This window comes from Peromyscus leucopus, chromosome 1, assembly GCF_004664715.2.
Source record: "Peromyscus leucopus breed LL Stock chromosome 1, UCI_PerLeu_2.1, whole genome shotgun sequence".
NCBI classification, from domain to species: domain Eukaryota; kingdom Metazoa; phylum Chordata; class Mammalia; order Rodentia; family Cricetidae; genus Peromyscus; species Peromyscus leucopus.
In genome coordinates this window covers 184029650-184101738 of record NC_051063.1, presented here as the reverse complement: position 1 = coordinate 184101738, position 72089 = coordinate 184029650, and the positions used below count along the sequence as shown (strand labels likewise).

At 45.2% G+C, this 72089-nt stretch overlaps 1 protein-coding gene across 1 annotated transcript; it reads left to right on the top strand.

Moving 5' to 3' along the window:
* The first annotated feature begins 20588 nt into the window (after positions 1–20588).
* On the top strand, positions 20589–45222 carry Nlrp4 (NLR family pyrin domain containing 4). The gene is given in 10 exon segments (XM_028863206.2): positions 20589–20913; positions 24507–26079; positions 29125–29283; positions 29649–29748; positions 29750–29817; positions 32826–32993; positions 35527–35697; positions 38700–38870; positions 40359–40529; positions 44560–45222. Coding segments are annotated over 10 exon segments (2952 nt in total). The 5' UTR covers positions 20589–20636; the 3' UTR covers positions 44654–45222.
* The last annotated feature ends 26867 nt before the right edge of the window (positions 45223–72089 follow it).

The window sequence follows — 72089 nt, the reverse complement described above, 5'->3', positions numbered from 1 at the left end:
AGCTATGAGTGGTTGAGAGCTACCGTGTGGGTGCTGGAAATTGAACCCAGGTCCTCTAAAGGAGTAGTCAGCACTCTTAATGAATAACCATCCATCCAGCCCCCATGAATATATTCTCGAATAAAATTGCAAGATTTTTTGGAAAGAGTCTCCCTGTGTATCCCTGGCTTGCCTGAAACTCACTATGTAGACCAGACTTGAACTCGCATAGATCCACCTGCCTCTGCCTCTTGAGTGTTGGGATTAAGGGCTTGCACCCCCATGCCCAGTAATTTGCAAGGATGTCACTGAGAATTTTTCCATCAGTGTCCATATGGAAAGTGTTTTTATCCTTATCTAGTTTGGGTATCAAAGTAATACTGGCTTTGTGAGTTTGGCAGTGTTCCTTCACCTTCTGTTTTTGGAGTGGCTCAAGGAATATTGGAGTTAGCCCTCCCTTAGACATTCAGCATAGTTTGACAATGACCCTGTCCAGTCCCGGGCCTGTCTTTATGGAGAGACTCTTCAATACCTCTCTAGTATTGCTCTTTATAGGGAACTGCGTGAGTGCTTCTATCTTCTTGATTTAGGTTTGGCAGTTGACATGTGTCTCAGTTTCCCCACTTCTTTCAGATGTTCCTTGTTTGGGGAATATAATTATTCAAAGTATTCTTTGGTGATACTCTGGATTTCATCAGAACCTGTTACAGCCTCCTCTTTTCTGTTTCTAATTTTATGAACTTGGATCATCTTTCTTTTCATTTGGTTAAATTGGCCAAAGGTTGTAGCTGAAGTTTTCCTATGTCCTGCCTGGCCCACAGTCAGGACAAATCTCTCTCACCTGCCGATCCCGTAGCCACTCAGACCCAAATAAACATATAGAGGCTTATATTATTTTTAAACTATGCCATGGCCGGATTCTTGCTGGCTGGCTCTTACATCTTAAATTAACCCGTTTCTATAAATCTATACTTTGCCACATGGCTTGTGGTTTTCTGGTACTTTACATCTTGCTTCTCCTGGCAGCGGCTAGCAGCATTTCCTCTGTTCTGCCTTTCTCCTTCCTCTCTCTCTACTTAGAATGTCCCACCTAACATTATTCTGCCTCACCATTGGCCAAACAGCTTTATTTATCAACCAATCAGAGCAACACGTATTCACAGCACACAGAACGACATCACCCATCAAAAAGTATGTCAATCTTGTTCATTTTTTTTAAAGAACCAGCTCTTGGTTCTACTTTGTATTTTAGATTGCTGTATTTTAAGACATTTGGGTGTTTTTAATATTGAAGTTTAAATTTAATGGTAATAAGATATGACTATTTTAGCCAGGTGGTAGTGGTGCATGCCTTTAATCCCAGCATTTGGGAGGCAGATAGATCTCTCTGGGTTTGAGGCCAGCCTGGTCTACAGAGAGGGTTCCAAGATAGCCCAGGCTATGCAGAGAAACCTTGTTTCAAAAAAAATAATAACAATAACAACAACAATAAAATAATAAATGGAAGAGGACTCATAAGTAAGTTGGAGAACCAAAATCTGCCTCCTTGGGCCATGCCTAAAGGACCCATGTGAGGTTTTATGCCACTCATTTTTTTATGAAACTGTGTTCTCCAATATGCAGTGTATAGGCATCACATCTTCTTGAGGAATTATTTCCTTCATTAATCTATAATGGCCTTCTTTATCTGTTCTTACTAACCTTGGCTTGAAATCTACTTAATCAGACACCAGAGCAAATACACCAGCCTCTTTTTCAAATTCTTTTCCCTTGACAAACTGACTTCCAATTTTCCACTCTCAGTCCCTGAGTGTCTTTGCCAGAAACAAGTGTTTCTCAGAGACAATAGGCAGTTGGATCTGGGTTTTCAATCCAGTCAGTTCATCTGCATTTCTATACTGGAGACCTGATAAGCCAAATTAGCCAGACTCAGGAAAAAAATACCATACCATGTGTTTTTTGATATATGGAACCTAGGTTTTATGTGTGTATGTGTGTACATGTGTGTGTGTGTGTGTGTGTGTGTGTGTGTGTTTGGTGTCTTGTGTGTGCATGTGTCTATGTATAAGTGTGCACATGCATATGTTTGTGTTCAGGTGTGGTGTGTCTATGTCTGTAGGTGTGTGAGTGTGTGTGCACACACATGTATGTGTGTGTATGATCCTGTGGTGTGTGTGTGCTTGTGTTTCTGTGTGTCTGTGTTTAAGTGTGCACATGTGTATGTGTGGGTGTGTGTATGGTTGTAGGTGAGTGTGTGTGCATGTATGTGTATATATCATTATGTGGTGTGTGTGTGCTTGTGTGTGTGTTTGTGTGCTTGTGTTTGAGTGTGTACATATGTCGGTATGGGTGTGTGCATGTGTGAATGCCTGTGCATGACTGTAGGTGTGTTGAGTGTCTGTGTGTGTAGGTGTGTATATCCATTATGTGGTGTATGTGTGCTTCTGTATGTGTGTGTGTAGGTTTAGTGTGTGTGTGTGTGTGTGTGTGTGTGTGTGTGTGTGTGTGTGTGATCAAAGCAGAAAGGACACAATGGCACAGGAAGAGGACAAAGAGACAATGGGAGAAAGAGAGGCAAAGAAAGGTAGAAGGCAGAAGGGATACCCTGGGCACCCACAGGCCATTCCAGCCAGGGAGGTGGGGAGGCTGAGTGCAGATCTTCACCTCCCCATCTGCTTCTCCAAATCCAATCCCCCAGTCTCATCCCCAGATCTGGAGCAGAACACCTGTTGCAGCCTCACTTCCATGGCCCACTGCCCCCATCTCCAGTGGATTACACAGATCTTCCCCTCCTAATCCCCTCACTCAATACTGTATCCCAGAACCCAACACCAGCTGGCATTCCCTGGGAACCCACAGGCCATACTAGCCAGGGAAGCAAGTGGGCTACCTACAGATCTTTATCCAGATCTCTCCCCAGCACCGTGGCAGACTTTCTGCTGTGGCCTCTCCTCACTCTGCCCCCATTCCCAGGGAACTCTGCATATTCTGGTGGAACACCTTGCTTTCCTCCCTCCTGTGGACTCCCTCACCTCCTCAAGCCCATCCCCATTCCTCGGTGTCAGCTCCCAACACTCAGAAACACATTTTACCTGGAACCTTCAGTGCCCACACCTATTAGGACTCCAGAAGAATTTCCTACAGGCAGCACACAGCCATCACACTCTCCTAAGAACCAGAGAAGAAACAGAAACCAAGGAACAAAATACCCACCCAACAAAGATAAGACCAGATATCAGCACCTTTGAATTACAGTCTTCCCAGTGTCAGATGCCTAAACACCATTGTAAAAACACAGTAACAGCCAGGACAATGTGTCCCCATTAGAGCCCAGCAACCCCACCACAGCAGATACTGAGGATTCCAACACAGCTGAAGCACAAGGAAAAGACCTTAAAACAGCCTGGATGGATTTGATAGAGGTCCTGCCGCAAGCCACAAGAATATATTATAGAGATTCAGAAGGATATAATAAAGCTATACCTAGAAAGGTCAAGGAATCTTTCTCTAGGGAAACCATTTATCAGGGAATATTTGCTTTTTATTCAGCTTTTAATATATCAGCTGTCTTCTGCTATGAATTTCTTGTGTGCTCATATACTAGTAGGCCACATGGCAAACAGTATAACCTTCTCAGACCTACTGCTGATTGCTGGGGATGTCTTTCTGTATGCTGTGGATGTGTTGCTCTGATTGATTGATTGATAAATAAAATGCTGATTGGCCAGCAGCCAGGCAGGAAGTATAGTATAGGCAGGATAAGCAGAGAGAGAATGCTGGGTCAGGAGACACTGCCAGCCGCCGCCGCCATGAGAAGTAAGATGTAATACACCAGTAAGCCACAAGACATATGGCAACTTATAGATTAATACAAATGGGCTAATTTAAGATATAAAAACTAGATAGCAAGAAGCCTGCCATGGCCATACAGTTTATAAGTAATAAAACTCTATGTGTTTGCTTGGGTTTGTGTGGCTGCGGTTCCTGCAGGACTGGAGAAATCTCCAGCTACAGCTGATCTACTAGGTAATATCCCTGCAGAGTCTAGGAGACAGGAGGACTGTAGATGCATAGCTTTGTTTCTTGTGCACATGAAGTTCAGACCATCCCTTCAGGCCTAGTGACATGCCAGAGCTATTGACTCAAGACAAAAGAGTTTTTTGCATAACCAGGTGTAGTAAAGACTGGAACAGAATTCATGGGGCCGGCAGAGTTGCATGGCTGGAGAGGAGAGAACAAGGTGGAGTTTCTGTAGATGGCAAGGTAGACTGGGTCAGGCCAAGGAGTAAGGAGCAAGGGAAAGTTTTGCAGACTGTAGGCTGACTTGAATCAGGTCAGGAGAGGAGAAGAGGAAGGAAAGATGGAGGATGAAGGAACAGAAGACAAAGATGAGATCAAGAGCATAAGAGCTTAGTGTGGTGGTATTGTGTTCCCCAAAATATTGTGTACTCTAATAGATTTATCTGGGGTCAGAGAACAGACAGCCACTAGATACAAAGGCTAGAAAATGGTGGCACTCACACCTTTAATCCTAACACTCCAGAGGTAGAAATCCCTCTGGATCTCTGTGAGTTCAAGGCCACATTGGAAATAGCCAAGCATGGTGACACACGCCTTTAATCCCAGAAAGCCAGCCTTTAATCCCAGGGAGTGGTGATAGAAAGCAAAAAGATATATAAGGCGTGAGGACCAGAAACTAGAAGCATTTGGCTGGTTAAGCATTCAGGCTTTTGAGCAGTAATTCAGCTGAGACCCATTCCGGATGAGGACTCAGAGGCCTCCAGTCTGAGGAGACAAGACCAGCTGAGGAATTGGCAAGGTGAGATAGCTGTGGCTTGTTCTGTCTCTCTGATCTACCAGCATGGACCCCAATAACTGACCTCGGGTTTGATTTTATTAATAAGAACTTTTAAGATTCCTGCTACAGCTTAGTTATTACTAGGGCTATGAGAGGACGGAAAAACAAGGGACAGAGAGGAACTGAGTGTCAGAACAGAACTGAAGCTGTGTAGATAGAAATAGATAGTAATGGACGTAAGAAAAGTAGTGTATATAGATTCCTTTCCCTCAGATAACCCCATCTCAGGCTGTAGTGTCTTCCCCAGGACCCTGGGAGAAATCTTCTCAGGCTGGGCCCTGGCAAAAATTTCAGTAAAGTCTTTAAAGAGAAAATGGACAAATCCCTTAAAGAAATCCAGGAAAACAAAAAGAAACAGTGGAAGGAAATGAATAAAACAGTTCAAGGCCAGAAAGTAGGAATAGAATCAATAAGGGAAAACCAAATTGAGGGAAATCTAAAAATGAAAAATTTAGGAACTCAAACAGGAACCTCAGAGGCAAGCCTCCCCAACAGAATATAAGAGGTGGAAGAGAGAATCTCAGGCACTGAAGACACAATAGAAGAAATGATACCTCAGTCAAAGAAAATAGTAAATCTAAAAAAATTATTGGTCCAAAACATCTAGGAAATCTGGGACACTACTATGAAAAGACCAAATTGAAAAATAATAGAAATAGGGGAAAGAAAGAAACCCAAATCAAAGGAAAAGAAAGTATTTTTTTTTTAATCCTAGCCAGGCGGCAGTGACACACGCCTTTAATCCCAGCACTAGGGAGGCAGAGCCAGGCAGATCTCTGTGAGTTCAAGGCCAGCCTGGTCTACAGAGTGAGATCTAGGACAGGCACCAAAACTACACGAAGAAACCCTGTCTCAAAAAACTAAAAAAAAAAAAATCCTAGAAGAAAATTTCCCTGACCTAAAGAAAGACATGCCTAAGTACAAGAAGCTTACAGAACCAAATAGACTGGATGTAAAAATAAGTCCCTTCAGCACCTGATGATCAAAACACTGAGCATACAAAGCAAAGAAAGAATGTTAAAACCTGTAAGGGGAAAGGGTCAAGTAGCATACACCAGCAGACCTGTTAGTATTACACCTGACTTCTCAATGGAGACTCTAAAAGACAGAAGGGCCTGGACTGATGTGTTGCAGACTCTAAAAGACCATGGATGCCAGCCCAGACTACTATACCCAGAAAAACTTTCAGTCACCAGAGTTGGAGAAAATAAGACATTCCATGATAAAGCCAAATTTAAACAATATCTATCTACACATCCAGCCCTAGAGAAGGTGCTAGAAGGAAAACTCCAATTTAAAGAGACTAAACACATGCAAAAAAATCCACAGAAGTTTTAAAAAATCCCAAACCAACAAATAAAAACAGGGGAAACACACATATACAAATAATAAGAGGAAGAATCAACAAATGCTGCTCATTGATTTCTCAATGTCAATGGTCTAAATTCCCCAATAAAAAGACACAGGCTGACAGAATGGAAGGAAAGACAGGATCCATCCTTCAGCTGCATACAAGAAATATGCTTTAACATCAAGCATAGACATCACCTCAGGGTAAAGGATGGAAAAGGATTTTCCAAACAAATGGGTCTAAGAAGCAAGCTGGGGTAGCCATTTTAATAGCTGACAAAATATACTTCAAAACAAAATTAATCAGAAGAGACAGGGAAGGGCAGTATATATTCATCAAATGAAAAATCCACCAAGATGACACTTCAGTTCTTAACATCTGTGCCCCAAACAAAACAGTACCCAAATCTGTAAACAAACCACCATTACAGCTTAAATCACTTACTGATCCCACACACTGAAAGTAGGAGACTTGAATACTTCATTCTCACCAATGGATAGGTCATCCAGACAAAACCCAAACAGAGAAATGCTGGAGCTAATGGATTTATAAACCAAATGGACCTAACAGATATGTACAGAAAATTTCATCCAAACACACACACACACACACACACACACACACACACACACACACACACATACACACACACACACACACACCTTCTCAGCACCTCATGGAACTTTCTCTAAAATTAACCGTGTACTCAATCACAAAGCAAATTTCAAGAGATACAAGAAAATTGAAATAATCCCCTGGGGAGGAAGATGGATGAAACAAAGTACCATGATGTGCATGTATTAAATGCCATAATGAAATCCATTGCTTGAAATGCTAACTAAAACATTTACTTTAAAGGGCCAGAGAGAAGACTCAAAAGTTCAGATCACTTGATGTTCTTGAAGAGTATCATGGTTCAGCTCTCAAAATACATCTTGGGTCACTCACAACTATCTATAAGAGCAGCTCCAGAGGATTTAAAGCTGTCTTCTAGCCTCTGCAGGCACCCCCACATGAGGATTCAAATACCCCACACACATACATATACACAAATAATAAAATAAATTCTTTTAAATTAATCCCTGGGCTAGAGAGATGGCTCAGTAGTTAAGAGTACTTGCTGCTTTCGCAGAGGACCAGGATTCAATTCCCAGCACTCACGTGGCAGCTCACAACCATATGACGCTCCAGTCCCAGGGGATCCAATGCCCTCTTGTGGTCTCTACAGGAACTGTATGCATGCAGACAGGCAAAACACCCATGCACATAAAAATTTTAAAATTCAAACATATTTGAAAGACACTAAAAAAAATTAGGGGAGAGGCAATAAAGGAGAGGGTAAGGCAGTATGGGAAGAATATGTTTAAGGTACCATATGCTTGCATGAAAGTGTCCTTTGTAACACAGCCATGTACAATGAAAATTACTTTAATAATCAAAGAACATAAGCGAGTAAATAAATAAATAAGAGGCAAGAAAGATTAATAGTACAGAACTTGTTGGAGTGGCCGGCCAATGACTGTTCCAACTTGAGACCCATGCCACAAGAGGGAGCCCATGCTTGGTGCTGCCTGGATGGCCAGGAACCAGGGGCTGGACAGCCCGGAGACCTAGGGTAGAACCAAACATGACTGGAGAAAAAAATGATTCTTGATGATATTCTGCTGTGCTTGTAGACCACAGCCTAGCATAATCGTCATCAGAAAGGTTTCATCCAGCAACTGATGGGAGCAAATGCAGAGACTCACAACCAAACATTAGGAAGTGCTCAGTGAATCCTGCAGAAGACAGGGAGGAAAGGTTGTAGGAGCCAGAAGGGGCAAGGACCCCATAAGAAAATGGCCCACAGAATCAGCTGACCAGGACTCAGGGGCTCACAGAAACTGAATGGACAATCAGGGAACCTCTATTGGTCTGACCTAGGTCCTCTGAATATACATTATGGTTGTGTAGCTTGGTCTCCTTGTAGGACTCCTAACAGTGGGAGTGGAGGTATCTCTGACTCTTTTGCCTTCTTTTGGGACCCTTTTCCTCCTACTAGGTTGCCTCATCCAGCCTTGCTATGAGGGGATGCGCCAGGTCTTATTGTAACTTGTTGTGCCATGTTGGGTTGACATCCCTGGGAGGGGATGGAAATGGAGGAGGAGTGGATCTGGGGGAGAGGGGAGAAGGGGGAGAGGGACTAGGAGGAGAGGAGGGAGGGGAAACTGCCATTGGGTATTGGAGAAATTATTTTGGCCACTCCACGTAGTTAAAAGGATATTTATTTAATGGCGTAACTCACAAATTAAGTAATGGGTAAGTCGCAGGGTCTGGGGAAGGTGTAATGCAGTCCAGTGGTGTTCTCCGGAGCTCTGCACAGTCAATCTGCACCGGTCAGCGCCCCGGCACCGAGAGAGCGCCCCGCGAGAGCGCTGACCCATCCCACTCTCGGGTCCCCTGGCGCCTCCCCTCACCCCGCCTCGTAGGTGTGACAGTTGCCAGAGTCTCAATGGGGTTAGGAACTTCCAGAACCAAGCTGGAATGGCTACCCACTACAATTGGGATGTAATAGATAAAGGAAAATAAATAAAAAAAGAAAAAGTAGTGAATAAGTAAAACAAAAGTTGAGGAGTTGGGATGTAGTTCAGGAGAAGGCTTGCCCCGTATACATGAGGTCCTGAGTTCGAAGTCTGAGTGTTGCATAAACCAGGTGTGGTGGCGTACATCTGCAATCCCAGCACTTAGAGAGGAAGGAGAAAAGTCATCCTTAGCTATGCAGAGTTCAAGACCAGCCTGAGCCACATGAGAGCCTGTCTTGAAACAATATTTAAATGAATGAAATAGGAAATGAACAAGTAGAAATCCAAAACATTTTAAAAGGTGGATGTAATCAATGTAGCTAAATTGAAATGGGGGGAAGGTGTGGAGGTGGGTAAAAAGTAAAGAAATGAAGACAGAGATTACAGGGATTCTGCGAATAAAGGATGGAACATGCACTAGAAACTGTGTGTGTGTGTGTGTGTGTGTGTGTGTGTGTATGTGTGTGTAAAAGAGGGGGGTTGAGTTTCTACTGAAGACCTAGGGTGACCCCTCTACAGCCACGGTCCCTTTTGCCTTTTGTCATTTGGGGATTTCAATTTTTTAACTCATCATTAGTCCACACTCTGCCAACCTTTAGAACAAATGCTTGTTTCTGCATGCCCAAAAACCTTACACAAAATATATGCACACTGACTTGTGGGTAAGACCCGAGTGAACATATTTCAATAACATATAAGTTTTTAATTTTTGTCTCTTTTTTTTTCTTTTTCTTTATTCTTCTCTCATACACTACATCCCCAACTGCAGACTCCTCTCCCTCCCCTACTTCCAACTCCCCCCCCCAGATCCACTACTCCATTTTTTGCTCTTCAGAAAAGAGCAGGCCCCCCAGGGATATCAACCAAACACAGCAAGATGCAATCAATAAGACTAGGCATAACCTCTCAAAATGGCTACGATCAATAAATAACACATGGCAGTTCATGCTGGTGAGGGTGTGGAGCAAGAGAAACACTCCTCCATTACTGGTGGGAGTGCAAACCTGAACAGCCACTATGGAAATCAATATGGGGCTTCCTCAGAAAATAGGGAATTGATCTACCTCAAGACCCAACGATACCACTTTTGGACATAGACCCAAAAGACAATCCATCCTGCCACAAGGACACATGCTCAGTCATGTTCATTACAGCTTTATTCATAAGAGCCAGAAACTGGAAACAACCTAGTTGTCCTTCAACTAAAGAATAGATAAGGAAAATGTGGTACATTTACACAATGGAGTATTACTCAGCTGTTAGAAAAAATGACATCAGGAATCTGCAGGTAAATGGATGGAACTATAAAAAATCATCGTGAGTGAGGCCACTCAGACCTAGAAAGACTAACATGGTATGTACTTACTTAGAAGTAGATATTAGCTGTTAAGTCAATGGTAATCCTGCTACAGACCACAGACCAGAGAGGCTAAGTAACAAAAAGGGGTCTGGTGAGAGGAAGATGCACGTATCTCCCTGGGAAGAGGAAATAGAAGACATCTGGTGGGTGGACCGGGAACAGGTAGGGAAGGGAACATGGAGCTGGTAGAAGAGGGGAGAGAGTTCTGGGAGAGTGCCAGCCATCTTCTGTAACTGGGCGAGGCTCCCAGTGGTGGGGCTGGGACACCAGCCCAGTCACAAAACCTTCAAACCACAACCTGTCCTGCCTGCAAGATGTGCTGGGGCAATGGTGGCTCAGAGCTTGTCTGTCGGTGTGGCCAACTCATGACTGGTCTAACCTGAGGCCTAAGTCATGAGAGGGAGCCAGGCCTGACACAGCCTGGATGGTCAGGATCTGGAAGCTGGATAGCTCAAAGACCTAGGGTATAACCAAGCCAGACTGACAAAAAAAAAAATTTAAAAAAAGTCAATGAAATGATTCCTAATGATATTCTGCTATACTCATAGAGCCTAGCCCAAGTGTCCTTAGAGAAGCTTCCTCCAGCAGCTGATGGGAGCAGAAGCAGAGATCCACAGCCGAACATTAGGTGGAGCTTGGGGAACCCCGCAGAAGAGGGGTCATGAATACCAGGAGAACCAACTCAGCAGGGCTGATAGGGGCTCACAGAGACTGAAGTGGCAATCAGGTCTGCATTGGATCCTCTGCATACATGCATGCTGTAGTGGTTTAGCTTGGGGTTTGTGCGGGGTCCCCAACAGTGGAAATGGGGGTGTCCCTGACTCTTTTGCCTGCTCTTGGGACTCTTTTCCTCCAATTGGGTTGCCTCATCCAGCCTTGATATGGAGATTTCAAATTTTTATTTTCAACTTTTTTTTACTCACTTCAACTAAACAAAAACCAAAATACATTCCAGCCCTCATCATCATTTTCCCAAATGACTTTTGAGATTTTCCTCTCTACCTTCGGACTTCATTGGTTTGTACATGAGAGTGTTACATTTACTTTTTCCTACTTGGGGTTCCTACTTTGATCATTGGTTGGCTAATATCAGAAAGTTTTCAGACTGTATTTCTTTAATTAATGTTTTCTATTTTTCTCCATATTCCTCTGTGTGTGTGTGTGTGTGTGTGTGTGTGTGTGTGTGTGTGTGTGCATTTTAAGTTCACAGTTTTGTATTGGGTCACATTCACAGCTCTCCCCTAGATGCACACAGCCATCAGGACACAGGCTGGACACACTTCCAAGGTCACAGTAACTTCACAGAGAACAGAACAAAAGAGAACCCTGACACACCTGTGCATTTCTGACTCAGACTGGGAAGCTCCAGACATCTTTGCAGGTTTTCACAGGATCTCCTGATTGAGAGACGGTCCACACCCAGCTGATGATGTCAGAATTCTTGGGGCATTGTGCGAGAGATCTGGAGGGTTCTCCACACCATCTCCATGTCGCATAGCTAAGAATGCCATAAAGTCCACAGAGAAAAGCTATGTCACCACCTGCCAAGGTTCCATGTAAGTCCAAGCGATGCCATCAATGATTGAGGAGGGCCAGCGAGATGGCTCACTCAGCAAAGGTGCTTGCCATCAAGCAGATGACCTGAGTTCAATTCCTGTGGACCTGCAAATTAATACACTAAATAAAGAAATAAGTAGATGGTTTTTAAATAAATAAATAAATACTTGTGGAATGTGTGGGATCATAGCAGGAGAGGGGTGTAGAAATAATCACTAGATCAATAGTTCTCAACCTATGGATCTCCATCCCTTTGCGGGGGTAGGGGGATGTCGAATGACCTTCTCAAAGGGGTCAAAGGTCAGATATTCTGCATATCAGATATTTACATTACAATTCATCACAGTAGCAAAATGCCAATTATAAAGTAGCAATGAAAATAATTTTATGGTTGAGGGGTGCCCACAACATGAGGAACTGTATTTAAGGGCTGCAGCATGAGGAAGGTTGAGAACCACTGTCCTAGATCCTTAACCCAGGAGTAGTCAGGAGGCTGGAAACACCTGGGCATCCATAACCATCTCCGAGAACCTGTTCCCACCTGCAGCACTCTGCTGAAACCAGTCACGAGTTCTGGGTACCACTGGGGACTGTGACTCCTCCCATCACACCCAACAAAGGAAGTGGTGGTCCTCCCAGTAGACGCCAAAGGGGGGAGACACAAAAGATGCAACCTCTGTGTGTACTCGCGGGTCTTTGTAAATCAGGAAACAACCCAATAAAGCAGCCCAAAACAAGAACACCAAAAACCTCATGATGAAAGAAAAGATAATTTAAAATGATACCTTTATAGTGTGTGTGTGTGTGTGTGTGTGTGTGTGTGTGTGTGTGTGTGTGTGTAGGGCAGAGGACAACTCCGGAGAGTCGGTTCTCTCCTCCCACCAAGTGCGCGCCAGGGATCAAACTCAGGTCCTCAGGCTCGGCAGCTGAGTGCCTTTACCTGTTGCGCCCTCACACCAGCCCAAGACGCCATTCTTAAGGGACACAAAACAAATGTGCTCTCGCATTTTACTGATAATCTACATAGGTCTAAATGTGTAGCCAATTCTGTTGGGCAAAAAGAGAGGATCTGGAGCAACATTACCATTATTGGAGATAATTTGAAAGTCTATGTAAATCTTCCCAACCATAGAATAACTATCAAGATTCAAAACAGCTTTTTTGTGGGGGTGGGGTGGGGGATAGCTCTATGGTGAAGCCCTTGCTCAGAGGTAGAATACGTGCCCGGCATGCTTGGAGGACTATGCTTGTGTTCCACGCCCAGCATAATTTTTTTTAAAGATATAAGGCAGATTTGATCAACATAAAGTTAATATAAAAACCTAACCATCTTCCCATAAAAATATGTATATATATTTATATCGGTTTCCTATATCCTTTCAAAGCTGCCCAGTGGATGTGTGAGACTCAGATAGAATGGAACCCTGTATATTTTTTCCACATATAGGCCTATAGAAGCTTAACCTATACATTAGGCATAACAAATGATTAATAATAATAACGTAACAAAATTGAGAACATTAATTATACACCGTACAGTCATTTAATACGATCGAGTTATTGCTGAGATTTACCATTTAATTTTTTTAAATTTACTACAGTTATCTATTCATCTGTCTATTGTGCATCATCTATCTAATGGATCAGGGGACAGCTTGCAGGAGTCAGTTTCCTCCTTCCACCGTGTGGGTCTTCCAGACTTGACGTCAAGGGCCACCTGCTGAGCTGTCTCACTGATGTCCCCTTCCCCACTTCATATTTTCCAACCTCGCTTGACAGAGGACAGCCTAAGCCAGGGAAGGAAGAGCGCTGGTAATCGTAGTCAGAACTTGAAATTTAGCCCCGAGTGGTTGTGCACACCTGCAATCCTAGCACTCAGGAGGCTGAGGCAGGAGGAACCCGAGTTCAATGACAGCCTGGTCTACATAGTGGTGTGGGGCCGGGGGGGGGGAGAGACAGAGGGGCTGCCTACCCCCGTTTATGTGCTAGATAGTGATGGCACGCATATAAAACGGTAACGACACACAAAGATGATGAAGGGATTCATCTCTGCTTCCCTTTTGGGAGATGCTGGAGGGGTTGCGTACAGTCAGAAGCCCCGGAGACCCCATATCCGGAACTCATCCGGGATCCTATACCCAGATCCACTGCTACATCGGCTGCCCTGTAGACTACCAGGAACCGGGGGCTCGGAGCCACACCCAGCACCCAACATCAATCACACCCTTCTTCCTTTCGCCAAAGGCCCCCGGACCAATGAGAGGGAGTGACACATTGGCCAATCACATGGCACCATAGACTTTTTCTGCCCAGTTCCAGCTGCCATATATTAAAGGGCTAACGTGGAAGCCCCGGGGCAGTGAGTCAGCAAGTCTTGTCTGCGGCTTTCCTCATGTATGCATTTATTTTCTTCTGTTTTTTTGAGGCAGGGGTGTGTGTGGGCTTCGTTTTTCACCCCCTTTTCCCCTCCCTCACGCCTTGACCCACCAGAACCAGCTGGCGTCCTAAGCCATGGCTCTCTGGACTTAATTTAAGCAGGAAGCCAAGACACTTGGCGGTACTTACATTTAACTTTTTTTCATTTTTTTAAGGAAAAACGCAACTCGCTGCTAGACCGAACCCTCCAACGCTTGCTCCACCCGGCGGGACCCGTAGACAATCCCGCCGACTTTCATCCGACTCTTTTCCGACTTCGAAGTAAGTAGAGGGACCACAAGAGACGGTTCGCTGAGCTGGGGGACCTCGGGGGAGCGGGTGCTCGAGAGGCCTCCCCCGATACAAAGAGAAAATAATAGCATGGGTAGGCGTCGTGAAGGTTGGAGACCTGAGAATTCAGAGGGTGGAGATAGACTTATGTTGTTTGTATTCGTGGATGTGAGGCCCGGGACCAGGAGAACCCATAGAGAAGCAGACGGGTATGGACAAAAGCAGTCGTTTTATCTAAGCGGTTCACGTGAGTTCTCTCTTGCACGGCAGAGAGGTCTTTGATGTTCCATTGGCCTGGTGCAGACTCACTTTTTTTTTTTTTTTTTTGCTACGGAGGTCAATGCGTGGGGGTAAAGAGCGCCTTTGCATATCAATAGAAGCTGGTCTTGGCTGTTGGCTGAGGTGTTGAGCGGTAGCTGCTGGGCTAAACAAATGCATCTGACCTCTCCCAAAGGAGGCCAAAGGAGATGGTTGTGGGTTTAATTAGTCGTCTGAAGGGTAACCCTGTGGAGAACCATTGCATCTTCTCCAAGGGGAAGAAGATGCAGTATGATAATCAAGGCAGATATTGAAGTTAAGTAGCCGCAAGGAAAGAGAGAACAAAGATTTTCAAGAAACCAGGAGCTCCGCAGAGGCAGGCCAGGGGTTCCCTGTAGGAGGGAGGGTGAACCCGCTGGTCCCTGACTTTGAAATTCTAGCCTCAGCCACAAAGCAATTCAATTCTTACAGTTTTTTTGTTGTTGTTGGAGTTGGTTGGGTTTTTTTTAGACAGGGTTTCAAGTACTGTGGGCTAGCCTCCAAATCACAGTATAGACAAGGATAACCCCCAACTTCTTAACCCTCTGCTTCCACCTCTCACATATTTGGATCACAGGTGTGCACCACCACACCTGATTTTCTGTGTTGCTGGGGATGGAACCCACGGCTAAGCAAGCGTCCTCCCAGTCAACTGGCATCCCTAACTGAATTTCTGTAGTTTTAAGTCACTTAGTTTATGTCATTTTGTTACAGAGACCCATGCAAATTTACCTCTAATGTTTACCACAGATAACTTCAGGGTTTATGTTCCGAAAATAAAAATCCTGTTTTTCAGAACCATGGTATATCAAAGTCAGGAAACTTAACAGTAGCAGGATATCATTGGCCAACATTTAAAAAAAAAGCTTATGATGTTGTGGCTCATGCCCTTGATCCCAGCACCAAAACCAGATAAAATAGGGAATGGGGGGAAAAAGTCACCAGGCAGTGGTGGCACACACCTTTAATCCCAGCACTCAAGAGGCAAAGACAGGCAGATATCTGTGAATATGAGACCAGCCTGGTCTACAGAGAGAGTTCCAGGACAGCCAGGGCTACATAGAGAAACCCTGTCTCAAAAAACAAAACAAACAAACCAACAAAGTCAAAGGCAGTAGATTGAGAGACCCCATAGGGTCTAATTAAGAATAAATATCAGCCAGGCATGGTGGTGCATGCCTTTAATCCCAGCACTCGGGAGGCAGAGGCAGGCGGATCTCTGTGAGTTCTAAGCCAGCCTGGTCTGCAGAATGAGTTCCAGGACAGCCAGGACTGTTATATGGGGAAACTGTCTCAGAAAACCAAAAAGCAAAACGAATAAACAAATATAAACACTTGGAAGAGCAGGCCTTGTGAGTTCCAGGCCTGCTGGGGCTGCATAGTGAGACCCTGACTCCAAAAAAAAAAAAAAGAAAGAAAGAAAGGCTTAATGTTTATAGTTTGTTTTTAAATGGTTGGGTGTGTTTTCATTAGAGATGTTACATTAAATATTAACACCTCCAACATTCAGCCTGTGCCTGAAATGGGTGGTGTTCTGGCACTCAGTTGTGTACTTGCTCACCAGCCCCACCCCGTGTGTGTGTGTTTGTGTGTGTGTGTGTGTGTGTGTGTGTGTGTGTGCATGGGTGTGGGTGTAAAGTAAGTTCTGGGTGGCACCAAGTGAATTTGTTTTGACCCAGTTTTATGATGAAGATGTTGGAATCTGAAGTCTATGGGAGGAATTTGATTCACCTGTTAAGTTATCCTTTCAACCTTTCCATCGGGGTTGAAGGTTTAGCTTGGCGGTGAGCGCGCTTGCCTGGCATGTTCAAGGCGCCCTGGGTTTGATCTCCAAAGCTGGAACCAAAAACCCCTTAAATAGAAAGAAATCAGAAGGTGAAGGCTGTCATTTTCTAAGAACCCAAATATTGGAGCAAAACCATCCTGTTGGATTGGATTGAAAGCCTTGACAGCCTCTGCCTCTGATACCTACGGAGCATGTCTCATGAGGTTTCTGAATGCTGGCTGATGATTCTTGTTCATTTATTATTCCTTTTTCCTTTTTGTCTCATTTCTTTCTTTCTATCTATCTATCTATCTATCTATCTATCTATCTATCTATCTATCTATTATTTGGAGACAGAGTCTTACTTTGTAGCCCTAGCCTACCTCATATTCACAGAGATCTGCCTGCCTCTGCCTTCTGAGTGCTGGGATTAAAGGTATGTACCATAATGGTGACCTTATTTATTTATTCATCAACTTATTTATTTATTTTGGTTTTTTGAGACAGGGTTTCTCTGTGTATCCCTGGCTGTCCTGCAACTCACTCTATAGACCAGGCTGGCCTCAAACTCACAGAGATCCACCTGCCTCTGCCTCATGAGTGCTGGGATTAAAGGTGTGGGCCACCACTGCCTGGCTTATTTTATTTTATTGTTTGTTTAGACCTGTTGAGAGTTCTCAAAGAATCTACTGACACTCTCTGTGTCTGTCTGTCTGTCTGTCTGTCTCTCTCTCTCTGCTTCGATCATTATTATTTTCTTCTGGTTTTGGTTGGCCTCTTATTTCTCACTTACAGTGTATAGTTGGCTCATGAAATGTGAAGCTAAGTCCCGTACAGTTAGTGTTGTCCGTATGTGCACAACCGTGGGGTCACTCACTTGAACACAGACAACCCGCCAGTGGCCACCCACCCCAAGGAAGAACAGTTCTCCTCCTCAGTAGCTATCAATAGCTCTTGAGTTAGGGGTGGGGCGAGTATCCGCCCCTCCTCCCATCCACGCCAGAATGATGGCCGGCTTGGTCTTGTTCTGGCAACCACAGCCCACGTGAGTTGGTGTGTGCAGCAGCAGCAGCTCTCCTGGCGTTGAAATTCTCTCCCACATTCCCCATCGTATTATTGCAGGAAGCAAAGCCTCATCTAAGGAGTATTCATGGTGGAGAGCACCCCTTTTCTGATCACTAAGAAGACTGCCTGCCACTTTGCAACTCTGCAGACTGCCAGCCACCAGTTAGGAGGGGCAGCAGGCTCCCCTGGTTTCAATCTGTGGGGGTTTTATGATCTCTGAGTTGGCAGCGTACTGAAGATGGGGACCCTAGCAATTTCTTACGGTGACCACGGGAGAGAAGGGGCTGCTGTGGGCGTGGCAGCCTGAGCAGGAATCTGGTCTGGATTCTAACAGTTACCTCTTCCTACAGTGTCTGATCCCGTAGAGTTTTGACTAGCGAGAGGAACATAACTCCACACCACACCAGCAGCTGCCTGGGGAATTCTTCTCAGAGACACCACACACACACACACACACACACACACACACACACACGGATTTCAAAATACCTTTAAAATGTTATTTCTAACTAGATTAAATGTTAAAGGCATTTTTCTCAGCACAGATGGTTTTTTGAGGGCCATCTTCTAGGACAGGAGAGAGTGCTAGAGAATCAAAATCATGTGTTATTTTAGCCAGAAGTAAACACAGCCTAATTCCTGTCTGTGTTGTCCTTGATGGAGATGTCTTCAGGAAGGCGTCACCTCACTATAAATGATGGCAGTTCATTTGTTTCTTAGACGAGATGTCCTTTGGAAAACACAAACGGTATCAGTAGGCCTTTAGGTCCTTGTCAGCAGGGTCTGATGTGATGTGTGTCTTTTTCAGCAGTCAAAACAGCAGGCTGGGTCTCCAGAGCATAGCATCTATCCTGCACAAGCTCCTGTCTCTCCACATCACCCCAATTCCGTCTCTTCCCACCCTGCCTCAGGCTGTCCGTCTAACAATACTTTTCAGAGAAATGTCTGCCATCCACTTGCCCAACTTAGCCACCTAGAGTTCTCTCCAGTTTTTTTCTGTGTCTTCATTTCTCGGTTTCACTGTTTTGAACCTAGATGTGGGTTAATTTCTCCCCCTGGGCTTCTCAATATAGTAGACTGATGATTTCATCAGTCGTTTCAAAGGGCTCAATAGTAATCTTTTCAAATATGTAGATTCCTCAGTTTACACTGAAGTTGCATCTCAGTAAACCCGAGTGGACATGGGAAGTATCATAAATTGAAAATATATGTGGACTTTTAATTTTATTACATTTATTTTATCTGTGTGTAGGTATATGTGTAGGGATGCACAGACGCCACGTAGTGTCTGGAGTCAGAGGCCTACTTATACAAGTTGGTTTTCTCTTTCTACTTTGTACACACATCTCAATCCTAAGGCCACCCAGGACTAGGCTCTGCATTCATTCATTCATTCATTCATTCATTCATTCAGTGTGGCTGGGGTTCTAGAATGCAGGCAAATGCTTTACCAACTGAGCTGTATCCACAGTCTCTCGACCATGTCCGTAGGTACATGAGGTGGGCTCATTGTTTGCGTTTCATCAATGATGAGTAATGTTCAGCATCTTCTCATTGTGAGAGTGTGAATGCGTGTGTGTGTGTGTGTGTGTGTGTGTGTGTGTGTGTGTGTGTGTACGGACACGCATGTGCACACAGGTATACGTGGGGACCAGAAGACAGCCTCAAGAATCATCATACTGTGTGTTGTTCTAGTATCACTTGTCAGAAAGACACTCCTTCATGTAAGTTCCCACTATTTACGGATAAATCTGTTTGCTTTAGATTGTAGATATGCTAGGTGGATAGAGGTTAAGATTCTCATATTTTCTGGATGATTCTATTATTTCCACATCTAACATCATCCTTTCTGTATTTTTGTCTTAAAGTTTAAAAAGTCTTGGACATCATAATAATATTAAGCCTTCCTTTGGATGCTTTTGGCAATCTGGTTTTTTTGTTTTGTTTTTTGGTTTGGGGTTTTTTTGGTTTTGGTTGTTTTTGTTTTGGTTTGGTTTGGTTTTGGTTTGGTTTTGTGCAGTACTGAAGACTGAACCTAGTACGATGCACATACTACACAAACACTCTACCACTGATCCATAAACTTACCCTCTTTTTTATTTTTATATACTTTAAAAATCCCATCTTCATTACTTACGTGTGTGAGTGTTTTTTATCTGTGCACCATATGCATGCCTGGTGCCCATGGAGGCCAGAAGAGGGTGCCAGGTGCTTTAAAAGTGGAGTTACATGGTCAGCAGGTACTGTACTCTTAACCCCTGAGCTGCACCCTACCGTCATTGTAAGCCACGACGTGGGGTGTGGGGAATTGAACCCAGGTCCTCTGGAAAAGCAGCCAGTGCTCTAACCACCTAGCCATCTCTCTATCCCTCCGTCTTTTTTGAGACAAGGTTTCACTCAGTTGCCTGCCTTGACTTCACTGTGTTTTGTTCACAGACCCTGAACTTGTAATCCTCCTGCCTCAGCCTCTGAAGTTGTTGGGATTCCAGGCCCATGCCACTAAGCTCAGCTACTGCTTTACATTTAGAGCTGGTTTATGTCATAAATGTATCCTATACCATCATCTTAAATACTGTTCCATATGCTGGCCTTGCACCCGGGATCACTGTGTCAGAGGTGACAGTAGCTCTCTGAAGATTTATTTATGTGTGTGGGTGTACCTGAGTATAAGTATGTGCACCACGTGTGGGCCATGCCTGCAGAGTCCACAGAGGGTGTCGGATCCCCGGGAGCTAAAAGTTACAGGCAGCTGTGAGCGTGTATACACACACTCACACACACACACACACGCACACGTACACGTACACGTACACGTGCCGGTACTGAGAACCTAGTCTCTCTGTCAACCTGGAGCTCACCAAATTTGGTTAGACTAGCTGGCCAGCAGGTCCCAAGAATCCTCCTGCCTCTGCTTTTCCAGTGCTAGGATTACAGGCCTATGTCACCCCTGCACTAGTATCCAAACATATGTCCTTAAACTTGCTCAGCAAACAAGTCACCAGCTCAGCCACCTCCCCAATCCCTTGGCCCCATTTTTTTTAATAACTCACTGCTTGCCTGGTTTTCCCACAGATCCGATCTGTTTCTTACCGCTGGTGCTCGTCTCTGGAGACGCGTCTGTTCTTCCGTAAGACAGAATGGCGTCTTTCTTTTCTGATTATGGCCTTATGTGGTACTTGGAAGAACTAAACAAGAAGGAATTTATGAAGTTTAAGGAGGTCCTCAAGCAGGAGATCATACAGTACGGGCTGAAACAGATTCCTTGGACCGAAGTAAAGAAGGCTTCTCGGGAAAACCTTGCCAACCTCCTGGTGAAATACTATGATGAGAAGAAAGCCTGGGATGTGACCTTCAGAATCTTCCAGAACATCAATAGGAATGATCTCAGTGAGAGGGCAGCAAGAGAGATTGCTGGTGAGTTGGTTAAAGGGCCTTTACAGTGCGGGTCATGTCATAGTTTTGATAACGCTTCCTCATGCCCATCTACCATAGGACCAGCAGGTGTCAGGCCAGGGTGGGGGGCATATTATGCTTCTTGAGGAAGGAGGCAGATTCATGTTGACATGTTAGCTCTGATCTGTGTAGTCAAATGTGTGAGGGCTTCATGCCCTAACCTACCTAGTTCAACTTCTACCTCAGGACCTGAGTGATTTTACCCTTGCATCAAAACTGGAGACTTAGCTCCAGAGTTAGGTGGTGGCCCTGTGGATTTGGGCTAGCAGCAACAGAAAGCACCTGCTTATAGATCACATCATGGGGCCCGGAAGGTGGCTCCATCTGGGTAAATATCTCAGCAGCCGCCTAAACGCCAGGTACTGTAGCAAGCTCAGCCATTCAGCGTGGTGAGTTCTAAGCCAGCTGAGAAGAAACTCGTCTCCAAAAATTAGATGGAGGGGCTGGAGGGGTAGCTCAGTGGTTAAGAACATTTGCTGTTCTTACAGAGGACCTGGGCTCAGTTTCCAGAATCTACATGGTGATTTTACAACACCCAAGTGTCAGGGAATCTAGCGCCCTCTTCTGTCCGTTGAGGGCACTGCACACATGTGGTACACATACATGCATGCAGACAAAAGCACCCATTAGGCATAAAATAAAACAAATCTTTAAAAAAAATAAAAGTATAGGGCAGCTGAAGAAGACACCCAGTGTCAGCCTCTGGTCTCCACATGCATGTGTACTGTGCCCCTCCCCCTACTCACCCCCCACGTACACATCATGTCTGTGTTTGAAACAACTATGTAATCTGGTATGACCCAAGATTCCTCAGTCTTTGTGTCGGTTTCGATCTTTAACAAGCAAAACTCTGTAACAGAAAAGCCATGTTTCATAAACAGTGCACTCTTAAGAGCCACACACTATATGTATCCTGATATAAGATATCATGGTGGGCAGCGGTGGTGCACGCCTTTAATCCCAGCACTCTGGAGGCAGAGACAGGTGGATCTCCAAGTTTAAGGCCAGCCTGGTCTACAGGGCGAGTTCCAGGACAGGCAGAGCTACACAGAGAAACCGTGTCTCGAAAAACTGAAGAAAAAAAATAATATGGATGCTTTAGGATTCGATTCATTTCTTGTCTTTGAAGTTCTGGTGTCTTACTTTAGAAGCCTAGATAGAATTCCGCCCCCCCACCCCGAGCTCATTGTGTTTGTGAGTCAGTGATAATCTTAAATCTGCGGCTACAAAATATTCTTCACTCCCCAGTCTTTGTTTGTTGTTTAAAAATGGTCTCTGTGCTGTTATTTCTATTCCCACTTGTTCTGAAGACTCCAGGTGTACATGGTAAATCATTAATTTAGGATTAACAGAAGAACAGTGAGGAACTATTTCATGTGTGTGTGAGCGTGCCTTGACGAATGTATGGGTACCGTGTGTGCACTACCCGAGGTGGCCAGAAGAGGGCTTTAGATCTTCTGGTATTGAACAGTCATGTGGATGCCTCTCTGAATGCTTGGAACTGAACCCAGGTCTTCCTGGTGCTTTTAACCACTGAGCCATCTCTGGAGCCCCATGTGTTAGGTCTTCATACGATGCCTTATGTATATCTTTTCATCTGTTTGTGCTTGAGGCTGGCTTTTGTTTCTCACTGTCCTTGTTCCCTGTTCAGCTACTTCTAGTCAATAACAAACCCACCTGTTGGCTTCTTTGGACTTTTCTTACATTATTATTTGTGTATGGACACACATACACTTGCATACCATGGTGGAAGTCAGAGGACAACTTGAGGTAGTTAATTCTGCTTCTATCATTTGGGTCTCGGGGACCAAACTCGGGGTCGTCAGACTTGAGGGCAAATGCCTTTACCTCCTAAGACCCCCACCGGTTGGTTCTTAAATTTCATTAAGACATTTTACATATGCAGTTTGTCTTGGTTTTTGTTAGTCTCCATTTATCGCCCAACCTGCCTTTTATTTTTATTGAACACCTTTGAAAAATGGTTATACTTGGCATAAGAGATGAGTTTCAGTATAAGACTTTCATATGTGTGTGTGTGTGTGTGTGTCTGTGTGTGTGTGTATCATTGTGCTTTGCTTACAGTACCCACCCACCCCACCCCCGTGGATCTTCTTCTCTTTTTCCCTCCCACTAGTTCCCTCTAGCCCCCTAAATAGACTCCTTCTCACTTTTACACCTTACATGTGGGAGGTTGTATATATTGGACATTTTAAAAATAACTTTTTAAAAAGCACATGTACGCATGTGGGTCTGTGTGTGGGATTACATGTCCGAGTGCAGTGCCTGCAGAGGCCAGAAGCCTTGGATCCCTCTGGAACTGAGTCATAGGCCATTGTGAGCTCCCTGACGTGTGTGCTGGGAACCATCCCCAGGTCCTCTCGAAGAGTAGCCAGTGCTCTTGACGACCAAGCCATCTCTCCAGCCCCATTAATTCTAAACTTTTAATGTCAGTGTGATAGAACCTGTCTTCATTGTTATGGAGTCAGTCTTCTATTGACCGTGATACAGTTTTTTAGTTTGGTGCTGTCATGGCAACCATGTGCAATTACACTCTCTTGCTATGTGCATCTATGTATGTGGTACAGGTTGACAAGTTTGGGGGGCCATGCAGACTTCCATACCTAGTTGGTCTTTCTACTGTCCCAGGAGAACAGCTGTGCACAGCACAGGGTTCTGTATGGCCCAGAGAGTTATCCATGATAGCCATGCTTTGGGTTTTGAATGAATACAATGATTAAGTACATAGCAATTCAAAGTAAAATCATAAATAGGAGGTAGGTAGTAGAGATAGGTAGTAGATAGTAGTGATAGGTAGGTAGATAGAGAAGTGATAGGTAGGTAGATAGATAGCAAAACATCATCAAAATGGGCACACAAAACATTCCATAGAAATTGACTGGGGAGGCCTCTTTAAGAGAGCCGTCTGCGGTTCCCAGGCAGGAGAGTCCCAAGCAGGCAGAGCGAATCCTCTCAAGTGATGCTCCCAACTGAATATAGTGGGTTCCAGCTTTGACCTCCAAGCACTGCCCCTAGTGTGGCAACAAGTAACTGCCACACCTGCCTATGACCTGCCCTTGGGGCGTGGCTGAGATGGGGACCCCTTAAGAGCCAGGATGTGTAAGTGCTTGCTGAAACAGCACGTGATAGTTTAATAACCTAACGTTCATGAGACACACACACACGGAAGCTGTGCCCAAGGGCCAGTGAAAAGCTCACATTAACCAGCATTGTTCTGGGCCCACAGCTTACAGATTCCTAAAAGCATACATCGTCAGCGGGCTGAAAAAGTGGCTCAGTGGTTAGGAGCATGCCCTGCTCTTGCAGAGGACCTGAGTTCGATTCCCAGCACCCGTGTGGGGTGGCTCATGGCCAAGTGTATCTCCTCCAGTGAGAGGAGGAGGTTCAGTGCCTCTGAGCTCCACAAACACAAGAAACCAGAAACACACACATAGTGGTTTTTTAAGGGTACATCCTGAGAATTAAAATGTCAAGGTCAGATCATATACAGGTGAATGCTTAACTTTGATGTGTTGTGGATTTTTTTTTTCTCTCAGGACACTCAAAGATCTATCAGGCTCATTTGAAGAATAAGTTGACCGAGGATTGGTCCAGAAAGTTCAACATCCCAACTCAGGATTTCCTGAAGCAGAAGTTCACTCAGGATGAATGTAATCGTTTTGAGCTCCTTTTTGTTTCCAAGGTAACCGAGAGGAAAACACACACGGTGCTTCTGAAGGGAGTGGCAGGAATCGGCAAGACACTGATGTTGGCAAAGTTAATGCTGGCCTGGTCGGAAGGCCTGGTGTTTCAGAATAAATTCTCCTACATCTTCTACCTCTGCTGTCAAGACGTGAAGCAATTGAAGACAACGAGCCTGGCCGAACTGATATCCAGGGAGTGGCCCAGCCCCTCAGCTCCCATAGTGGAGATATTATCCCAACCGGAGAAACTCTTGTTCATCGTTGACAGCCTGGAAGGGCTGAATTGTGACCTGACCGAACCAGAGTGGGAGCTGTGTGATAACTGGGTGGAGAAGCGGCCGGTGAATATACTGCTGAGCAGTTTGCTCAGGAGGAAGCTGCTCCCAGAAGCCTCGCTCCTCCTCACAGCTACCCCAGAGACTTTTGATAAACTGGAGGACAGGATCGACTACACAGAAATGAAAATCATGATGGGCTTCGATGAGAGCAGTAGGAAGATGTATATCCGAGGCGTGTTCCAAGACAAGACCAGAGCCCAAGAGGTCCTAAGGCTGGTGAGAGCAAACGAACAGGTGTTCAGTATGTGCCAGGTCCCTTTGCTCTGCTGGGTGGTGGCTACTTGTCTAAAAAATGAGGTAGAGAAGGGAGGAGACCTGGTCTCTGTCTGCCGACGAACCACCTCCGTGTATACCGCTTACATCTTGAATCTGTTTACTCCCCAACGTGCCCAGTATCCAAGCCAGAAGAGCCGGGATCTGCTGCAGAGCCTCTGTTACCTGGCCGCCGAGGGCATGTGGACTGACAAGTTCGCGTTCAGCGAGGAAGACCTCAGGAAAGGGGGGATCCTCAGCGACGACATCTCGACCCTGCTGGACATCAGGCTGCTTCTGAAGAGCAGGGAATCCAAGCTTTTTTACACATTCTTCCACCCGTCTATCCAGGAGTTCTGTGCCGCCATCTTTTATCTGGTGAAGAGCCATGGGGACCACCCAAGCAAGGATGTCCGAAGTGTCAAGGCACTCCTGTTTACGTTCCTAAGGAAAGTGAAAGTACAGTGGATTTTTTTGGGCTGCTTCATCTTTGGCCTTTTGCACAAATCGGAACAAGAAAAGCTAGAGGTGTTTTTTGGCCACCAGCTGTCCCAGGAGGTAAAGCAGATGTTGTATCAGTGCCTGGAAACGATAAGCGTCAACGAAGACCTTCAAGAGGAAGTGGACGGCATGAAGCTGTTCTACTGTCTGTATGAGATGGAGGACGACGTCTTCACCATGCAGGTCATGAGCCTCATGCAGCATATCAAGTTCGTGGCTAAGGATTACTCCGATCTGATTGTCGCCGCTTACTGCTTAAAGTACTGTTCTACGCTGAGGAAACTCTCCTTTTCAACCCAAGATATCCTGCAGCATGAACAGGAATGTAGCTATATGTGAGTCCATTCACCGTCTTGTCTGTCTCGTACTCCTCGGACTCTGCCCCTGTGCATTGATGATGGCTAGAGAATCCTGGTTCAAAACTCACCCTAACTGGTTGTCCAATGCTGAGGGTCCAGCCCAGAAACCACATACACACACACAACAAAAACAGGCTCAGCAGGTTGTGTGTGTGTATGTGTATATATGTATATGTGTGTGTGTGTGTGTACGTTTTATATATGTGGATATATATACATGTGTACATGTGTGTGTTTGTGCATGCATTACATATATATGTAATGTAATATATATTAGCTATATATAATGTAATATATATTAACTATATATAATGTAATATATATTAACTATATATAGTTAAAAAGCTATCAGTTTGAGAGTGGAGGGTGTGATGGTTGGGAGGGGGAAAGCGATATAATTCTGTTTCAATTAATAGAAATATATCTTTAAACAATACATTTTAAAACAAAATAGAGCTTTTAAGGGGAAAACCACAAAAGCCACTTTTTGTCGACAGCTTCCGTTCTTACGTTTTTGGTTGTGAGCCTCGCCTTTAACGGCTGAGCCATCTCCCCAGCCCGACAGCGTCCGTTCTTTGAAGATTTTTTTTTATTTGATGCGTATGTGACTGTACGTGAGTATGCACATGTGTAGAGACACCTCAGTGGCTGGAAGTGGGCATCAGGTCCTCAGGAGCTGTTATTACAGGTGGTTTGTGCACTGCCCCAGTGTGGGTTCCGGGATCCAAATTCTTACTCTCTGAAGAAACATAAACACTCTTAAATTAACAGGGGCACTGTCTCCAGTCCAACAGGCTCCATTTTGAGCCCGGGTAGGCTATTTGATCTTATTGTTTATTTTTTGTTAATTTTTTTCTGAGACAAGTCGCTGAGGCAAACCTGGAACTCAGATATCCATCTGCCTGTCTCCAGAGTACTGGGATTAAAGGCATGCACCACCATGCCTGGCTTTTTTGATTATTATTAGTTGTGCCTATTTATAGAGTAGCAGGTGATGTATCAGTTCATCATATCCAGGGGCCAAGGAAGTGGCGCAGTTGGCATAGTATTACTATAGTAACGCACAGGTCCTGGATTTACTCCCCAGCATCATAGAAAACTGAGTACAGTGGTTCATGCCTGTAAGCCAAGCCACTCAGGTAGTGGAGGCTCATCAGAAACTCAGGGTCATCCTTGGTTATATAGCAAGTGCAGAGCAAGCCTAGAATCCATGAGACAGTGTATCAAAAGAATAAAAAATAGTAATCGAGCTGAGTCACATATGAGGTCTTGTAACCCTTGTAAACCCAGCACATGGGAAAACTGAGGCAAGAGGATCTCTGAGCATTTTAAACTAGTCTGGGCTGCATACATAATGGGTTCCAGGTCAGTCTGGTCTAAAGAGTGAGATCCTGTCTTCCCCCTTGCCCAAAAGAAAAAGTCAAACAACAGAAATACATGTGTATAATTTGTGATCCCTTGGCTCTATTTTTCTTCCTGAGGTTAGAATCGAGGGCCTCGTATGTGCTAGGCTAACACTTTACCGGGAACTGCGGCCCCAGCTCATTTTTTCTTTTTTGAGACACGGTCTATCCTTCTCTCCATTCTGTAATCAAGGCTGGCGGCAAACTTCTGAGCCTTCTGCTGCAGCACAGGCTAGGCTGGCTCTTTAGGAGCCCTGGAATTTGCCCTCAGGACTTTTCCTTTTCTTAGTTCCAGTGACCTCGTCATCAAAACAGCAGTGGTATTAACCCACCCTAGTGTGAGGATGGAGTGTGGTGGTCTCTGCCCCTCCGAGATATGAGTGACACACTCGGTCTCTTCCCCCCGTCCCCTCAGACTTTCCTGATCTCCCAACTGCAAACCGCCTTTTGAAAATGAAATGTTATAGGGAGTATGGGGACTCCAGGATCCACATTGTTTTTAAAAAGCCTGTGCATAGCCACAAAGACCTATAATCCCGGCACTGGGGAGGCAGAGACATGCAAGCACATACCTGCACACACATAGACAGGTGCATGCAGTCACAAACGTGCACACACAAAACCATGTTATAAACTGACTCATATTCAGAAATCACGTAAGGTGAGCTGGCAAGATGGCTCAGCACTTAAAGGTGGCTGGACTCAAGTCTGATGACCTAAGTTCAGTCCTTTAGACCGTATGGTAGGAAAGCTGATTTCTACAAGTTTTCCTTTGAACTATACGGGGGGGGTGGTGAGAGGGAGAGAGCTGTTGTTAGAAGGCAAATTCAATTATCCTGTTAGAGGTGGGGAAAGTGGGCAGAGAAGTCAGGTATATTATCCTAGATTATATGCCCAGCACGGAGTCACAGCTAAGCCTGAGCCCAGGAGAGTCTTGCTCTAATTTCTGACTCGGTGGCTCTGGCATCCTGCCTCATTCTCATTCTAAGACCAGCAAGGTTATCTGTAAGGCAGGATTCTCGGCCTCAGCACCCCCAAGGCATCTGGGTTGTCTATCCTGCCCTGGGAGCGGGGAGTGTAGGTGAAAGTCCCAGCCAAACCTGGTTCCCAACATTTAAGGTTCTCAGAAACACTTCCGGCCTTTACCCAATAGATACGAACTGTACCTCTACCCTCAAGCTATAACAACAGAATCCCCACAGACCTTGCCCCGTGTCTGGCTAAGAACTTCGAGCCTGAACTTAGCTGGCTACCCTAATTTGGGGAGTCGGTTTGCTACACTCATGCTGTGAATGGATTGACTTAACTGTTTTTGTAAATGAGTAGGATTTGAAAGCACTGGCAGGCTTTATCATTTATTTTTGTTTGGCATGTATGAATGTTTTGCCTGCATGCATGCATGTACATCGTGTGCATACAGTTGCTGTGGCGGCCAGAAGGAAGATGTCATTCCCCTGGAGTTGGAGTTATGGATGGTTGTAAGCCACCATGTCAGGGCTGGAAACTGAACTCGGGTCTTCTGCAAGAACAGCAGATGCTCTGATCCAGTGAGCTGTCTCTCTAGCCCCGTGAATTAACTTTCCAACAACGAAATGTCTTCCTTTCTCCTCCGTTCCAGGGAAAAGCTACTCGTCTGTTGGCAAGAGGTGTGCTCCGTGCTCGTAAGGAGTAACCACATCAATGAACTCCAGGTGAAAGACACCAACCTCGACGAGTCAGCCTTTTTGGTTTTGTATAATCATCTGAAGCAGCCGAGCTGTGCCCCTCAAGTTCTTGAGTAAGTTAAAGGTCAACTTTGATTCGGTCATGTCACGGAAGTAACTACCTGCGTAAATGGAGGCTTACAACCTGGCCGGCGTGGCATGGCTAGCGGCCATTGACAACCACTCTTCACTGGGGGCTGTCCCGTGAACTGTAGGATGAGGAGAGCACGTGTGGGCTCCTCTTTCTAGATGATTGCTGGCCGCTTCCTCTCGTGGCAGCCAACCTAGCCTCCAGACATCGCTCAGAGTTCCACGGAGAGGAGAAAAATCACCGCATTTGACAGCCAGTGAGCTGTGATCACTGGGTCATTGTGGGACATAGGAGGTCAGAGACAGAGCTCAGGCTGGACGGGGACTGACGGATCTCTTTGTTCCACAGGGTGAATAACGTGTCCTTCCTGTGTGACAACCACCTCTTCTTCGACCTGCTGACCCACAACCATAACTTGCAGCATCTGAACCTCAGCCTCACGTTCCTTCTCCCACAGCGACGTGAAACTGCTGTGCGACATCTTGAGCCAGACAGAGTGCAACATAGAAAAGCTGCTGTAAGTCTTGGCGTCCGCCTAGCTCGCTGACGTCTCCTGGCTGTGATTTAAAAAAAACAAACAAACAGAAAACACCCCGGCAGAAGCAATGTTAGAGTAAAGGGGGGTTCATCGAGTTCAGAATTCCAGTTCACAGGGGCCACCGCTGGTGGAAGTCAGGGTGGCGGAAACTCCAAGCAGATAGTGGCATCACAGTCCAGAGCAAAGAGCAGTAGATGAATGTCTGCATGCTAGTGCTCGGCTAACTTTCTCCATTGTATACAGTTCAGGCTCCTCCTTCCTGAGGAATGATGCCACTCATGGTGGGCGGGTCTTACCACCTCAGTTGCCTTCATCAAGAAATCGCCCATAGGGTTGAGAGCACTGGCTGCTCTTCCAGAGGTCCTGAGTTCAATTCCCAGCAACCACATGGTGGCTCACAACCATCTGTAATGCCTTCTGGCATGTAGGAATATATGCAGACAGAGTACTGTATGCATAATAAACAAATATTAAAAAAAAATGAAAGAAAGAAAGAAATCACCCTAGACATGCCCACAGGTCATCCCCATCTAGAGAATTCCCTCATTGAGACTCCCTTTCTAGGTGACTGTAGATTGTGTCAAGCTGACAATCAAAACCACAGGAGGACTACAGTTTTGTTTTGTTGTTGCTTGAGACAGGGTTTCTCTGTGTAACAGTCCTAGCTGTCCTGGAACTCACTCTGTAGACCAGGTTGGCCTTGAACTCACAGAGATCCGCCTGGCTCTGCTTCCTGAATGCTGGGATTTAAGGCATGGGCCACCACCACCCGACTAAAATGTGTAGTCCAGGCTGGCCTCAAACTCGTGATCCTCCTGCCTCCTCTCCTTCAGCAAATTCTACCAGCATGCACCACCACAACCGGCCCTGTTTTTCTACCGTTCATGTGCAAACTCCGTCACCTTAAAAACTGACGACACTAGCTGGTGAGATGGATCAGTGGGTTAAGGCACCTGCTGCCAACCTTACAACCTGGGTTCTGTCCCCAGGACCCACGTGGAGAAAGGAAAGAACCGACTTCCACAGGTTGTCCTCTTTGGCTCCACATGCATATAAATTAGTAAATGTCATTTTTAAAAAATTAAAACCCTGGGCTGTTAGGAGCACTTGTTGCTCTCCCAGAAGACCCGACCGAGTTCAATTCTCTGCACCCACATGGTGGCTCCCAGCCATCTGTAGCTCTAGTTCCAGGGAATCTGATGCCTTCTTCTGACCTCTGCAGGCACCAGGTAATGCATGTGGCGCACAGACACATGCAGGCAAAACACACGTGAAATAAATGCATAAGTCTACTTTTAAACCTTTTTTTTAATTAAACTGATTATGGAATGTGAAAGTTGATTTCTAGATAGCTACAGCCACTTAGGAAACTGTTGCCTCTGTCCAGCTTCCGTGGATTCTGACATGCCTTAAAACTCAGAACGCTCATTGCTAAGTGTACGTTGGATGGTTGCCGTGACTCCATTTGCTGGAAGATGCCATGCAGAATCATGCATGGCAGGTGTTCATACTTGAAAAGTTGACATTCTGACCGGCAGGAAGCTAGATGAGAAACTCCATGGCTATTGATCAGATCTAGATGGGTCTCAGGTACTGATGTGGGGTGAATTGGATTCAGAAGCATATCGTGTGGTTCACATATAACATTCAAAGATGGACAAGACTGTGTGGTATTAGAGGTGAGGACAATGGTTCCTTGTTTGGGGCTAGTGACAGAAAAGGGGGTGGGGATGAATATGGAGGAGTACAGTTCCTGATATGTGCAGTCCTTGGCCTATTTTTTTCTGCCCTGGATACAGAACTGGTGTTCTGTATGATTCTATGGTAGTCATGCTTCTGCTTTTGAATAATTGAGTCTATTGAGTATATAGCACGAAAAACTAAAGCAAAAATCAGTAGCAAGCAGCAGAAAGAAGGCACAGAAAACTAGCAAATTATCGTCAGATCAGGCACCAGCATGTCTATCAGAGACAAGGCTAGCCCAGTGAGAGAGAAAACTAAAGATAGCATCCAATGGGGACCAACAAACATCCAGCGGAAACTGACTGGGGAAACCTCACTGAAGCAGTCAGAGGGAATTCCTGTAGGGCCCCCAAGTAAAAGAACAAATGATAGAAGATAGATAATGTACAAAAATAACATGAGCGAGACAGGTGCTTACACTCGTCCAGCAGAAATGAAGCCTTGAAACAGCCCCGTAGGAGTTGCCCATGGAGAGAGAGTTCTAGGCAGAGTAGAGTGTTCTCTCCACCCATGAGTCCCTCCCCCTTCCCACCCTCCTTTCCCACTGCAGGCCACTGGCATTAAACAGTAAACAGTAGTAACCTTGTTGACACTGGCGTACCTTCCCAGGAACACAGTGTTTTCACACCATGAGTGCTCTCCTGTCCCTGTTACAGACCCAGAGGGGCCAGCCCCTCCCTGGACAAGGAGTCTTAGGGGACATTTGCAATAAACATGCTGGAGTCTGGGGCAGGAAAACCCCCTCACTCCCAGAGTCCAGTTTCAACAACTTAAACAGCACATCACAATTTACCAGTCTAGTGTACATTACAGCTGGTAACACACACACACACACACACACACACACACACACACACACACACACTTCAATAAATAAATCTAATTTAAAAAAAAAAGAAACTGGCCTGGAAAGATGGCTCAGCAGTTAAGAGCACTTACTGCTCATGCAGAGGACCCAGGTTTAAGTCCCAGCACCCGCACTGAATGGCTTACAACCACCTATAAATTCTAGTTCTAGTGGTAATGATGCCCCCTTCTGGCCTCCATAGGTACCAGGCACACATGTGATGTGCATACATGCATGCAGGCAAACACTTACACACTTAAAGATACATTTATTTTTTTTTTAAGAACAGTGTCAAGTTCTGCGAGGTCCCAAACCTTCACGGGGATAGCCAGGAAAAATGTTGTGAAGCCAGAGAAGAATATGACATTCTTCTTTCTCCCCCCAACCTCCCCCACAGGGTGGCAGCCTGTGAGCTTTCGCCCGATGACTGCAGGATCTTTGCCTCCATCCTGATCAGCAGCAAGACACTGAGGCATCTTAACATCGCATCCAACAACCTGGACAAAGGGATATACTCGGTGTGCAAGGCTCTGTGCCACCCGGACTGTGTTCTGAAGGACTTAGTGTAAGTGGCCGTGGCGGGAGGGACGTTGTGGAGAACTGTGGCTGGCAGGGGAGCCGGCTCGGTGGGTGAGCGTAGGTGGGTGAGCGTGCTCACCGAGGTGCATGATAGCAGCGGTACACTATCTGTAACCCCGGAGGGAGCCGAGGGGCGAAGATAGGTGGGTCCTAACGCTCAAGGAGGGGCCACATTGGTGAGCTCAGGTCTCAGAACGAGGCAGGGAGCCACTGAGGAAGACACTCATCGGCAGCCTCTGGCCCCCTCCACAGGGGCGCACATACAGCACAATACACACTGCTAGATTTCTGAGGCCGCATCAGCAAGACAGACAGTAGGAAAAGAGACAGACTAGACTGTTTATTCCAAACCGGCAGAGGACAGTCAGTCTCCTGTGGGGAAAGGGGCATCTGTGTGGCTATCTGTGAGTCTTCATAGGGGTGGAGGGAGGTGTGTTGGCATCTATAATGGGCTAAGACTGTACCTTGGGCATAGGATGCAGCCATGGGGTGCTTGGACAGTTCCACATTCTTTCCTTGAACTGTCATCCCTTTCTGTGCTTACCCACGTACCAGAGTGGGGTATTGGTAGGAATCCTGTCCGGTGACTGAGGCATCCTGTCACACACCACACAGAGAGACTAATTAGTTCTGATATTTGCTCATCGAAAGAGCCCAGAGCAGAAATTTCAAAGCCTAAACCTAAGAATCACAGACAAGCTGAGGGGTTTGGAGAGGTGCCTCGGTGGTTAAGAACACACGCACGTGCACACACACACACACACACACACACACACACACACACACACACACACACACACTGCTCTTGCGGGGGACCCATTTGTTTCCTAGCACCCAGGTCAGGCAACCTTCACAGCTGCTTGTAGCTCTAGGCCTGAGGAGTCAACCTCTGCTGGCTTCCGTGGGTACCCTCACTCATACACACACACACACCCACTCATGACACACATGAATACACATAATTAAAAATAAAATCTTTAAAACACACACAGCAGGCTCCGTGGCACATCCCTCTAGTTCCAGCTGCTCAAGAGGCTGAGACAGGAGGGTTGCAAGTTCAAGGTCGACCTTCGAAACAGCCTCCGTAAAGGTGGGAGGAAAGAATCAACTCCGTAAAGCTGTTCTCTATACTGTGGTACGCACCCGCACACATCATAGACACATACACACAACAATACTTAAATTTTTTAATTGGCTTTGAACTGAACAGCTGCCGATTTATTTTTCTAGTTATTCCCTAACCGATGTGGCACAGCAGTGAGTTGGCGTTTAAATTGCATTGCATGTTATAAGAAGTCAGGAGGAGGTTGGAGCTAGTGTACAGGAGAGTGTGGACAGGTTCTGGACACACACTGAACCATTGTACACACAGCTCCTGAGCACCTGTGTTAATTTTGCATCCACAGTGAATCTGCCCCCCTGCTCCCCCCCCCATACACACCCCTGCTACCCATAGATACCAAAGGATTGATTACTAAGCTTCAAAAGATGCTGGATCAGACTACAGTGTCTAAAACAGACACATAGACCTGTGTCAATAACTTGTTTCTGGCGTGCAGTGTGGGCTGTAAGCTGGGACAGTCAGGAGAATGCCTGCGAGCCCCCTGACCTCATTTCGTACTGAATGGTCTTCTCCTGTCATTGTGGATAGAGTAAGTGGTTACGCTAACATGGAAGAAGATTAGGGTCTTTAGAATACAGAGGGGAAAGACAGATGGGTTGGTGCCTTGGAGGAGACCAAGTGATTAAAAATTTTCATATTGTATATTCCTGTATATTTCATACTGGGATAGTGTTAAACGGTCAACTTGGCACAATGTAGACTCACCTGAGTCTCAGTGAAGGATTGTGTAGATCAGGTGGGCCCATGAGCTTGTCTGTGAAGGATTGTCTTGATTATGTTCATTGATGTGGGAAGACACAGCCCACTATGGGTGGCACCATTCCCTGGGATTAGGTCCTGGATTACCTAAGAGTGGGAAACTTGAGCTGAGCAGTCGGCATGCATGTATTAGTTCTCTCTGGCCTTGACTCTGGATGTGGTGTGACCAGCTGTTCCAAGATCCTGCCCCCCTCGACTTCCCATAATAAGGAACTGCAATCTGGAATACTGAGTTAAAATAAAACCCCTGTCCCCAAAGTTGCTTTTTGTAAGGATATTTTTGTCACAGCAACAGACATGAAACTAAAACATATTTGCATATTTTTCATTTTATTATATAAGACAACATGGATGTGGTTGCCTATATTACAATAATCATATAGCCATAAAAAGTATCATTAAAGCCAGGTGATTGAGGCATTGTTAACAAAGGATTTAGATTAACATCAGGGAAGGTCTTCCAAACATAAGCATTTTCAATGAATTTTACTCCACTTCAATACTAGATCTAATGTGTGTCAGAAGAAACGATAAGCCAGACATTCCTTGTCTTGCTTGAATATTTTGTTACTGTGTGTAAAGTTGTGGAAATGTTACATCCCCCGCCCCATCATGTGCCCATCTTCCCCTCCCACAGGTTGGCCAACTGCTCCCTCAGTGAGCAGTGTTGGGATTACCTTTCTGACGTTCTTAGGCGGAACAAAACCCTGAGTCACCTAGACATCGGCACCAACGACCTGAAGGACGAAGGACTGAAGATTCTCTGTGAGGCTCTGAGTCTCCCGGACAGTGTCCTGAAGTCGCTCTGGTAGGTTCCTTCGAGCTTGGCAGTGGAGATCCTGTCTAGGAATCCTGACATCTATGCCTAAGAGTAGGGAGGTTACAATGGCCCATCTCAGCTTCCCGATGAGCCTTTCCCGGGACAGATCTGACCTTGACCTCTGTGTCACTGTTCTGGTGTGTGACGGGCAGCCACTCAGAATATAGACACAAGGGGCTGAGAGAAAGGAATGGTGACTTAGGTACAAGAGATGGTTAAGATGTTGGGGTGGATGTCATCACATGAAAAACCGGACCCTAAGTTCTGGATATAGAAGGGTGTATTTGTGATTTTTCTCATTGTAGGTGATGAATACCTGGCAGAAGGGACCTATGGGAGTCAGGGTTCATTGTAGGTTATGGTATAGAATGCTCTAGTCTCTCCTGGTGGAGAAAAAGCATGGTAGAGTGGCCTCGTGGTGGGAGTGTGCGTAAAAATTCTTCACATCTTTGTGCATCAGGAATCCGAGAGTGGGACCAAAAGTGGGGGTAAGGACAGAACCCTTAAGCCCACACCCAGTGGCCCGCGTCTGCCTGTGGGACCCCAGTATTCCAGAGGGACCGCAACCTCCCAAAACAGTGCTCCCATGTGGGGCAAGTGTTGAAACATAGGATCCTGCAGGGAGACATTTCAAACCCCAAGAAAGAGTAAGACATAGAAGAGGGTCCAAACACGTGTGTGGCCGGGCGGCGGTGGCGCACACCTTTTTTTTTTTTTAAGATTTATTTATTATGTATACAGCATGTATGACTGCAGGCCAGAAGAGGGCACCAGATCTCATTACGGGTGGTTGTGAGCCACCATGTGGGTGCTGGGAATTGAACTCAGGACCTCTGCAAGAACAGTCAGTGCTCTTAACCTCTGAGCCATCTCTCCACACCTTTAATCCCAGCACTGGAGAGGCAGAGCCAGGCGGATCTCTGAGTTTGAGGCAAGATCCAGGACAGGCACCAAAACTACACAAAGAAACCCTGTGTAAAAAAAACCAAACAAACAAAGCCAGGCGGCGGTGGCGCACACCTTTAATCCCAGCACTCGGGAGGCAGAGGCAGGCGGATCTCTGTGAGTTTGAGGCCAGCCTGGGCTACCAAGTGAGTTCCAGGAAAGGCTCCAAAGCTACACAGAGAAACCCTGTCTTGGAAAAAAAAAAACAAAAAAAACAGGTGTGTGGATTAGTTAATGTGCATGAAAATTCTACTTAGAGGAAAATTAACAGTGGGAAGAGAAATGACAAGACTCTTAATTGCAGATTATAAAGTTGGGAGGCGTCTGTTTAGTGTGGTTGTTGTTTTGCCCGTGCCCAGTAGATTAGTATTTCACGATCAAATGACTTTCTGTGAGAAATCCAGATGTCTGGGACTTGGGAGAACAATTTTACGCCATCTGTTGTGAAACCTCAGAGTCACGACATTTTTATCCTCCCTAGAAGGGATTAAGGAACAGAATGAAAACACAATGTGTTTTTTTTCCCCCCTCTAATAATGGCTTTGGCTATTTTTAGAAACTAAAAACCACTGAAAATGTCAGAAATAATATATTTTAAAAACATTAAAAGTATCTTACGATTTTCCCAGCATTATAAAGTAGGAAGAAAAAGTATTTTTAAAAGTATAAACCACTTGAGGTTCTGAAAATACTGAATGTGTAACTAAAAGTTGGTGGGGAGAGGGAAAATCGTTTTTCTCCAGTGGCATGTCATGGAATGTCAGGTGGCTGGCTCACAACCACTAACTACAGCTGTAACCCCAGCACTTGGGAGATGGTCTTAGCAGTCTCTCTGGGAATGAAGGCCAACCTGGGCCAGAATGAGACCCTACCCCACCCCCATCCCAAAAAAAAAAAAGCAGATAAATAAAAAAGGGTAAATAAAAAGCATATGGTACTTTCAAAAAGCCAAAAATACAAACACCTTAAGAATAGGAGGTAGAAAGCGTCACTTGAAATACTTTCACAGGTTAGTTGTACGCGGAGCTGGGGAGACGGCTCAGCACTTCAGAACACTTCTTCTCTTGAAGAATATCTGAGTTTGGTTCCCACCACCTAAGTCAGTGGTTCACGACCATCTGTAACTCCAGCTCCGGGAGATCTGAATGTCTCCTCTGGCCGCCGAGGGCACCTCCTGACATGTGGCAGGCACACACACAAGCAGTGTTAGATTCACACAGGTATTTGGTAAATCAGAAATGGGCTCCTCAGAAACAGCCTCGTCCACTGGTGCTCATAAAAAGCAGGTGGATATATGATAGTTCAGGAAAAGAGCAGACTTCAACAAGTGTTCCCAGCCATCTGCCCTTCCGTGTGGGTGGCGGAGGAGGTAACACCACACTGTCTTTCGTCCCTTGATGCGAAGTGTAGAAACCGTGAAAGTGGCAGAGTAGCCCTCCCAATCTTGCCTTAGCCATGGTTCGGGTCACCCATAGTCAGTGTCCCCACTCCATTTTCATATGGGTCACCCCTAGTCCACCGTTGCTCAAAAGTATTATTTAATAGGATATTGTTCCAACATTTAAAAATACCTACTTACCTCATAGTGTGTGTGTGTGTGTGTGTGTGTGTGTGTATGTGTGTGTGTGCGCGCACGCGCGCGCGCTCCTCAGTGTATGTGCATGCACCGCGTGCCTGCAGGTACCCGAGGAGGCTGGAAGAGAGAATCAGATCCCCTGGAACTGGAGTTGAAGGTGGCTGTGAGCTGCCTGACATGGGTTCTGGCAACCAAACCTGGGTCCTCTGCAAGAGCAGTGTGCTCTCAGCCTCTGAGCCATCTCCCCGTCCCGTTTTAACTTTGTTACACTGTACTGTGTTGGACCTGCTTCACCATCCTTAACATCTCGGTGTGCCTGGTTTAGCTCGTTGTCTTCTGTGGACCACTGAGAAGATGGCGTCATCTGAAAGGCTCGGTCCTGTCCGCAGTCTCCGGCATCACTGAGTCTCGTGGAATGCTTCCTCTTTGGGCCAGGGGTAACCACTGTGTTGTGATCTTTCCCTTGCAGTTTGAGGTGTTGTCTCATCACCTCTAGCGGCTGCCAGCACCTGGCTGACGTCCTCAGCAGCAACCAGAACCTGAGATGTCTGCAGCTTTCCCACAACAAGATCGAAGACACTGGGGTGAAGATTCTGTGCGATGCTATCAAACAGCCCAACTGTCGCTTAGAGAATCTCGGGTGGGTCACCGAGGTCATGGCTGTGTCCCTACGGGTGACAAAGGTGGGAGATTAATGTGCAGAAAGAGATACCAGAACTCCACAGGGACAGTGTAGCAGGTAGCACTGGTTGTGTTAATAAGCCACTCCGAAACCACAAGACCGGAAGTGGTGGGCCTGTAATGCTGGCTCATTGCTAGTCAAGCCAGGTATGATTTATCTCCACTGGGCATACCTGTAAAACTTGATCATCCAGGGGGGCTGTAATATGGGGCAACCTCACTGTTGGGAATAGAGGCAGGAGAGGTGGATGGTGCATGCATGGATGCATAGATGGATAGGTAGATGCAGGGATACACGGATAGATGCCAAGATGGATGGATGAATGAATGCCGTAGATGGGTGGATGATGGATGGTTGCATGCATGGGATGGATGGTTATTACATGGATGGATGCATATTTGGTTGGAGGAGTGTATAGATTATTGGATGAGTGCATGAATGCATGGATGACTGAACATTTGGTTGGATGAGTGTATAGATTTTTGAATGAATGTATAGATACATGGGTGGGTGGGTGGATGGATGGATGGATAGATGGATGGATGGGTGGGTGGGTGGTGGATGGATGGATGATTAATGGTTGCAGGCATAGATGTTTAGTATTCATGAGTTGAGGCATGTATAAGATAGATAGCTATTACATGGAAGGGTGCATATATGGATGATAGATGTGTACAAAGATGGTTGGATGGATGCATGGATGGATGTCCACTGGAGATGACAGGTGTGACTAGCCCACATCTCATTGACTTATTTGTCTGGACTAACTGATGTGGCGACTGCTTTGGCTGCCCTGACAAACATAGATTGGATGGCTCTTATGGCAGAGATTTATTGATAGATGCAGTGTAGAGGCTAGAAGTGAGATCACGCTGTTCTGTCAGCAGGGTTCCTTTAGAGGGCTAAGATGGGGAGTACCTCCAAGGCTCTTCTCATCGGCCTGAAAGTGGCTGTCTTCTCCCTGTGTCTTCACAGTTATACAAGATTAGATCTCACCTTGTTGTCTTCATTATAACTCAGTTTCCTCTGTAGAGACCCTGTCTCACAATCCAGTCCCATGAGGCTCTGGGGATTAGAACTTTGATGTACAGATGTTGAGGGGACATAGTTTAGTTTATAGCAAAATGAATCTTCAGGGGTTCAGATCAAAAGGAATCAAGATGTCTGAGGTGTAGGCTCGGAGCCAGGTATTACCTAGTGCCAGGTACAGTTTCACCCCAGGTTCAAGGGCTGGGACAGCAGACTATTAGTGGAACGGGCTAGTTCGTTTCACCACAGGCACGGGTACAGAGAATGGGCAGCTGTGGTCACATCTGCCAGAGAAGGGGATGTGATGTCATGAACACTGGGCTTTTAGAGACTGTCCTTAGAGGCTGTGGTGTGAGTGTAGGCTAAATGGCCAAGTCGCTGCTCACCCATTAACGTGGAACTGTTCTTTTGTTGCAGGTTGGAAGCCTGTGAGCTAACCAGTGCCTGTTGTGAAGACCTCGCTTCTACTTTTACCCAGAATAAGGCCCTGTGGGGGGTCAACCTGCTGCAGAATGCCTTGGACCGCAGTGGCTTGACTCTGCTGTGCGAGGCTCTGAAAGAGCACAACTGTACCCTGCATGTGCTCGGGTGAGCGGCCTCTCTTCTCCCCGATGGGAAGAGCCCTTAGGCCTACGGAGGGATTAACCGAGAGCTGAGATGTGCAGCTAATGACATAACATATTAATTGAAGATAGAAATCAGGACTGGGGAGATGGCTCCGTCCATAGAGTGCTTGCCACACGGGCGTGAGGACCAGAGTTTGGTCCCCCAAAAACTACGTGAAAAAACACCATGGGTTTTGCGCTTGTAATCACAGTACTGGAGAGGTAGAAACAGGAAGGAGGGTCCTTCATGCTCAGTGGCCAGCCAGTCTACTGGAGAGGTAGAAACAGGAAGGAGGGTCCTTCATGCTTAGTGGCCAGCCAGTCTACTAGAGAGGTAGAAACAGGAAGGAGGGTCCTTCATGCTCAGTAGCCAGCCAGCCAGTCTGCTGGAGAGGTAGAAACAGGAAGGAAGGTCCTTCATGCTCAGTGGCCAACCAGCCAGTCTGCTGGAGAGGTAGAAACAGGAAGGGGGATCCTTCATGCTCAGTGGCCAGCCAATCTAGATAAATTGGTGAGTTCCAGGCCAAACAAGAGACTAATGGGGGTGCTCTGAGAACATTTAAGACAGGCTAAGTGAGCTAGAGCGATCCACTTGTAGATAAAGCTTTATATTATACACTTGTCATGTGACTATATGGCATATAAACATATTTATCAAATAAGTATATTCAGACCACTTTATATCAGCATAAGATACTCATAAATATGGTATGTATTATATATTATCTTTATAATCCTCAGCATTTATCTTTGTGATTCATCCCCTCTCCCCTCCCCACCATGGTCTTCAAACCTATCTAGGTTAAAGTAACTCTTGGAAAGTGTATAGGTGACTCCAGGCTACATGCGTGGGAGGATTGTGTACAGGAGAAGGTAGAGACTAGAGGACACCCTCTGATGCCATCCACCATCAGATGCCATCCAGCTCAGTTATTTTTTGTGATGGGATCTCTCACTGGAACCTGCGGCTAACCAGTTCTGTTAGAATCTGCCAGTCTCTGCCTCCTTGGTTCTTGGACCACAGGCATGTGCCACTGTCCCAGCTTTTTATGTGGGTGTTGGGGATCAACCTCGGGTCTTCAGGCGTGTGTGGCAGACACTCTTCTGGGAGAGCTATCTCCCCAGACCCCAAGATCGGGCTCATTTTAGGTACTTTGTTAGGCCACTCTTTTCTAGAAAAATCAAAACCTTCTGAGGTGTCCAACCTGACATCGCCACATGGCCACACATATACAGTTCACACTCAAAGCCTGTACAATTGGTGTGCAAAAAAAAAAAACCAAACCTTACCGTTTTGTGTAAATTTATAATTTTGTGCTAGACCTTTTCATAGCTGCCCCCGGCTGCATGTGGCCCATGGCCTGCAGGTGGAATATGCCTGCCAGATGTTGGGTTAAAATGTTTATAACTCAGCTGGGCGGTGGCACATGCCTTTAATCCCCACACTCGGGAGGCAGAGGCAGGTGGGTCTCTGAGTTTGAGGCTAGCCTGGTCTACAGAGTGAGTTCCAGGACAGCCAGGACTACACAGAGAAACCCTGTCTCAAAAAAAAAAAATGTTTATACTTCAGCTGTCTCTCCCGTGAAGATACAAGCTCACTTCCTGAAGATTTGCTCTTGCAAATCCCCCCCTCCACTCCCTGGAAATGTTGTGTGCCTACAAGATTCTTTATTTGGTTTTGGCTAGAGGTTGAGAAGGGTACCAAGCTGGAGTGGGTGCCTAATGAGGTAGAAAGAGGTGAGTTGTCTGTCATTTTCTGAGCCATCCAGCCCTGCGCTGCATTCCAGCTCCACCATGTTTATGCTGTACCCGTTGCAGGCTTTGATCTGCAAAGTAGGAGTCGTTATTTGACATGAGAAGTTCAAAACTGGACAGATGTCAGATAAGGTGGTAAATATTACAGAACCAGGCAAGGTTCTGCTGCTCTTGTTGTTGTTGTTGTTGTTGTTGTTGTTGTTGTTGTTCTTGTTGTTGTTTCTTGCCCTCCTGCAGCGCCATGGAAAGTCTCAGAGAGACTTGTGCTGCAGTGAATCTATGCCCTAGGAACATGGGTCCTTCCTATAAAAGACCTACTTGAAACATAAAAATGTACATGTGATGCTTTGAGCGAAAATGTCTCCCGTAGGTTCAGATGTGCGAACACGTGGTCCCCAGTTGAGAGTGCTCTTTGGGTAGGTGTAGGAGGTGTGGCCTTGCTTGAGGAAGTATGTCACTGGGCCGGGCTCAGAGCTGGCAAAGCTTCCTAGCATCCCTAGTGTGCTTTCTCTGCTTCGTGCCCGTGGCTCAAGAGCAGCGTCAGCCGGCTGCGCCTGCTGCCACCGTCCCTGGCACAGTGGTGATGGACTCTTACCCTCTGGAACTGTAAGCCCAAACTGATTCTTCCCGCTGTAAGTCTTGCCTTGGTCATGGCGTTTTATTACAATAATAGAAAAGTAATTAATACAGAACTGAAACGGAGGCCGGAACCAGGGTGTGTGTGTGTGTGTGTATGTACACATGCATGAGAAAGTTAGCCAGAGGGCTAAGACCAGACACTCGATAGATCTTGGAAAGCATCGTTTGGGGCTTGAAGGAAAAAACAAAACTCTCAAGCCCTTTTTCCATGTTTTCTATCCAAAACCCTAAGGCTCAGATGAGATCATTGCTTCCTACACCACCCACTGTTCTGGGTGTTGACATCAAGTTGTAATAGACTCCAGTTGGGTTGCAGAATTCAGACCACCGGAGTGGCCAAAGTAAGAGATGTGAAGGGAAGCTCAGCCAGGTAACATGCATGCAGCAGAAGTGTGAGGACCCGGGTGTGGATCTTGCGGTGATACATTGTGTGCCCTAATAAACTGCATGAGGATCAGAGGACAGAGCCATCTATTAGATTAAACATGGAGGTCAGGCAGTGGTGGCCCGCACCCTTAATCCCAGCACTTGAGATCTCATGCCTTTGCTTAGGAAGCACACACACTTTTAATCCCAGGAAGTGATATGGCAGGGCAGAGAAAGGTATATAAGGTGTGAGAAGACAGGAGCTCTCTCTCTTTAGCCTGAGGATTTCATAGAGGTGAGAACTAGTGGCTGGCTGCTCTGCTTCTCTGATTTTCAGCTTTCACCCTGATATCTGGCTCTGGATTTTTTATTAAAAGACCATCTAAGATTCTAGCAATTAACTTTTTAGTTGATTGTGGTCTCATGTGTCTGTAACCATAGTGCTAGGAACAAGGGTACAGATGCGGGGGGGGAATTGGTTCTAAAGTTTGCTGCCAGTCAGTTCATGAATGGCAAATTCAATGAGAGACCCCGTCTCAAAAAGATACAATAACTGAGGACCCCTGACATTGACCTCTGGCAGGCATGCGCGCACACCCAAATACCAAGTCAATTAAAATTTTTTTCCTTTGTGTTTATTTTTATGTGTATGGATGTTTTGCCTGAATGTATATCTGAGTGCCACATGCATGCAGTAGCCTTGTAGGCTAGAAGATGGTGTCAGATCCCCCTGGAAATGGAGTTACAGATGGTTGTGAGCTGCCATGCTGGGAACTGAACCCAGGTCCTCTGCAAGAGCAACCAGTGCTCTTGACCACTGAGCCACCTCTCCAGTCCCCAAATCAGTTTTTAGTGGAAGAATTAGGATAGCGTGGATATGTCTCCCCACTTGGAGGCAACGTCGGGGTCTCCCGAACTTGACCTTGGCAAACAAAACTTATGGAGGGAAAAGGAAGTGTTGGAAAGCACAAAAAGGAAGTGTGATGGAGCCGGAGAAACGGCTTTTCAGTTCAGAGCTTTTGCTGCTCTTACAGAGAGGTCTCAACTTCAGTCCCCAGCACCCGCCATGGCAACTCACAACTGCTGTAACCCTTGTTCCAGAGGATCCAGTGACCTCTCCTGACCTCTGCAGGTCCCTGCACCCACGTGGTGCGCATAAACTCATACAGGGTCACACACATACACATAAATAAGAAAACTTATAAAGCTGAAGAGTGAATTAATTCGGGCTTTCTGTTTGTATGTCTTTCTAGGCTGCGAATCACTGACTATGATAAGGAAACCCAGGAGTTTCTGATTGCCGAGGAGGAGAAAAATCCCTACTTGACCATCCTAAGCAGTATATAAGCTGGAGCAGAAAACAAGAGTGGACGTTCCAGTGCAAGAAATAGGAGTGTAGTCTGACCCCAACAACCTCCAGGAGTAGGGTCCTTCTTTTGGCCCACTTGTATGCAAAAATGAACAGATCACTAACATTCCAATGAGATAGGATTTCTTTGCCTCCCCCGCCCCCCCATCCAGACGTTTCGTAAGATAAATGTGGCTTTTTGTTTGCGGGACAATCAAAGACCTACATGCTAAAAATTACTACCGTATAATGACATTTTCCCCACATTGATAACGTTAAGCACCCCATATAAAGTGTTTTACCTTTAAATGCTTTGGCGGTCTCTTAAAATGAGATTTGCATGTTGGTGGATTACTAGAGCCGTGATGGTTATATAGGCAATAATGGTACCCCAGAGAGTTGTTGGAGAAATTTTAATTGGCTGTGCATTGGAAACCTTTAGGAGAGGGCCTAGACCAGGCACTGTACTCAGATAGTGGAAACTGCTGTTTTGTGTTTTATATTACATTAAATAATAATGTAGGCATTTTGTAAATCTACTGACTTCTAGTCTCAAATGTTAATACATACTTAGTGGGTTTTTTTTTACTTTTATACAAATATTTGTGTGTGTTGCAATAAAAAAAATTTACAAAAACAGGCTGAGAGCTGAATTTAATCTACGTATTCTAGTTTCCTAATGTGCATGTTTTCTTAGTTGTGTATGCTTTTGTGTATGTGTGGGTTGTGTATACACGAGTGTGGGTTCCTGCAAAGGCCACAAGAAGGCATCAGATCCCTTGGAACTGGAGTTACAGACAGTTATGAGCTGTCAGCATGGGTGCTAGGAACTGAACTTATGTCCTCTATAAGAGCAATGTCTTAGTCAGGGTTTCTGTTGCTGTGAAGAGACACCATGACCACAGCAACTCTTATAAAGAAAATATTTGCGTTTGGGTTTGGTTGGCTCGCACAAGTTTCAGGAGGTTTCGACAGGTCCCATTATGAAAAATATGAGGGTGGTGGGAGCACATCGGGTGGCATGGAGGCAGACATGGTGCTAGAGAGGAAGCTAAGAGTTCCACATCTTGTGCAGGCAACAGGAAGTGGTCTGTCTCACTGGACATGGCTTGAGCATAGATGAGACCTCAAAGCCCGCCTCCACAGTGACACTTCCTCCAACAAGGCCACTCCCCTTGGGAGCCATTATCCTTCAGACCACCACGAGCAGTAGTGAGCTCAGCTGCTGAGCCATCTCTGACCTCTCGTCTGTCTTAGATGATTGTCGTGCTGTGAGCGCCCGAGAAAGGCTGGTCTGAATGGATCTGTTTGTCCTACTTGGAATCCAATTAGGACTTTTTCCTCTTCTCTTTCTGGATGAAGACATTTAAAAGGCACATTTGTAGAGTTGTATTAATTCTTTGAGGATCTCAGACGCTGCGTTTTCATCATTTTCACCCTCCCTCCTCTGACTCTTCCTAGATCCATCCCTCTTCTCTTTCCTCCTCACTTTGTGTCATCTCCCAGCTCTCCGTCAGTGTTACCCAAGCGTTCCTGGATATTCTCGGATTCACTGGAGCATGGCTAGGGGCTGCACTCTTAAAGAACACGGACCCTTCCAGCAGCCAAGAGTTAGAGCAACTCCCCTCGGGGTGGAGCTCCATGCCCCACTCCAAATCTGCTGCGTGCTAGCATGTGGTCTGATTTGAGCTTACATGGGTCTTTTGCATGTGAAAAGCACATTTTTCTAGAAATCATCCATCCAGCTAACACTACAAATAAAGGCAAATGCCCTTTTAAATCACACCTTATCTTATTCCCATCTCCCTAAATAACCCTGTCATAAGGCAAATGGATGATCTTACAGCATCATCCATATATACTTAACCAAGTCTTGCAATGACTTAAAAGATTGAGGGGTTTTTTTTTCCATTATGTAGAAGATACCACATCTTCAAGTTGTCAATATTGTTAGTCTGGCCCTGTAGCTATTTGCCTGTGCTTATCAGCACGGATTGAGTGAAAAAAAAAACAAAACACATTTAACTGTGTGTATACATGTGTGCATATAGCTACACCTGTGTATAGCAAAAGTAAATATGAAGTATATATACACGCATAATGCCATTTTAGTGACGTTTTAAAATGTTTGTGTGGGGTTGGTGAGATGACTTATTGGGTAAGTATTCTTGCCACCAGGATGGATAACCTCAGCTCTGTCCCAGAAACTGTCAGGATGGACAGAAAAAACTGACTCCCAAAAGTTGTCCTCTGGCTATACACAGACACCCAAAATAAACCTACAAAAACTATGTTTGTGTGACCAAGTGTGGTGTCACACATCCATGATCCCAGTACTCTGGAGGTAGAGGCACACCGCTCAGGAGTTCAAGGTTATCCTTGACTGCATAAGAAATTTAAGGCTAGCCTGGGCTACGTGAGACCCTGACTCAAGCAAAATACCTTCTGAGGGAGAGAGTCCGTTTTAAGGGTGTGGCCACTGGTGAGGCTACCACACTCCAGTGGAAGGGCAAACATCAAGATGATGTGGGCAGAACAAATTGTACTTCAAGCTATTCCAAAAAAAAAAAAAGGACGCCGGTTGTGGTGTCTCACGCCGGTAGGATTTGCTGAAGGAGGTGGAGGCAGGAGGATCACAAGTTCGAAGCCAGCCTGGGCTACACATTTGTCGGGTGGTGGTGACGCACACCTTTAATCCCAGCACTCAGGAGGCAGAGGCAGGCGGATCTCTGTGAGTTCAAGGCCAGCCTGCTCTACAGAGTGAGTTCCAGGAAAGGCGCAAAGCTACACAGGGAAACCCTGTCTCGAAAACCAAAAAAAAAAAAAAAAGACATCAAGTTTAGTGGCAAAGTGAGGGACACTATTCCTAGAGAGACATGAACAAGTTCTGTTCACCCCAGATAGGGAACCAATGATAGAACCATGTCTGTGCCCCTCGAGTCCAACATTGGTGACCCAGTGAGTTTTACTGTGGTTACCTACCAGGAGCAGAGATGACTCAAAGTCTGCAACTTCACTGAAGCACCCCCCCCCCCAGCACGGTGACCGCTCACAAAAGCTGAGACCCCGGAGCACACTGCACAGCCTGCAGGCAGCTCAGCAGGTTGGAGAGTGTCCCTTCCGGGCGGCCAGATGGTCTTCATTTCTTCTAGGCAGTCCTTCTGGTCTGTACTTAAAACTGCTAGTGTGACCTCTGAAGCCGCAGGAGGGGCGGGGCTGGTGTGACCTCTGAAGCCTCTGGAGGGGCGGGGCTGGTGTGACCTCTGAAGCCGCAGGAGAGGCAGGGCTGGTGTGACCTCTGAAGCCTCTGGAGGGGTGGGGCTGGTGTGACCTCTGAAGCCGCAGGAGGGGCGGGGCTGGTGTGATCTCTGAAGCTTGGGGGGGCTGGTGTGATCTCTAAAGCTTCTGGGGGGTGGGGGTGGTGTGACCTCTGAAGCTTCTGGGGCACAGGCCTGGTGTGATCTCTGAAGCTTGGGGGGCCCACAGTCTTTACTGTTTACTCTTCGCTGGGGAGGGGCCTCATGAATCTGGTCAGTTTCAGGGACTTTTGGAGCCAGTTTGAGTTACCCCCTATCTTGAATTCCTACTGGGGTGGAGAGGTTTCACTCCTCTTAGCAACACTCTCTCGTTTCACTTCCTTATAAAAATCCTGCCCTAAAATACCCTGTTTTCACCTCACTTTCACATCCTGGGTCTGAGGAAGTTTCTCTCCCAGAGGGCAGGTTTTAGAGGAAACTGCTTCACAGCGGTGGGGGAAGGGAAGGCTGGATCCGGGAGGAGTCAGGGGAGAGGTGAATATGATCAAAATACATTGTATAAAATATTCAAAGAACTAATAAATGAGGAAAATGTATTATTAATGTATTGACCCTTATTCTTTTTAACCTGGCATGTAGAATGTAGATGAATACAGATACTTGATTTTCATATCTATTTTCCAGAGTAGTTAGATTATTTCTACTATTCGGCATTATGCATATCACTGCAGTATACAGCCCCCACGAACTTCTGATATGTGAGTCTCCCTAAGGTAACTAAAGACTTAAACAGAGTCCATTCAGTAACAGAGACAGCCAAATGTGGCTGCAGAAATGACTCAGCCACTCAGAGAGGAAGGGGGTTTGATTCCCAGCAGCCACATTAAGGGTCTCACAACTGCCTGTAACTCCAGTTCCATGGATCTGACACCATCTTCTGACTTCCGTGAGCATTACACTTACACACACACACACACACACACACAAGATACATCTTCCAAAGCTAGAGTGAGGTTGGCAGAGGGAAATGAAAGGATGGGCAGATGTCCTGCTGCAGTGTCCACTCACTCCAACCCCAGCAGCAAAACAGTCACATCTCCTGTAACAAATTCCTACCCCCCTATGCCCCAAAGGCAGAGGAGGTCAATAGGAAAGGGGAGCAGGGGCCCGGGAGACATCTCAATGCTTTATGTAGCACATGGTATGAAAACAAGAGAATATGAGTTCAAATCCCTGGCACTCTCATAAAAATCTGGGTGTGGTGTCGTGTACAGCGCTGTAAAGACCTCCCAAGTGAAAGGAAAGGAAAAGTATTGGCTCAGGACCCCCAAGACCAAGTGCTCAGCACAAAGGAGATTTATTTGCCCCAGAGGGACAGAGGGCAGGGAATAAGAGACAAACGCAGGAAACAGGAAGGGGAGAAGAGGTATTTATCCCCGCCCCACAAAGGGCTGCCTCTGGATGGAGAGGAGACAGACTTGGTCCATAGGCAAATGGCGGTTTATAAAGGTAGAAGAGGAAACCCCGTGTTAGGATGAGGTGTTTAATTTTAACTGGGCATGTTGATTGGGGTAGCCAAAAGGGGGGCTTGATTGCTGGACTTCAATACTTTGATAGCTGGACCTTGGTAGTCAGCCTCGGGAGGAGGAAGAGACCAAATAAGGGAACAGACCTTGGTGTCCAGCTTTAGGAATGTAGTCTAATGGTCTTCAGCAAGGCAGAGGAAATGGGGGAGAAGGGCAAGGCCTGCCAGAGCCACATGCTCGAGTGGGCTCGAGTCCCTTCACCAGGAGCTCGCCGGCCCTCCAGCCTAGCAGAAACAGTGAACTTCGGGTTTGGAGAGAAATTCTGTCTCAGGGCAATGAAGGAGAGTGGTGAGAGAAAACTCAGCATCTTCCACTGGCCTCCAAGAGCAGACCCCCCACACACACACACACCCAATATACATGCAGACACACACCACAGAATGCAGAGTGGTGTGCCCATCGGAGGCGTTGCGCTTCACCTAGGAGGATATGGAATGACAGAGATTGATAACAGCTCCTTCAGGACTTCGTGTCCTTTTTTTTTTTTTTTTTTTTTTTAAATTTTATTTTATATAAGATTTTCTAGTCGTTTTACATTTCAGCCACGGATTCCCCTGTCCTCCCTCCTCCCACACACACCCCCGGCCTTCCCCTCCCCCAATCCACCCCCATTCCCATCTCCTCCAAGGCAAGGTCTCCCCTGGGGAGTCAGCCTAGCCTGGTACATTCAGTTGAGGCAGGTCCAGTCCCCTCCTCCCTGCACCAAGGCTGAGCAAAGTGTCTCAGCACAGGCCCTAGGTCGGGGGGGAAAGAGAGCTTAAGGGAGCAGGAGATCCCAGCTGGATCAGGAGCAGAGTGGGAGAACAAGGAAAGAGAGACCATGATAAATGAAGACCCCCATGGGAATAGGAAGAAGCAGAGTGCTAGAGCGGTCCCCAGAAATCCACAAAGATGACTCCACTATAGACTACCGGCAATGGCGGAGAGAGTGCCTGAGCTGACCGACTTCGTGTCCTTTTAAATTGTTGTTGTTATTAACAATCCCGGAGTCCAGTTAGTCTGGCCATGTGCGTACAGGTATGCAGAAGTGTGGAGCCATACACTAGGGTCTGAACAACAACCTACCGACAGTCCCATTTCCCAAAGCAAAAACGAGCCTCTCTCCCTCCGCAGACATCAGTCACCAAGAGCTTCTGAAAGAGCCCTGCCTAAAGCGGCAAGGGTTTCGGAGCCCCGCCCCCCACCCACCGTGCTGAAATTCGATTGGCTTCAACTTGTGCCAGTCTTCGTTTGTTTTGAGGCGGGATCTCACTGGCTTGGAATTCACCTAGGCTCCCTGGCCAGAGAGCCCCGCCCCCCCTCCCCCTCCGAGATCGACCCATCTTTGCTTCCCCAGCTCTTGGATTACAAGCATGGTCCGACACGCGATTTTTAGGTGGATTTTAGGTGGGGATCAAACTTAGGTCTTCAGGCGTGTCCAGCAAGCACTACCAATGAGCTATCTTTCGGGCCCAAGAATTATTTTGAGATAGGGTCTTGCTGTGAAGCCCAGGCAGGCTGGCCAAAATTCAGGATCCCCCTGCCTCGACCTCCCAAGTTCTGGCATCATAGGCATGGTTTCCCATTCCTGGCCAAGAAACACGTTTGTTTCAGTATTTCACATATTCATATATTTCGGCTGAGTAATGTTACTGTCTTTTTTTTTCCTCGTTTTTATTAGTACTCAGAATTTTGTATAATGTACTTCAATCATAATTACCTCCTCCCTAATTCCTTCCAGATCCGTTCCCCTCCCCTTTCTTACCCACCCTAACATCCCTTTCAATTTGGGCGTGGGAGAATCTGAAAACTACATGATTTATAAAATATTTCCGCTTTGACCCTTAATGTCAATCACCTTGTGAACTTCTTGGGAGGGGAGGCACGATTCTCCAAATGACTACCACGTTTATCTACACCCACCCAACTGATCCTTATATTTAAACAGTATATCAGAAAAGGTTAGAAAAAAAACGAGAGGATTACAAAGTGCAATCTATTTGCATATAATTATGTTTTGTGTCCTATTTATTTGGAGGGGGCACTGCGTGCCTCCGTGTTCGTGCGGTGGGACATCAAAGGACAGCAGCCTGGAGTCGGTGTTCTGGTTCAGGGATCGAACTCAGGTCATCAGGTTTGGTAGCAAGTGCCCTCACCCACGGATCCATCTCGCCAGCCCTGGGAACTGTGAAACCCTCTCAATACAGTTATACTTTGTGTAAAGGCAGAGGACAAATGAGCAAGGAAGAACACCTTGAGAATAGCGCGAGATGGCTGCAAGGATAAATAGTGCATCTGGTGTAGATGAAGTTCTCCAAGGAGCTCCCCTGCGTAGGTGGTTGGGGAGAAGTCCTGCCTCACATTGGAGGCACCTGTAAGAGCAAGCCTTGAAGACAGTTAACTTGGCGGGGGCGGGTTTGGGGGTGTGATATGCTAAGTGCTTACCAATCGGTGCTACGTGGAAGAGGATGTGGAGCCTGCCCCAGCCAATGGGAAAGGAGGATGCCATCGGCTTGGACACCCAGAGCCTATAAGGGGTTGGGGAGGAGCCAAGAAAGGTTTGTTCTATCTGCTTTGGGGAAGATGTGTTTTGCTAGAAGGAGCCTAGAAGTCTGATCCGTTTCAGGGGTGAGTGTTCAAATCTTTCTCATTGTCTCAACTTTTTTGTTCGAATGACAGGGAGTTTACCCACCCCAGCTGGCCCCTATTGAAAATACAAAACATAGGCCTGAGAGCTAGCTCAGAACTGGAGAGTTCTCGCCAATGACCTCCCCATATATCCCAGTTTCTGGCATCATGTCCTAAATCCCAGTTCTGAGAGCCTGGGCACCAACAGACTGGCCAAAGCTGGCAAACCCCTAAAGACCCAGAAGAGGCCGTCTTCTCTCATGCTCAGAGGTTAACCACTGGCACATGTGTTAAGAAAAATCAAACAGGCCAGGTGGTGGTGGCACACGCCCTTAATCCCAGCACTCGGGAGGCAGAGGCAGGTGGATCTCTGTGAGTTTGAGGCCAGCCTGGTCTCCAAAGTGAGTTCCAGGAAAGGCGCAAAGCTACACAGTGAAACCCTGTCTGGGAAAAAAAAAAAAAAAAAAGGAAAGAAAAATCAAACAGGCCAGGAGTGAGGCAAAGAGCAGGAAGCAGAGGCTTGAGAAAGGCTAGCTTTTACACCACCTCCCTACACCTATTCCTCCTTAGTTAAGGAAAGCATTAGTTCTCCTCTGAGGCTCAGCCTTTAGGCATTAGCCAGGCTTCAGCTGCTGCTTCTAACCACTCAGCTGAAAGTCAAAAACATTCTGAATGCTATATGTGCCTGAAAGTCTAAACCGTTCTGAATGCTATGTGAAAAAAATCTGACTCAGGAACACAAATAACCACATTTTCTATCATATACAGAATCTAGACAGATAGATAATATGTGATAGGCCATTCATATAATGGATAGAAAGACAGCTAGATATGGATGATATACATAGATAATAAAAAGGTAATAGCTGATAAATAGATCTAGATAGATGGTAGATAAATAATAAATGATAGAAATAGAGATGACAGATATACAGGATTAGTAAATAGAGAAGTAGGTAGATATATAGCTAATGGGTAGGTAATAAGTAGATAAATAAATGATAGATTGATGATAAATAAATAAATGACGGGTAAGTAGGCACTATGTAGATAAATAAATATGATTGATGGAAGGTAGGTAATAGACGATATATATATACTCAATAGATAGTTGATAGATGAATACTAGATAAAGATGTCAGACAAGAGACTATAGAAAATTGGTAGATAAATAACAGTTGGGTTGATAGAGGTGACAGAGATAGATGATAGGTGCGCAGATGATAGATCATGGGTGACAGGTGATGAATGTAGAGATGTCGGATGGACAAACAGGTGGGGAGATAGACAGATGACAGAGGTACACATAGCTGCAGACGCCATGATAGGAGAAGGAAGGGGATTGTTGCAGAGGAGGATGTAACCGGAGAAGATAATGGAAACATAAAAACTCCACAGAGAGCACACATTTCCTCTCCCGTGTGGACTAAAGACATATATGAAACCAGGCAATGGTGGTACGTGCCTATAATCACAGCACTGTGGAGACTGGAGCAGGAGGATTGCTGTGAATTCAAGGCCATCCAGAGCTTCATGGAAAGAGCCTCAAGGGAAAAACAAATACGTATATGGGGTTAAAGTAGAAAGATTCTTGGAGGGGAGAAAATTGAGCAGCTGGAAAACCGATGGAGGACATGTTATATGCTATTTTGTTTGTGTTCTGACAAACAAAGCTTGCCTGGAGCTCAGAGGGCGGAGCTAGCCACTAGTTAACCATAGAAGCCAGGCAGTGATGACACACACCTTTAATCCTAGCACTTGGGAGGAGAAAGCAGGAAGATCGGGAGTTCAAGGCTCACATGGGCTAACAAGATTGAACCAGTCTAAAAGAGAAACAGTGTTGGGCCATGGAGGCTCACACCTTTGATCCCAGCACTAGGGAGACGGGAATATAAGGCAGATGGAGACGGGATCTCAGCCCCAGTCAGTCTGAGGATTCCTAGAGACAGGATCCACCCCATTTGGTCTGAGATTTCATAGAGGGAAGAAGTCTCTAAGTGGCTTAGCTCTGCTGCTCTGACCTCCAGGCAAACTTTGTCAGCACACGAACAAAATATCATACAATGCCTTGCCTTGGAGGTGAGTTGGGGGGAAGGCTGTGGGGGAGGGAGGAGGGAGGAGAGGGGATCTGTGGTTGGTATGTAAAATGAATAGAAAATTTCTTATTAATAAAAAAAAAAGAAGAGGAAAAAAAGAAGCAGAAAAACATGTCCCACCCAGCCAGTTCCAAAGTAACTTTTAGCTCAGATTTTAAAACATGCAGATCCATGTTTCTGTTCTCAGGGTTGGTAATAAAAAAAAAGAAAAAGAGAGCCCATGCAAATAGTTAAAAGAAGGAAGAAAAATAAAATAAAGTTTAAAAAAAAAATATCATACCACAGGGACAAGAGAAGGTGATTGGCTGGATAGTAGCTAAGAACAATGATATACAGATATGCAAAGGTCATGATGAAACTCATTATTTTGTGTGCTAAATAAAAATTAATGTTAAAAAATTTAAAACCTTCATATGTGCAAGCAGAAGGGAGATTATTTGGGAAGAACAGAGATGAGATATGATAATAAAAGGCCTGAAAGGATCAATACATGTGAGACATGCATCTGAAAAGTCGCAATGAAGTTTATATTGACTTTATACAATGAATATATATATTGACAAAAAGTAAATAAGAATAAAAGTGTTTGCTGGGGGGAAAAAGTTAATGGTATTCATTGCACAATTAAGAATAAAGGATGAGGACCTGGAGAGGGTGGTTCACTCGTTAAGAGTGCCTGGAGCCCTTGCAAGGATGTAGGTTCAGTCCCCAGCACCCACATGGAGGCTCATAACTGCCTGTAACTCCAGTTCCAGGGGCTCTCCTCTGGCCTCCTTGGGCATTTCACATGCCTGGTACACATACATGCAGATGAAGACATAAAACAAAAATAAATATTTTTAAAAAATAATAAAGGATCAAGATTTAGAGTGTAGCTAGCTCAAGAGAGGGCTTGTCTAGTGTGCACATGGCCTTGGGTTCCACCTGCAGCGTGAGAAGCAAAGTGAAGCTTTAAAAGAATTCTGGTGGGGGCTGGAGAGATGGCTCAGAGGTTCAAAGCACTGGCTGCTCTTCCAGAGGTCCTGAGTTCAATTCCCAGCAACCACATGGTGGTTCACAACCACCTGTGATGAGATCTGGTGTACTCTTCTGGCCTGCAGTCATACATGCTGTATACATAATAAATATTTCTTTTTTTAAAGTAGAATTCTTGTGGTTGAACTTTAGGGTAGTCAGGATGCTACCGCTGATCATGTCCTGTCTCCACAGGTCCTATATGTTCTCAACTGTTCGGTTTGTATCTGTCACTAATAGAGAGGTGTCATTCGCCTTGCCTAAGGATGAGTGAGGGTGATCAAAGATACCCCCGACCCCTTGATGATGTCCCTTCCACATCTAGCAATCTTTCTTCAGTCAGAGATTGGACATACCCTGAGTCCCTTGCCGGCCCATATGATAATGGGGTCATGGTGTACATGAGTTATTTAGAAAAGACGGAGCTACAAATCTTCAAGAAGATGTTGATGGATGAGCAGTTCCTGCCGGACACTCTCGGCATCACCTGGGAGCAGCTGGACAGAGCCAGCTGGGCAGAGATGGTTCATCTCTTAATAGAAATTTTTCCTGGAATACTAGCTTGGCATGTGGTTCTTGAAATCTTGAACACAATGAACAAGAGCAGAATTTGTTCCCTGGTCGAGAAGGAATTAAAGGGTGAGTAATAATACAGAATGCAAGATGGGTGCGGGGGGTGGGGGGGGGTGGTAAAGAACTAAATAGTGACCACCGTGTGACTTACCGTCCACCTGCAAAAGAAAACGAAGAGTGGGGTGACACAAGGGATCGAACCCCCAGGCAAGATCTGTTTTACTGCATTTGTAAATTTGTAAGACTTTTAATTTTCATTTGTGTGTGCACATGTGTACCTGGGGGTGCCCTCACAGGCCAGAAGAGGGCATCCAATCCTAGTGTTACGGGCAGTTGTGAGGAGCCAATGTGGGTGCTAGGAACTGAACCCCCGGGTCCTCTGCAAGATCATATTTAACCATTGAACCATCTCTTTATCCCATGTATTCCATCTTTTTAAAGTTTTGGGTTTTTTTTTTTTTAAGATTTATTTATTATGTATACAGTGTTCTGCCTGCAGGCCAGAAGAGGGCACCACATGAGTCACCTTGTAGTTGCTGGGAATCGAACTCAGGACCTCTGGAAGAGCAGCCAGTGCTCTTAACCCCTGAGCCATCTCTCCAGCGCCTCCTCCCCCATCTTTTTAAAATCTTAACCAGATACTAATTGTAAAAGATAGTCTGTGATTAAAAACACAGAAAACTTAGGGTGTAGTTCCTTTGGTAGAGTGCTTACCTAGCATGCACAATCTCTAGGACCACATATACCAGATGTGGTGGTGCACATCTGTAATCCCAGCACTAGGGAGGTAGAGACAAGGAAACGAGAAGTTTAATGTATTCTTTGGCTACATAGTAAGTTTCGGGTCATGGATACATACACAAGACCCTATCTCAAAAGACAAGGATTCTGGGTCATCCATAGACCTGATCAGAAGAACAAGCTGACCTACAGTTCCTAGCTGAGCTCAAGCAAGGCAATGCATTAAGCCCCTGTCCTGTGCACAAATGTCATCTCCAGTCCAGGCTATACCACATCTTTGTGCTTTAGTTGATCTTATTGTTCAAAATGTAGCGCTAAATAATCATCCGAGGAGACTGCTCTCTTATGAAGAAACTTTTGTGTTCAAGTGTCTGTCAGTCAGTCAGTCACGACGTGTAACACTGTTGTCTGAGTCCAATGTTAATGAATCAACAATATCTAAACATATATCAAATGGAATATATTTGATAGAACATATTTAAACAATGTATTATGCAAATATATTCAAATAATATGCTGAATAAGATACCTCTAGGATCTATGTAAGATATATGTAAAACAATGTTGTATCTTAATCAGTTGATGAAAATACAGTAACCAGAAACTCACAAGAATCTAACTTTCTAAGCTCAGTGTGGTGGCATGCATATTTAATCCCAATACCTGGGAATCAGAGGTAGGTGTCTCTCTGTGAGGTTGGGGCCAGCCTGGTCTATGTAGCAAGTTCCAGGACAACCAGGGCTATATCGGAACCCTGTCTCAAAAACAAACAAACAAAAAAAAAAAACCACCCAAGAAATAAATCTAACTCTAAATTCTCATGTGAACCATGGTATTGACTAACAGTGTTTACAGTGATTCTATACAACATAGCAACTGTGAGTAATAAAAACCAATGACTGTAAACATGTGTACACGTTACATATGTAAACATACACAGTGTATGCACCGTGCATACATATACATAGATATGTGCATATGTTGCACGTGTATGAATGCATGCATGTGTGTTGGGTTATTTTATTACACTTTCTATGTTATGTGGGGGTGGGAGTGAACACATGCCATCACCTACATAGGTAGTCAAAGGACAACCCTCAGGGGTCAGCACTCTGTTCTCATCATGTAGGCACCTTTACCCACAAGCCCTCCCACTGGCCAGAGTGTGTGTATTCATACAACAACCTGCACGAGACTTTTGAGACTATGAAACATTTGGGCCACCAACATGATGTCACAAGTGGAAAATTCCACTTCTGAACTCATGTGATAGGTTGTAGATAAAATACAGGCACACTGAAAAAACTGTATAAAACTATCTTCCAGGCTGGGAATTGGTTCAGGGGACACTAAAAATATCGTATAAAACCATCTTCAGGGCTAGGCAGTAGCCTGGGAGTGGTAAATGCACTTGCAGTGTGAGACTCACAATTTGAGTTTGACCTCTAGAACTCACATTTTTATAAAAGCTGAATTTCAGATTTACAAAACCTGAAATCCCAGTGTTCTTACAGCAATTTGGGAGACAGAGATAGGAGAATTAGCCAATAACTTCTGAGCCAGCTAGCCTGGAGCATACAGCACAGATACAGAAATACAGAGCGAGACCCTGCCGCTAAAATCACACAGAGGAGTGTTGCATGAATCCTAGTTGGTCTTATTAATAAAAACCCAGAGTCAGATATCAAGGTGAAAGCTGAAAGATCAGAGAAGCAGAGCAGCCAGCCACTAGTTCTCACCTCTATGAAATCCTCAGCCAAAAGTGACTCTGAGCTCCTGTCTCCTCCCACTTTATGTTCCTTTCTCTGCCCAGCCATGTCACTTCCCATCTCAACCTCCCTAGTGCTGGGATTAAAGGTGTGTGTGCCACCACTGCCTGCTGCCTGGCCTCTATGGCTAAATAATGGCTGGCTTTGCCCTCTGATCTTCAGGCAAGCTTTATTTGTTAGATCATACACAAAATATCACCACAGAAGAGAGAACCCTGAGTCTCAAGAGGTTGTCCTCTGGCTTCCACATTTGTGCTGTGACGCTTGCCCATCTCTCTCTCTCTCTCTCTCTCTCTCTCTCTCTCTCTCTCTCTCTCCTCTCTCTCTCTCTCTCTCTCTCTCTCTCTCTCTCTCTCATTTTTTAAAACTACCTTTAGATTGTATAAAAGGTGCTTATGAAATATAAATGAATGAAAAGGCAGATAGTTGGACTTCCAGACAGAGAACAAGTCCCTGGCAGAGTAGAGAACCCCCTTGGGTGAGGCTTCCAAGCAAAAGAAAAAAATAACAATAGATAAAGATAATGTCATCTAATCAGGAGCTTACAACATCCAGCAGAAAACTGCTGGAGAAGTTGAGGCAGTTAGCCAGAGTTCATTATGGTGCTTTTTCTCCATGAGTTTCCCATGGCAGAATTCCAGGCTTCTATTTCCCACTGTAGACACTTTTATATTTTGGGATAAACAATAAACCTCTGTTGGAGATGATTCACCTTCCAGCTCTTCTCAAGGACATAGTGTTTGTATTCTTGAGCTGTTTTATTATCTCCTGTCATGGAGCTAGAGTAAAAAGTCCTTCCCCCCCAGAAAAAATAAGGGTCCTGGAGAGCACTTGACATATATATGCTTGGGTCTGAAGTGTAGAGATGGGGACCCCACTCTGAGACTCAGTTTCTCAGTCACCTTAAATCATACCTGCCAATTTATAATGCCCATTAGACCCTGTTGTGGAAGTTCATTCTGATGGGATAGTCATTTTTTCCATCTATTGCAGACATCCTTCCTACCTTGGAACTGACGTACTTCCATCTAAATCTAAGAAAAGCACCCCTGAGTCTGACAAGCGAAGACTGTGGTATGTGCTGGTAGCTGTGCCGGTCCTTGTAAAAATGGGGTATGGGTTGAAACAAGTTTGGTTGCCTCATCAATGTAGACTGTACATAAAGGTGGGTGGCGTCTCTTCTACTCATCAAAACGCAGGCAAAAATAGTGTTTGTGGATTCATGTGACCACAGGAAGCCCAACCCCAACCTGCCTGGATACAGGAGATCCAAAAACATCATCAAAGATGTTTTCCCCCTTCTCTGATGGGCCAGCCTTTCTACTGGCTTTGAGCAGCCTCTCCCTTGCAGAGTAGCCAACTTTACCCCCAGCTAATTTAAAGAGCACCAGCTTGAGAGTATGTTTCCCAGCAAATGAACGACAAACGTCATATTGGCTGATTTAAAAAAGTAAACTGCAATTAGTAAGAAAAAGTAGTGCGTAGTTATCCCCATCAAAATGCATGGATGCTTGAGTCTTTTTTGCAGTGACGCAGCATTTGCACTTAACTTAACACACATCCCTCCCTCCCACTTCAAATCGTCAGCAAATTGTTTCTTTTCTCGTGGCTTGAGAACTGCATGCACGCACGCAGTATGTTTTGATCAAATCTACTTCCATTCACTCTCCTCCAGTCCTCCCCAAAACCCATGTCCCTTTTCTCTCCTAACCTCATGTGCTCCTTTTTACACTTCGCGCTTCTGATACGTGCATTGCTGTAGCGCCATCTACTGGAGTATAGGCAGCCTCTCAGGGCCACACCTGAAGAAAGCTGACTCCTCCCACAGCCGCCGCAGCCAGCAGTTGCTAATAGCTTCTCAGCTAGGGATGGGCTTTTTATGAGCCCCTCCCTCTTCCCTGCTGAGATTTTGACGGGCTTGAACTTGTACAGGCCGTATGCATGCAGTCACAGTCTCTTGTGAGTTCATGAGTACAAAGGCCCTGATGGATCCAGAAAACACTTTAACATGACAGACATTCACTACCTCTGGCTCTTACAATCTTTCTGCCTCATCTTCCTCAATGATCTATGAGCCTTGGAGGAAGGGAATGTGCTTTAGATGTCCCATTTGGTACCTAATATAATGTAAATTCTATAAGCAAGTAATTAGGTTTTTCTTTTATTTATATTGGGGTAGGGGGGATTTAATAGGATTGAAACACTCAACTATTTCAAGTTGTATTCCAGAAGCAAAATGATGAGCAATCAAGCTGTGGATTTTGACACACACACACACACACACACACACACACACACACACACACACACACGCTCATAAACATGCTACAGTATGCATATGGATGTTAGAAGACAGTTTGCTGGCGTCAGTTCTCTCCTGGGGAATCAAACTCAGGTCATCAGACTTGGCAGGATGAAACTTGCCCCTGCTGAGCCGCTTGCCAGACCTGAAAGTCACCATTAGATTGAATTGTTTGGGAATGGTGATTTTTTTAAAGTAGATACACGTTCAGCACAAAGGCAACCTTTAAAAGTATTTCCAGCAGATAGCTGGTTGGGTACATGTTGCAGAAGCCACAGACAGTGGAAGTCTGACTACATCTGTAAGGCAGGATGCTTTCCTTTGACACTTAGTTCTCTCTGGGTCCATTTCCTTGTACTGTTTGATTGAGAGAGTCTGTTACACATTAGCATAATTTGTTTGGTTTCCCTTACAATCCTTTTTCTGATATCTCTAGACACCGAGGGATGGAAGAATGGATTAAGATGCCTGCTATAACTAGACCCTAGCTTGGGTAGTTCCATAATGTAACTGTTGTGAACAACACTGTCATGAATGGCCATGTGGCTGTGTCCCCATATTATGTGACTTATAATCTGCTTCGAGGGCTTGAGAGTAGGAAGATGGCTTCCAAAGGAAATGCAAATGTCTTGTGAAGATTAGAGTAGATTCAGGTGGCTGTGTTCTTTTTTTTTTAAACCGGTGCTCGGAAAAAGTCTGAAGGTGTTCTCTGTGTTTCTTCGTGGCTCTAGATCAAATACAGGCGTACAGACAACACGTGGTGAAAGATAATTTCCCTGAATGGGACAAAACCATCTGGCCTGGAAACCAAGAAGATTTCTTGTACATGGAGATAGAAAAACACAACGCTATCTTGCCATATCTCTTTCTACCCAGGAGTCCCCAGGTGAGACAGCCTAATACTGTGATCATCCATGGAATTCCTGGTATTGGAAAAACAACCCTGGCCAGAAAGGTCATGGCAATGTGGGCACGCGATGAGTTCTATGCACACAAATTCAAGTACGCTTTCTATTGCCACTGCCGAGAGCTGAGCAGGGTGGGAGAGCTCAGTTTCTCCGAGTGGATCGAGAGCCAAGGGCTTAGGTCTCAGGCTCTTGTGTCGAAGATTTTATCCAGACCAGATCAACTTCTGCTCCTATTTGATGGCTTTGAGGAATTCACATCTTCCCTCATCACAGGGACAGCTGGTCTGACAAAAGACTGGAACCAGAAGCTGCCTGGGACTCTTCTCCTGAGCAGTTTGCTAAGCAAAAGGATGCTTCCAGAAGCCACGCTCCTGATCATGGTGAGGCCGACCTCCTGGAAAGGAGTTAAACTCTTAGTCAGAAATCCCTTCCATGTCACCCTGACAGGATTTAATAGGACTGAAACACTCAACTATTTTAGGCTGTACTTCAAAAAGGAAATGATGGGCGATGAAGCTGTGGATTTTGCCATGAAAAACGCCATCCTCTTGTCCATGTGTCGGGTCCCTGTGATATGCTGGCTGGTATGTTATTGTCTAAGGACACAAATGGAAGAGACAGTAGATCTCACAAAGGCTTGCCCAAATGCCACATCTGTGTTTGTCTTGTATCTGGCAACCCTGTTCAGTACAATATTTAAGAAACTTTCCAGCAGTGATTACCAAAAGCAACTGGAAGGTGTGTGCCATCTGGCTGCCCACGGTATATGGTCCCTGAAGAATGTGTTTGATAAGACAGAATTTCAGTATGTCATGGTGGCAGAGACCACCATAGACGCTTTTCTTCAAGTGAACATTCTTCGAAAGCTAGAAGGCCAAGGGGACCATTACATGTTTGCCCTGTTTATCTTCCAGGAATTTTTTGGTGCCTTGTTTCACGTTCTCTGTTATGCTGAAAGAGACATAGACGATCACTGGGTGAGCGCAAAGACGTCCAGGATCTGATCAAATTGTCAAGAGAAAGCGAAACCTACGATTCTCAGATGGGGCTTTTCTTTTTTGGTCTTTTAAATGAGGCGTGTGCTGAGATTGTGTTGAGATCCTTCAAGTGTGAGTTACTCTCCAGTAACAAATTAAAGGCCGTAAAAGTGATAAACAAATTGAGTAACAATCCATGCTGTGAGATCTCACAGCTCTTCCACTGTCTGGCCGAAACCAGGGAGGAGAACTTTGCAATCAGTTCACTGGTGGGTTATCAAAAAGTTTCTTTGAAAATCAAGAGCCAAGAAGACCTCGAGGCATCTGCTTTTTGCCTTAAGCACTGTCCAGATTTGAAGAAAGTAGAACTGACTCTCTCAAGAGACTTCTACAAGGAACTGGGGCCCAGCTCAGCAGATCTCGCCTCTAGCATTCAGTGAGTGTTCAGACTTGGGCAGTAGCCTTCTCTCTGTAGGGTTCTCACCTCCAGGGAACGAAGGGAGCAATTGTGTTTTCATTTTGTTGTTATTATTTTGTTTTGTTTAGGTTTTATTTGATACATACAATAAATGCCTGGGTGTATGTCTGGGCACCACGTGTGTGCCTGGTACCCTCGGAGGCCAAAAGAGGGCACTGGATCCTCTGGAACTGAGGTTACAGTTGGTTGTAAGCCAACAGGTGGGAAGTGGACCTTGGTCCTTTATGAGAGCAGCAAGTCCTCTGAAACACTCTTTCCAGCCACTTAGGCGGTTTTTCCTCAAATGTCTTTCCATGTATTTTTTTTCTTTTTCCTTTTATGGAAAATAGATTTTTTTTTTCCATGCTGCTCTGTGAGTTCATATGAGCTTTGATCATGTTGACTTAGAGGAGCTTGTTTTCCTGGTGTCCTCCATTCTCTCTGGGTCTTACACTCTTTCTGCCTCCTCTTCCAAAGGGTTCCCTGATCCTTGAGGGGAGGAATTTGATAGATGCCCCATTCAGGGCTGAGTGTTCCTAGGTGTCTCACTCTCTGCATATTGTCTGGCTGTAGGTCTCTGTAATTGTTCCCATGTGCTGCAGGAGGAAGCTTCTCTGATTGATGATGGCTGAGCAAGGCACTGATCTATGAGTATAGCAGAATGACATTAGGAGTCATTTTATTGCTACATTTTTTTAACAACCAATTTATTTTATTATTTTTTAAAACATAATTCTTTATTAATTCTTTGGGAATTTCACATCTTTTTTTTTCCTTTCATATTTTTGAAGCCTCAGCTGAATGTACCAGGCTCTGCTGACTCCCCATGGGAGACCTTGCCTTGGAGGAGGTGGGAATGGGGGGGGGTTGGGGGGAAGGCTGGGGAGTGGGAGGAGGGAGGACAGGGGAATCTGTGGTTGGCATGTAAAATGAATAGAAAAATCTCTTCTTATTGCTACATTTTTTGCTTTAGACTAGTATTATTTGGTTTTACCCTAGATCTCTGGGCTATCTAGTCTCTAGTTCTTGGTCACCCAGGCAATGTCAGGTATGAGATCCATCTCCATTTTTTTTTTCATTGTGTATTTCTGATTTCTTTATAAAAACTCAGATGTCCATAGGTGTGGATTTATGTCTGGAGCTTCAATTGGATTCTTTTGACTACTGTGGCAGTATTGTATCAATACCATGCTGTACAATTTGAAATTGGGGATAGTGGTACCTCCTGCAGTATTTTTATTATCCAGGATTGTCTTAGCTATCCTGGGTTTTGTGTGTGTGTGTGTGTGTGTGTGTGTGTGTGTGTGTGTGTGTGTGTGTGTGTGTTTCCATATGAAGCTGAAAATTGTCCTTTAAAGTTCAGTAAGGAATTAGGTTGAGATTTTGATGGGGATTGCATTTGGTAAGATAGCCATTTTTACTATGTTAATCCTACCAATCCAGGAACATGGAAGATATTTCCATCTTCTGATATCTTCTTCGATTTCTTTCTTTGGTGCTTTAAAGTTTTTACCATATAGATCTTTTGCTTTCTTGGTTAGAGTTACCACCAAATATTTATAGTGTTTGAGGCTAATGTGAAAGTTGTTCCCCTGATTTCTTTCTCAGTCAGTGTTTCATTTGTATGTCAAAGGGCTTATGTGAGTTCATTTTGTATCAGGCTACTTAGCTGAAAATGTTTATCAGTTATAGGAGTTCCCTGCTGGAAATTTTAGGATCACTGGAATTTTTAGGATGCATACTATCATATCATCTGCAAATAAAGATACTTTGACTTCTTCCTTTCCAATTTGTATCCTCTTGATCTCTTTCAGTTGTCTTAATTGATCTAGCTAATATTTCAGATACTCTATTGAATAGTCATGGAGAGAGTGGACAGCCTTGTCTTGTTCCTGATTTTAGTAGAATGGCTTTGAGTTTCTCTCCATTTAATTTGATGTTGGCAGTCAGCCTGCTGTAACTTGCCTTTATTATGTTTAGGTATGTTCCCTGTATTCCTGATCGCTCCAAGACCTTTATCATGAAGGGGTGTTGGGTTTTGTCAAAGGCTTTTCCGTACCTAATGAGATGATTATGTGGTTTTTTTTTTCTTTCAGTTTGTTTATATGGTGTATTACATTGACTGATTTTTGTATGTTGAACCATCCCTGCATTTCTGAGATGAAGCCTACTTGATCATGGTGAATGACATTTTTAATGTATTCTTGGATTCAGTTTTCAAGTAGTTTATTGAGTATTTTTGCATCTATGCTCATAAGGAAAATTGGTCGATAATTCTCTTTGTTATGTCTTTAATTGGTTTGGGTATCAGGATAACTGTGACCTCATAAAATGAATTTGGCAATGTTTCTTCTATTTCTCTTTTGTTTAATAATTTTACGAGTATTGACATTAACTCTTCTTTGAAATTCTGGTAGAATTCTATGCTGAAAGCATCCGGCCCTGAGTTTATTTTATTTGGGATAATTAGTGACTGTTTCTATTTCACTAGGGGTTATAGGTCTATTTAAATTGTTATCTGATCTTGATTTAACTTTTGCAAGTTGTATGTATTGAAAAATTATACATTTCTTTTAGATTTTCCCATTTGGTGGCTAACAGGTTTTTTTAAAATATGTCCATATGAGCCTGTGGATTTCCTCGGTGTCTGTTGTTATGTCTCCCTTTTCATGACTAATTTTGTTAACTTGAATATTCTTTCACTACCTTTTAGTTAATTTGGATTAATATTTGTCAATCTTTTTTTGGGGGGGTTGGTTTTTCGAGACAGAGTTTCTCTGTGTAGTTTTGATTCCTGTCCTGGATCTTGCTCTATAGACCAGGCTGGCCTCAAACTCACAGAGACTTGCCTGGCTGTGCCTCCCAAGTGCTGGGATTAAAGGCATGCACCATGACCACCCGAGATTTGTCAATCTTATCAATTTTAATCAAATAACCAACTCTGTTTCATTGATTCTTTTTATTCAGTTTTGTTGTTGTTGTTTCTATTTTATTGATTTCAGCCCTGACTTTGATGATTTTTTCAGTCCATTCCTTTGGGGTGTGGTTTCTTCCTTTTGTTCTAGAGCTTTCAGATGTGCTGTTAAGTTACTAATATGAGATCTGAGATTGCTCCGTTTTTTTAATGTAGGTACTTTTCCTATGAACGTGCCTCTCAGAACTGCCTTCATTGTGTCCCACAAATGTGGGTGTGTTGTGTTCATTTTCATTCAATTCTAGGAAGTCTTTCATTTATTTCTTCATTAATGTTTGATCAGTTTTTCATTCATTAGTGAGTTATTCAGTTTCCATAAGTTTATAGGCTTTCTGTTGTTTCTGATGTTGCCATAAAACCTTAATCCATGGTGGTCTGATAGGATGCAAGGAGTTATTTCAATTTTCTTGTATCTGATGATATTTACTTTGTGATTAAGTATATAGTCAATTTTAGAGAAAGTACCATGAGGTGCTGAGGAGAACATATTTTTTGTATGTGTGAAATTTTGGTGAAATGTTCTGTCAGTATGTTAGGTCCACTTGGTTTAAAAGGTCTGTTAGCTCCAACATTTCTCTGTTTGGATTTTTGTCTGTATGATCTGTCTATTGGAGAGTGTGTGGTATTTAAGTCTCCCACTATCAGTGTGTAAGAGTCAATATATGATTTAAGCTGTAGTAGTGTTTCTTTTATGAAAGAAAACAGTGTGTGTGTAGGGTGGTGCCTTTATGTTTTGGAGCATAGATGTTAAGACCTGCAATGTCCTCTTGGTGGATGTTTCATTTGATGGGTATATACTGTACTTCCCTATTTCTTCTGATTAATTTTATTTTGAAGTCTATTTTGTCAGCTATTAAAATGGCTACACCAGCTTTCTTCTTCTTTTTCTTCTTCTCCTCCTCCTCCTCCTTCTCCTCCCCCTCCCCCTCCTTCCCCTCCTCTCCTCCTCCTCCTCCTGTTCCTCTTTCATCCTCCTCCTCTTCCTCCCCCTCCTCCTCCTCCTTCGGTTTTTTGAGACAGCGTTTCCCTGTGTAGTTCTGACTGTCCTGACCCTCTGTAGACTGGGCTGGCAGGCTGGCTTAGAACTCACAAAGATCCACCTGCCTCTGCCTCCCAAGTGCTGAGATCAAAGGCATGAATCTAGCTACCAGCTTGCTTCTTAGGTCCATTTGTTGGAATGTCTTTTTCCATCCTTTTACCCTGAGGAGGTGTCTGTCCTTGATGTTAAAGTGTGTTTCTTGGCTGCAGCAGAAGGAGGGGTAATGTTTCTTAACCCATTCTGTTAGTCTGTGTCTTTTTGTTAGATAATTGAGATGTTGAGAGATAACAATGAGCAATGGTTGTTGATTCCTGTTTTTATTTTGGTGTGTGTGTGTGTGTGTGTGTGTGTGTGTGTGTGTGTGTGTGTGTGTGTTTCCCTTCTTTTGATTTGTTGGCCTGGGACTATTTATTCCTTGTGTTTTCTTGGGTGTAGTTAACCTCTTTAGGTTGGAGTTTTCCTTCTGGCACCTCCTATAGGTCTGGATTTGTAGATAGATATTGCTTAAATTTAATTTTCTCATGGAATATCTTATTTTCTCCATTATGTTCCGAAGGGACTTTCTTTTCTGGTATGGTCTATTCTGTGTTCTATATGTTTCTTGCACCTTGATAGGCATCTTTTTCTTTTGATATGGAAATTTTTCTTCTATGCATTTTTGGATAATACTTTCTTTGTCTTTGATTGGGTTTCTTCTCTTTCTTCTATCCCTATTATTCATAGATTTTTCTTTTCATAGTGTCCCAGATTTCCTGAATGCCTTGTGCCAGGATTTATTTTAGATTTAGCATCTTTTGACTGATGTATTCATTTCTTCAATCGTATCTTCAACGCCTGAGATTCTCTCTTCCATCTCTTGTATTCTGTAGGTGAAGCTTGCCACTGAGGTTCCTGTTTTAGTTCCTACATTTTTCATTGTAGATTTTCCTCAGTTTGGTTTTTGATTGATTCTATTTTCAGGCCTTGAACTGTTTATTCATTTCCTTCCTTCTTTAAGGGATTTATTCATTTCCTCTTTAAGGAGCTCTATCATCTTCAAACCAGCTGTTTTATGGTCTTTTGCTTGTTCTTTGGCTACATTAGAATACTCAGGGCCCGCTGTGGTGTCATTGCTGGGCTCTAGTAAAGATGTACTTTGCTACGTCTTGGGTGCTACTGCTTGTGATTTTATGCTGGCGTCCAGGCATCTGGGTTTTGAAGATTGTTATTCTAGGTGCCGATATCTACTCTTGTCTTTGCTGGGTGGGTGTTTCGTTTCTTGGATTCTGTTGCCCTCTCTGTTTGTTAGGAGGCTATGGTGGCATGTGTGTTGGAAATTCTCCTGGGATATTAGTGGCCACTAGGGGGCCCGGGTAGACTATATTTCTAGGTATTGGGGGCTGACAGTTAGGAATGGGGTTAGGGAAGGAAGGCGAGCGTGAGAGGGTCTACAGAAAGCAAGTGTTAACACCAGAATCTGCTTAGTCCCCTGGAAATGGAGTCAGAGAGTAAGGTGAGGTCGAGGCGGAGGTCTGCTACAGGGCTGGGGATAAGACTAGGAGACTGAACTTGGAGGAAGGGAGAGAGAGGTGAAGATTTTTCAGTTAGCCTACCGGCTTGGCCAGAATGGCCTGTGGGTTCCCTGAGAATGCCTCTTGGCTGGGAGGCTGGGATAAAGCAATGAAGGGGAGAAGGGAGTTGGGAGGAAGCTCTGTTCCGTACACTCAGAATCGGGCGTTGGGAGGATGGCAAGTGCGGTGATATTTTGTTTGTGCTCTAATAAATAAAGCTTGCCTGAAGATCAGAGTGTAGAGCTAAACCACTAGTTAGGCACTGATGCCAGGCAGTAGTGGCACACACCTTTAATCCCGGCTCTTGGGATCTCATGCCTTTAGTCCCAGCACTGGGGAGTTGGAGACAGGAAGTTATAAGGCTGGGCAGAGAGAGGACTATAAGGTGGGGAGGAGACTGGAGCTCACTCCCTTTCCGTTGAGGATTTTGTACAGGTGAGAACTAGTGGCTGGCTGCTCTGCTTCTCTGATCTTTCAGCTTTCACCCTGATATCTCACTCTGGATTTTTTTTATTAATAAGACCAATTAGGATGCATGCTACCCAGTGCAGCTGTCTGCTACAGGACTGTGGGTAAGACTTGGGAGCTGGTTTTGGAGGCACGGAAGGGGAGCTGAAGATCTGCAGTTAGCCCACCTGCTTCCATGGCTGGAGAGGCCTGCAGGTTCCCTGGCCACTTCTTCAACTTCAAACTCAAGTTTTCCTTAAGTTTAATGTCAATCTTGGGCCCCTATTCTTTTTTTTTTTTCCCTTCCTTTCACTTAGCGTGAAAGAGGATGAGATTCTTTTCGACTGGTGGCAAGATGTCTGCTCTGTGTTTGAAACAAGTGACAGTTTGGAAATGCTGACTGTGTCTAACAGCGTCATGAAGGCCCCAGTGCTGCAGATACTCGCCACCACCCTGAAGAAGCCCCAGTGTAAGCTGCGACGACTACAGTGAGTGCCGTGGTCCATATTTATTTACTTTCCTGTAGCTATGACAAAATACACTGACCAACAGCCACTGAAGGGAGAAAGGGCTTTTTCTAGTTCACAGTTCCGGAAAGATGGAGCCCATCATACTGGGAGAGACTTGGCAACATGCAGGAAAGGTACAGTGGCACCACACACACACACACACACACACACACACACACACAGCTCAGAACGAGAAATGGACCTGAGGTATGAAACCTTAAAACCTGCCCCCAGTGAGGCTCTACCACCTAAAGGTTCCATAACCTTCCCAAATGGCATCAGCAACCACAGACCGAGTGGGACATTTCACACACAAAGCCTACATAGGACATTTCAAATTCCAATCCCAACAAGTAGACCACAGAAATGGTAACGGTAGGGACTGGGGAGAGAAATCTGTCTGTGGTTTGCCTGTCATGGAAAGTATGGAGACCTGAGTTCAAATCCCTGGCACTCGTGTTAAAAATAAGGAATGTGCATGTAATCCTAGAGATCCTTGGAGCCTGATGGCCAGTCTGTCTACACGAACTGGTGGACTTTAGGTTCAGTGAAAGATGCCATCTCAAAAAAAAGAAAAGTTAGAAGGGCTGGAGAGAGAAGCAGATAAGAGTGCCTGCTGCTCTTACAGAGGACTGAAGTTCAGTTCTTAGGACCCAAAACTGCCAGGAACTCTAGCTGCACCGGGAATCTGATGCTCCCTTATGGCCTCCTTGGGGATTTGTGAACACTTGGTGTGCGTGCCCATATCCACACACACACACACACACACATTCATACACGAACAAAAAGAAAATCTTTTTTTTTTTTTTTTCCGAGACAGGGTTTCTCTGTGTAGCTTTGCGCCTTTCCTGGAGCTCACTTGGTAGCCCAGGCTGGCCTCGAACTCACAGAGATCCACCTGGCTCTGCCTCCCGAGTGCTGGGATTAAAGGCGTGCGCCACCACCGGCCGGCTAGAAAATCTTCATAAAAATAAGGTGGAGCGTAAGTGAGGAGGGCATTCATGCTGACCTCACATACACGCACACGGAAGACCCTGGAGTCCCTCGGTAGTGGGATGCTGCTCCGTCCTCACTTTGAGGCGTGTGAGTCATCTGTTGCATGGAGACTTATTCCGTGTTTGGACTGAAAACCAGCATTCTGAGACAGCTGGGAGCAGGACACACAAACCTGGGAGAGGAGGCCATGAAATCCCTACGTGTGGTGCTGGAATCCCCGCCCCCCCAGTGTCTTCTGCGGGGTGTAAGGTAAAGGCAGAGGCTGGAAGTAGAGATAGGACATGGATGGGTGGTGTCTGCGGAATGAATGGTCAGGTGCTCTGTGGCAGCCTGGCTTCCTTATGCCCAGCTACTGTGAATCTTACTCAACTTTAACAGTATAAGCTGATGACATTTACCTTGCATAAAGCCCGGAAATGGGATTGCTAGATCAAGTGTTAGCTCCGCTGTTCATTATTTTTATTTTGGTATATTTTTTAGTTTTTGTTTTTCCTTCTTTAAAAAAATGTTTAGATGTGTTTATTTTATGTGTATGGATGTTTTATCTCCATATATGGATGGACACCACACGCCGGCAGTGCCCTTATGGGCCAGAAGAGGGCATCAGATCCTGGAACTACAGTTACAGATGGTTGTGAGCCGCCATGTGGTTGCTGGGAATTGAACCCAGGTCCTCTGCAAGAGCAGCCAGCGCTCTTAACCACCGTGTCAGCTCTCCAGCCTCCAGTTTCTAAGTTCTTACTAGCACATATTTAATCATGGTGCTGGATTCCATAAGGACATTTCCACATAGCATAGAATATGCTTTCGGCACATTTCATCCATTGCCTCACCGCTATGGGACACTAATCCTGGGGAGATATGACCCAATGTCCGCTCACCCCAGATAGGGAATGTGTATTTACCAGTGGTGAGAATGGACCACGGGTATGCAACGAAACCCACTTTAAGAGTTTTATTAAGGGAATAGTGAAAGGGGGAAAGTGAGCAGACCTGCCACAGAGACGTGGGGCGGAAGTGGGGGTGGGCGAGGAGAACGTGTGGAAACCGCTAGTAAGGATACCTCGCGCATGCGTATAGGGGCTTATGTAGCCAGGCTACGCATGTGCATAGATTAGTGGCCGCGCTTCTCATAGATTACATAAGATGCAGGGCCCTAGGGTGACTAGGCATTCTGCCTGACTACTGACAGTGCAGGCGTGGCCGTGGAATCCCGCCCAATCCCCAACCCCACCCCCCACCGGCTAGGAGGATGCTGGAAATAACGGGGAACTGACAATAAATCAAAATAATGATATCATCCAAGTGCAGCTTAGTAAACCAACGAGTTTATTGGGAGTTACTTACAGTTGCCCAAGTGAGGGGCCACCTACAGGAGCATGGACAGCTCAAAATCAGTGGCACCACTGAGAGCCTACCCTAGCATGCATGGGTGATGACTCCCAAAAGCCGGCTCCTTGGATCTCGCTGCACAATTCCCAGGGAACTCAACATGTTAGAGAGCTCTCTTCTGGCAGCGTGGCTGGTTGGAGGCTCCTCGAGTTTATGGCTGAGAAGCTACAAATAACTCCTCGAGTTATCCTCCTTGGAAGAAGAAGAAGGATATGGATAGAGTGGGGAGGTCTTTGAGGGT